This window comes from Lathyrus oleraceus, chromosome 7 (assembly GCF_024323335.1).
Source record: "Lathyrus oleraceus cultivar Zhongwan6 chromosome 7, CAAS_Psat_ZW6_1.0, whole genome shotgun sequence".
Taxonomy (NCBI): Eukaryota; Viridiplantae; Streptophyta; class Magnoliopsida; order Fabales; family Fabaceae; genus Lathyrus; species Lathyrus oleraceus.
In genome coordinates this window covers 146,728,575-146,800,663 of record NC_066585.1, presented here as the reverse complement: position 1 = coordinate 146,800,663, position 72,089 = coordinate 146,728,575, and the positions used below count along the sequence as shown (strand labels likewise).

Sequence of the window (72,089 nt, the reverse complement as noted above, 5' to 3'; positions counted from 1 at the left end):
CTACCACCCCAAGGGCTATGCTATGCACGCTAATCACCTAGCATGCAAACATCAACAACAATCCACAATGATTCACTCACTAATTCCTCACCATGGGAATTAGCTACCACCATAAAGGCCACATTATGCACGCTAAATCAACTAGCATGCAAACATCAACAATCCACAATGGACATATGCTCACACTCTAAGCCATAAAACAGTCCATTCCACAATTGCATACATAATAGATACATTCACAACATTATGCATACCATCATACATCATCAACATATTTATCACATAATCATATCATGTCATGCCAATTAATAATCACAGTATTAGCACACTCTACTAATACCTACACTGCTCAAAACAACGGGAAATGATCCCTACTCTATCATACATCAGCTAAATTACATTACTCAGCTGAACAACCAAAAACTGCACAACAACAGCTCAGAAAAATCACAATTCTGCCCATACGCGTATTGCCTAGTCCCATACGCGTATGGCTCATTTCTCAGCCAATCCCATACGCGTATTGCCTGCCTCATACGCGTATGCTACGCGTACCACTTCCTCATACGCGTACCAACAGAGACAAAACCACGTTCAAAACATCATCTTCCTCATCCATACGCGTATTGCCTAGTGCCATACGCGTACCAGACCATCTCATACGCGTATTGCCTAGTGCCATACGCGTATGACCAGAGACCAATTTCCAGATCTGCTATTGTTTTCTCTGCTACGAGATCTTCCAAATCCAACCTCCCACAGTCCAATTTTACACAGAATTTATTCATATCATCTAACACGAATCATACCCTATTCAATTTCACAAATTCTAACATTATTCCATCTAATTCTTCCGAATTTCTCCAATTATAACCCATATTTCGTTCATCCAATATTTCACAATTTTCAGCATACATCATTCTAATCAGAGTCAAATCAATGGTTTATCACTACCCACTACATGTTATCCCATAATACCCATTAAACGACGATAAACCCCCCTTACCTGAGTTAATCCGGCAATCCTTCAGCTTCAGGCTCTTCCTCTCTTCAACCCTTGTTCTCTGGCTCTTTTTCCACTTTTCTGTCTCTTTTCCTTTTCACGTGGAAAAATAACCCTTTTTACCAAATGGGACCTTTTCTAATTCCAACTTTTATTCCAATAATAATAATAATAATAAAATAATCCAATAATAATAATCCAATTGTTTAAGTAAATTAATAAATATACTATTAATTTAAATTAAATAATTATCCTTATTTCATCGGGGTGTTACAGAAGGCAGAGCTTCAAACCCTTGTGAATGGAATACAGAATGCACTTCTGATCTGTATTGATGTAGTCAGAGGAGTTTGATGCTGGGCGATGATGAATGGTTCCCAGAATGATCTTGAGCCATACTCTTAGGTTCTGATGAAGTTCTTTGTTCTTTGAAGGATTGCCTTCAGTGTTGAGTTTGAAAATGGTTGGATTTATTTCCTGAGTAACGCGCTTTGACCTAGGGTTGATGTTGTAGATCCTTATTCCTCCATCTTTCTCCATGTTCAGTAAAGAAGCAATTGACTTTTCAGTAATCACTATCTTTACCCCCAATACGTAGGAGACGATGAAATGGTCATCAGCGTCAGCAAATCTCCAGAATTCTTTTATGAGATTTGGGTAAACAGGACCATAAAGCCTTTCGAAGTAATTTTCCCACCCTTGTTGACGGAGTTCTTCAGTAAGATCTACTCCATTCCTTTTCATGTTGTTGAAGTCTACCAGTGTTTCACATAAAACTTCCAGTCCTTCAAAGAGGGTTGCTAGGTTTATATGGGGTTCACGATCAAGAACATGGGGTTCCTTGTACACTGGAGTAATGGAGACTCCTGTAACCGTTGGAGTTGGAATGCTTGAACTTTGGGCAGTGGTGTTGGATTCCATTTGTTGAGAAAAATTGAAAACTTGTTGTTGTTGAGCATCCATAGTTGATGAAGAAGAAGGTGAAGATGAAGTGTTTGTAGAAATGCTTGAGAGAGGGTTTGAGAGTGAGTGAGAGTGATAAGTGTGTGAAATGTGAGAGAAGTGTTTAAATACCCTAAACGAAAACACATGCAAAACGACACACTATTCAGCGTTAGCACAAAACACAAGTTAGCACGCTTGGGGGAAAAATGATTAAGGCTCATTAATGAATGTCTAATCCCAACAGTATGCACACTACTCGAGGAGATCTCAATCGTCTGGCCTTTGAATTTCTTCTGGACAGCTGTCTAGAAGTTCCAAGGTTAGACGCTAAGTGCTCCACGTGTTTTAATGTATCTGATCTTCAGGAATACCAAAGGATTGGTTCCTAGAGATTTCTAACTCAGATATCTTCTTAACTTGGTAGAAGTATCAGAGTCAGAGACAGAAACTTGTTTGTTTATGTCAGAGTCTCATTTTACATCTTCAGAGGCACAATTTAATCAGGGCAATTTTGAATGTTCAGATTTTCTAAGATAAAAAGAAATCTATCTTCAGCTAAAGGCTTAGTAAATATATCTGCCCATTGATGATCTGTATCAATGAACTTCAATGTTACTATCCCTTTCTGAACATAGTCTCTGATGAAATGATGTTTTATTTCAATGTGCTTAGCTCTGGAGTGTAGAATGGGATTCTTACTTAGACAAATGGCAGCAGTATTATCACAGAAGATAGGAATGTTACTCTCGAAGATTTGCAGATCTTCTAACTGATTCTTCATCCAGAGCATCTGAGTTGTGCACAGTGATGCTGAGATATATTCTGCTTCTGCAGTAGATAGAGCAATAGTTGACTGTCTCTTGCTGGCCCAGGATATCAGATTGTTTCCCAGAAGCTGGCAATTTCCAGATGTGCTTTTTCGTTCTAGTCTATCTCTTGCATAATCTGTATCACAGTAACCAGAAAGTCTATACTCTGATGTTTTCTCATACATCAGGCCCAGGTTAGGAGTTCCTTTCAGATACTTGAGAATTCTTTTAACTGCTGTTAAATGAGATTCTCTGGGATCTGATTGGAATCTGGCACAGAGACAGACACTAAAGAGAATATCAGGACGAGTAGCAGTCAGATAAAGAAGAGAGCCTATCATACCTCGATAGAGCTTCTGACAAACCTTTTTGCTTACTTCTTCCTTTTCAAGAATGCATGTCGGATGCATGGGAGTTTTTGCAGAGTTGCAGTCAGCCATATCCAATTTATTTAGAACATCTTTAATGTATTTGCTTTGATGAACGTATGTAACTTCTGAAGTTTGGTTAATTTGAATTCCCAGAAAGAACTTTAGTTCTTGCATTAAGCTCATTTCAAATTCTGCCTGCATTAACTCAGAGAATTCTTGACAAACAGAGGCGTTAACTGAACCAAAAATAATATCATCAACGTATATCTGGCATATCATGAGATCATTATTAAGGTTCTTACAGAAGAGTGTGGAGTCAACTTTCCCTCTGATAAAATTGTGTTCCAAAAGAAAATTGCTTAAACGTTCATACCAAGCTCTGGGAGCTTGTTTAAGTCCATATAAAGATTTTTTAAGTTTAAAAACATGTTCTGGAAAATTTGGATTTTCAAAACCTGGAGGTTGGTTGACATACACTTCTTCTGAAATATAACCATTAAGGAATGCACTCTTGACATCCATTTGATATAATTTGATAGAGTGATTTATAGCAAAAGATACAAGAAGACGAATAGATTCTAACCTTGCGACTGGAGCAAAGGTTTCATTATAGTCAATACCTTCTTGTTGACTATAACCTTGAGCTACCAGTCGAGCTTTATTTCTGACGACTTCTCCTTTCTCATTCAGCTTGTTTCTGAATACCCATCTGGTTCCAATAACGTGAGTGCCTCTGGGCTTTGGAACAAGATCCCAGACATCATTCTTTGTGAATTGATATAATTCTTCTTGCATGGCTGAAACCCAGTCGTTATCTTGAAGTGCTTCATCACAGGATGTAGGCTTAATCAGAGATACTAGTCCCAGAGGAGTATCTTCAGAAGTCCTGAAGGTAGATCTGGTTCTGACAGGTTCGTCCTTGTTTCCCAAAATCAAATCTTCAGATACGTTGATACGACTTTTAACTTTCTTTGGGATTTCTGGGGATTTAATTTCTTCAGAGTTCTGAGTAACAGTTGCTTCTGGAGCTTTATCAGATCCTGCAAGAGTGATTTCTAAATCTGCAAAATTTTCAACTAGCTTTGACTTTTCAAGGTCAAGCCTATCATCAAATCTGACATGAATTGATTCTTCCACAATTTTGGTTTCTGTGTTGTATACTCTGTAGCCTTTAGAGCGTTCTGAGTATCCTAACATAATACCTTTCTGTGCTTTAGAATCAAACTTGTTCAGATGTTCTTTAGTGTTTAAGATAAAGCAAGAACATCCAAAAGGATGAAAATATGAAATGTTTGGTTTTCTTCCTTTACACAGTTCATAGGGAGTCTTTTCCAGAATAGGTCTTATAGAGATTCTATTCTGAATGTAACACGCTGTATTTACAGCTTCTGCCCAAAAGTGCTTTGCCACATTAGTTTCATTGATCATGGTTCTGGCCATCTCTTGGAGTGTCCTATTCTTCCTTTCTACAACTCCATTTTGTTGTGGAGTTCTAGGACAGGAGAAATCATGGGATATTCCATTAGAGTCAAATAATTCTTCAAAATCTTTGTTTTAAAATTCCCCACCATGATCACTTCTGACTCTAATAATTTTAGAGTCAAATTCTTTTTGCACTTTGGAGCAGAAACTAGTGAATACAGAGTGAGACTCACTCTTGTGCTTTAGGAATTTCACCCATGTCCAGCGACTGTAATCATCAACAATGACTAGTCCATACTTCTTTCCATTGACTGATGCTGTTTTCACAAGACCAAATAAGTCAATGTGGAGAAGTTCCAGAGGCTAAGAGGTAGAGACAACATTTTTCTTTTTGAAAGACGTTTTTGAAAATTTTCCTTTTTGACATGCCTCACATAGAGCATCTGAAGAAAACTTCAGTTTAGGTAGGCCTCTGACTAACTCGAGTTTATTTAGCTGAGAAAGTTTCCTCATGCTAATGTGGCCCAAGCGTCTATGCCACACCCATTGCTCTTCGTGAACAGTTATCAGACATTTAACATTTTGTTCTTTTAAATCAGAAAGATTGATTTTATAAATGTTGTTTTTCCTCTTGCCTGTGAATAGGACTGAACCATTATTTTGATTTATGGCTTTACATGTTTTTTGATTAAAGATCACGTCATAACCGTTATCACTTAATTGACTTATGGATAACAAGTTATGCATTAATCCTTCTACGTAAAGAACATCAGATATAGAGGGAAGAGTACCATTACCAATAGTTCCGGAGCCTCTGATCCTTCCTTTCTGATCTCCTCCCAAGCCTACGAATCCAGCGTCTTTAAGTTCCAGGCTTTGGAACATAGACTTTCTTCCCGTCATGTGTCGCGAGCATCCAGAGTCCAGGTACCATGACTGGTGTCTGAACTTTGCTGCATAGGATATCTGCAACATAAACAATCTTATCTTTTGGTACCCAGAATCTCTTGGGTCCTCTTTGATTAGTTTTCCCAGAGTTTCTTATAACTTTGGGTTTTCTAGCATTTTTAAATTTTTGTTCTTGTGTGTGCGTATAGTGATATGAAAACGGAGATTTAAGTTGGTCACTAGTAGAAATTTTATCTTCCTTAGAATCATACCCAATTCCCTTTTTATTGTTCTGACTGACTCCATAAATCATGGATGCCATGACACTCCTTCCTATCCCATTTTTCAGAAATTCTTGAAAGGCTTCTTCGTATTTATAAATTATTGCATTTGAAGTCTGTGGAGTTTGAGATAACACTTCTTCCAGTTCTAAACATTTTTTATTTGTTGCATCTCTTTGTAATGTTAAGGATCTGATTTCATCCTCTCGTTTTAGAATTGTCATCTCAAGTTTGCCACATTCTTCAAATTTTGCTTCAAGACAGCCTTTTATATTTTTAAACTTTTGTTTTAATTTCTGATATGAGCTAAGAGTTTCTGACAAGCATGATTCTAGATCAGATCGAGAGAATTCAGAAAATACCTCTTCAGATTCTTCATCTGAGCTGTTCCTGGATGTGGTAGCCATAAATGCCACATTTGCCTGTTCATCAGAGTCAGATTCTGATGAGCCAGATTCACTATCATCCCAGGTAGCCATTAATCCTTTCTTTGTCCTGAAGGTATTTTTCTTGAAGCTTTCTTTTCTAGAATTGTCTTTCTTTAGCTTGGGGCATTCATTCCTGTAGTGACCTGTTTCTTTACATTCATAACAAGTAATATCTTTGTTAGTTTTACCTTTTGAGGTTGATTCTTATCGATCCCCTCTGGGTCTTGGTCTTCTGAAGTTGTTGTTCCTCTTTTTCCAGAGTTGTTTAACTCTTCTGGTCAGGAGGGACAATTCTTCTTCATCATCAGAATCTTCTGGTTCAGAGTCATAAGCATCTTCAGTTTCTGCCTGGAAGGCTTTGGTTCTGTCGGATTTGCGTCTTTCAGATCTGGACTTTAATGCTACAGACTTGTTCTTCTTCTGAGGTTCATCTTCCTCTAGTTCTATCTCATGGCTTCTGAGAGAACTGACAAGCTCTTCAAGACTGATATTGTTCAGATCCTTAGACAGCTTCAGAGCAGTGACCATGGGTCTCCACTTCTTTGGCAAGCTTCTGACTATCTTTTTGACATGGTCTGCAGTTGTGTATCCTTTGTCTAGAACTTTGAGACCTGCAACCAGAGTTTGGAATCTAGAGAAAATTACTTCTATGGCTTCGTCATCCTCCATTTTGAATGCTTCATATTTCTGGATAAGCGCCAGAGCCTTTGTCTCTTTGACCTGAGAGTTTCCTTCATGAGTCATCCTCAGAGAGTCAAGTATGTCTTTGGCTGTTTCTCTGTTGGTGATCTTTTCATACTCGTTGTAAGATATAGCATTGAGGAGTATGGTTCTGGCCTTGTGATGATTTTTGAAAACTCGCTTCTGATCATCTGACATCTTACTTCTGGGAACTTCAACTCCATCCTCTGTGACAGGAGGTTTGTATCCATCTGTGACAATGTCCCAGAGATCAGCATCATAGCCTAGAAAGAAGCTTTCAATTCTATTTTTCCAGTAATCGAATTTCTCTCCATCAAAGACAGGAGGCTTAGCATTGTAACTATCCTTTTCATTTGTGTGGGCCATAGTTTTTCTCGTTCTGGATCTCTCTACACTGTTAAGTGTTTGATTGGAAAATCAATAACAGAGCCGGAGCTCTGATACCAATTGAAGGTGAGAAAAACAAGAAAGGGGGGTTTGAATTGTTTTGGAAAAATAAGCGCTTTTTCAAAATGAAAATCACACAAGAATTTTATACTGGTTCGCTTATAACACAAAGCTACTCCAGTCCACCCGGCCAAGGTGATTTCGCCTTCAACAAGGACTTAATCCACTAATCTTGAAAGATTGTTTACAACCAACGTCTAAGAGAAAGATCTCTTAGTCCTCTCAAGTATACAGACTGCGCAGAGTCACTTGAGGAAATACAACAAAGATAAAGACTATGTAATCTAGAGTGCTTCTAAGATAAGCAAATATTACAGTAGTAAGAACAAAAGTGTTTCACGTTCTAAGCAAAAGCTTCGTGAAGATTGAGAGAATAAAACGTGTTTTTGTGTGTTGATGTTTCAGTAAATTCTTGTGCCCTCAATGTTGATTTGCAGTCCTTTATATAGAAGAGAAGGAGCCGTTGAAAAATCATAGCAGATAATAACTCTTGAATAATAATTAGTGCCATAACTTATGTTGTTTATTGCCAAAACAACTTTTTCTCCTCGAAAAACTTCTTTCCAAAAATGGTTCCTTTCCATTTGAATTTGAAATTAACGTAACTTTCTGTATTAGGAAATCCATTTCCAAGCCTTTATTTGAAGTTAACGTTACTCTTTCTTTATTAGCAAATCCATGATCTGAGTCTTTATGTTTCTGGAAATCTTGGAGTCTTGCTATCTAACTTCTGATGTTGATCTCTTGTGAGTTCTGATGGTTTCTTCAGATAGCACTGAGAGCTTCTGGAGTTTGACATACCGTTGTTCAGAGTCAGAACTTCTAGAGCGTACTTCTTGTTCAAATGCTTCTGATATTTTGTTGTTTTGCTCAGAGTTAGACTTTCTTGAACGTGTTTCTACTTCAGATGCTTCTGATCTTCTGATAATTTGTATCTGATATGTTTTTGTATCTGATGATGTCATCAGATCTCTTCCTTCTTTCCTTAGAACCCTGCACACTTAGAAACTTTTCGTTAGGGTGCCATTTTTGGTTTCATCCTTTATTATCATCAAAATCATGGAATCTGTTGTAGAACAATTTTTGTTCTTACAGTTCCAACTTCATCCTCAGTATCTATATAAGAGAAGGAAGACAAATGGCTAACCAGGAGAGCCTTTTCTCCCCCTACCACCACCAGCTTCTTGTTTTTCACAAACTTCAGTTTCTGGTGTAGGGTGGATGTCACGGCGCCAGCCTCGTGAATCCATGATCTGCCTAGGAGACAGCTATACGATGGGTGAATGTCCATAACCTGGAAGGTAATCTGGAAATCACTTGGTCTGATTTTGACTGGGAGATCAACCTCACCAATCACAGTTTTGCGAGACCCATCAAAAGCCTTCACAACTACTCCACTTTGCCTCATGGGGGGCCCCTGATATGATAACTTCGTAAGAGTGGTCTTTGGCAATACATTCAATGATGACCCAGTGTCCACCAACACATTTGACATGGCATCATCCTTGCAGCTCATGGATATGTGTAATACCAAGTTGTGGTCTCTTCCCTCATCGGGGAGATCAGCGTCACAAAAACTTAAATTGTTACAAGCGGTGATATTTGCAACAATACTGTCAAATTGCTCTATCGTGACGTCGTGGTCCACGTACGCCACATCCAACACCTTCTGCAAAGCTTCTCGGTGTGGTTCTGAATTCATCAGCAATGATAAAACAGAGATTTTGGATGGCGTTTGTAGAAGTTGATCAACCACGTTGTACTCACTTCTCTTGATGAGCCTCAGCATCTCATCACAATCTTCTTTCGCATTGCCACTCGGGCCAGCTGAAGCAGAAGTTCTCAATGTAGGAGTAGGTTTAGCAACAAGTGTCGGATTCGGAGCGTTCACAGCATTCCTAATTGGGCTTTCAGCATAATCAGCATTGTAATTCCTTCGAGCGTTAGCTTGCGGCTTCGGCGGAGCCGTGAAAACACGACCGCTGCGGGTCAGGCCACTAACGTCGGCAATATTAACAACAGACGAAGAGGGCAGGGGCACCTCTTTCCCATTCTCCAATGCTACAGCATTGTAGCGATAGGGGACTGCTTTCTCAGAAGAGTACGGTATAGGACCGGCTGGCTTAATAGTCAGAGTAGGAGAAACCTTCTGCTTGCTACCATCATACTTGATGACAACAGGCTTAGGTATCCGGAATACCGGAGAAATTACGTTGACTTCAATAGCATCTTCATCAACATTTCTATTTTGAAGGATCTCAATGACTCCCTCATCTAGCATTTCCTGAACATCCTTGCGCACCTGGCGACAACCTCTCTGATTGATAGAACAGACTCGACATCTATCATGGTCGTGCTCATAGTGGCTATAGTCATACATCAAACGATGCATCTCAACCAGCGATTGTCGGATATGACTGACATATTTGACTTTATACTTGCCAGGACAGCCCTGGATCATATTGACAGATTTCCCATGCTCGGGCAATGGGTTCCTCTTCACATTCGGACCTACGTCCTCGAAAAACAAAATCCCACTTCTCACAAGGTCTTGCACCTTGATCTTCAAGGGATAACAATTCTCCACGTCATGTCCGGGAGCACCGGAATGATATACGTAGTGAAGCTCAGGCTTGTACCACCACTGGGGGTTGGCAGTGTAAGACCCCAATTTTGGGCCCTAAGATCCCTCATGGCCCATATCATATCATATCATAACCTCAAGGATCATTGCATGCCTTTGTCCCCTCCTAGTGGGTTGGTTGCCTTGTGGGTTGTTTCTTGATCACCAAGCATACTTTGCATTTGTATATTCTTGTTTTTCATATGTTTACTAAGTACAAAAATATTGTCAGTCTAACCTTGTTGCTTGCAGTTGAAGCAATCATCAGCAATTAGGTCAAAGACAGTCAACAGTCAGTCAAAGAAATGGATGGTGGCCATTCTTGCAGAATTTGGGCACCATGATCAATAATCAAGAGTTCATACAACTTGAGACATCATTTGAAAACAAGTTCTCAAGGAATTAGGGTTTGGAATTCATCAGAAATGCTTCAGTCATCCAAAACCCTAGAAAAGTCAAACTTGGTCAACTATGGATTTAATCAGAGATTTGATGAATAGAATTGATCTGAAGGAGTTCATTCATGCTTGTATAAGTCTCATATATCATGTTCAATCTCATCATGGAAGAAAATCAAGTCAATCAGAAAATTTTCCAGAAATAGCAAGTGGACCTGTAATTTCAACTGCCAAAAATGGAAACTTCTTGATCTCAAACTTACATCATGATACAAGCTTCAAATGAATTTTTGCCCAACATGAAAGTTGAAGATCTTGTTCTCCCATTTTCAAAAAGTCCAAGAACTCTCAAATCCCATGTGTGGTTGTCAAGATATGATCAAATCATTTTCACCAATTTTTGAACTTCAACAAGCCATATCTCTCAAACCATAAGGCCAAATTTGGTGGGGTTTTTTCCTACAAACCACATTTTTCATCCTCTTTCCAAAAATATAAATTTCATCCATCAAAACCTCACCAATCAAAATGGCATTTTTGGACCTATTCCTTTAAAAATCAAAGTTTGACTCAAAGTTGACTTTTTGATCCTTTGACTTTTTCTCACTTTGGCCATTTGGGAATGCTTGGAAACATTATTTGTGACTTGCTCAAAGCCATAAACCATGGTCATACCACCATCCTACCACTATTTTGGCCAAAATGCAAATATGGTATTTCTTAGCAAATGGAAGCATGAAAGCAAGGCAATGTTAGTAAACCACAAGCAGAGTTCAAACAGCATTTGTGTTGGTCATTTACAGTCTGTTTAAGGCCCAACTCGTGCACCACTTGCACCCTCCATGTCCATTTTAGTTCAACTTAGCAAAATGCAAAACATGTCATTAAACATAAGTAGGATTAAGCATCCTTTAATCCAACTCTAAACAGACCCTTATAAGGGATTTTTCAGCATTTCTAAACCTAGTTTTGCAGCGGCCACACAACCAGAAAACACTCTCTCCTCTCATTCTCCATTTTTGCAATTGGCATCTTCCTGCTCAACTCTCAAGAAACCACGAGCTACTTTAGTTCCCATCATCATCCAACCAGCCTTTGAGAGTCATTTGAACCATTAAACCACAACTGGAACCCCCTCTCAAGTTCTGTTTTCCTCAAGCTATAACAATGGTGAAAAGAGCTTCGAAGCATTCCAAGCAAGATTGAGCCAAATAACATCAAGCATCCATCATTATTGATCATTAGCATCATCTGTTTCAAGCTATAACACACAAACAACCACTGATTCACTTTTTCTTCACAACCAAGTAAGTTTTTCAACCTTCCTTTTTTCTCCAATCCATGGTGTGTTTCTGGTAGTATATGCATCACTGAGTTCACTGCTGCTTATATCATGGTAATTGGTTGGTTATGCTATGAGAAATAGGGATTTCATCTTTATGCTTGAATGTGTTTTTCCATCGATTTGCTGTTATGCTGTTGGTTTTCATGAAACTATGGTTGGAATGTGTATGTATGCTGTTAGATAAGCGCAATGGTGTAAGCATTTTTTTGTTTATGAGTATGTTGAAAAATGCGATTTGCTGGAAGTGATGAATGCCCTGCTGTTTGTGATGAATCATAAAATTTGCCCAGAAATTCCACATGTCCTGTGTTGTTGATGTTTGGTCATGTTTGCATGAACTTGCATGAAGGTCACTATGCCAATACCATGTTCCTGCATGAGGCTTTTGAATTCGTGTTTGATGATGAATTTGGTTGATGAATGCATACCATGCTGTTAAACCCTAAGGGTTTCTAAACCCAGAAACATGAGTTGCCATTGGCTCGTCACTGTTCCATTGGCTAGTAGCCAATAAGAACATTTCCTGGGGCGCCCTGAAACGACGCCGTTTCAATTAGTGAGGCGCAGAATTACACAAATGCCATCCGTTGACCCCTGTTGACCATTACTTCATGCTATTTTGTTCATTTTTGCTTCAAATATCACTCAACTTCCATAATTCATCTTTAATTCATTTTAACTCCAAAAATTGTGGGATTTTTTGCATTAAACTCATGAATGTGTCCTCTATTTTATTGTGAATTTTAATTAATTTTTCATTGGCTGGATTTTTAATGATAATTGTTTTCCCAACATGTATGCCAAAATGACACCCTTTGCCATTTCAATTGTGAAATTGTCATGATACATCCAATGAGCCTGAAATTTTTTGTGGTGAAACTAGACACATTGACCTTCATTTCCATATAAAGTTTGTGCATTTCTCATTTGTGGATTGAGAGTTATGATTTTCTGAAGTTATGTGTTACATTTGGTGCTATACCATGATCATGTATTTTCCCATTTTTGTTCACATGCTTCCTCTTATCCAAATGACCCCAAATTTGCATGAATCATCTATCACATGTCTAGTTTGTGTATGAATTTTCTTGGAATTAATCTTGCTGTTTTCCATTTGATTGAGAATTTTCTTCCATGCTTAGTCATTTGTTGACATTTTGTGCTACATGTTGCCAAATCTTTTGTGAAATTCTCATATCATATTGTATGACCTTGAAATTTCATATGTGATAACTAGACTCTTTGAGCTTTGCATTGGTGTTAATCTCATTCATTTCTCTTCTGTTTTCAAATTGATATGATTTTTTGAAGTTGACCCATGCTGGTTGACTTTCACCATGCTTACTTGAACTTGGTTTGACTTCATGATTTTACTTGACTGCCTTCCTCTCATCCAAATGCCATGAAATTTTACATGTATACCATGCTAGATGTTAGGATTGAGTGTGATTTATTTCATGATTTTTGAAATTGATTGGGTTGACTTTTGGATGAGGTCTTGCTGTTGACCTATTTGTGCTTCCTATTGCCATGTTTTGACTTCTTTGGTTTACAAAATGACATTGATGCATGATTTGAGTTTGAATCCATTTGAGAATGCTTCTTGAATGTTTAGACTTGGTTTGGGTTGACTTCTCCTTGCTGCTTTGACTTTTTCTTTCATCTTTGACCCTAGGCTAGTCCTAGTGGTCTTCTAAGCTTATGTTGAGTTCATCTGTTTCAGGTTAAGCACCAATGCCTTGAAGATCATTCTAATGTGCTTGAGTTTGATTGTTTAATGTGCTAACCTTTGTTTTGTAGGTGTGACTCACATACTTGAGTCTTTGTGCCTTGCACAATTGGTCCCTCTGTGGTTGACTATTGGTTCATTTTCTTTTGATTTTGACTGTTGAGCTGTTTACTAATTTGGTTTGACTTTTTCAGGTACTTTAGTTGCCTAAGTTCTTTGAACTTGCTTGCTTTGCTATTTAGCATTTGCTTTGAGGTATAAACCTTTCTTCTTCATGTAGTCTGGAGACCCGGTCTGTTATTTGACCGGGCAAACTGTCTGAAGTCCTCCTTAAGAGGCAATGCCTGTGTGTGTTTAAAATTGTCCCAAGCAGGAAAAGTCCTTCAAATAAGGCAATTGGTGGAAGGTAGGGATAAGCAATCTATCCCCCACTATTCAGTGTGTCCTCTCTTTGCTCTCATCACATGGTTGAAGCATTGAGATAAATACCCAAGATCTAATCGAGTCAATAATGTGGAGAGAGTTCCATCTTTCTGAACTCCCGCACTTTCTATTATTTGATGCTCTCCCTGATCAGGGATAGAAGCAATGAGGCACACCCCTCATTTCCTTTTCATCTGCTTCACCTTAGCCTCTCAATGGCAAGGTTAAGAGCGACCTTCACCTATTACAGTGGACTTTCAAAGTCAAACCCTCTTGTGTGAGCCCCCATTGTTTGGCTATAGAGTGTGTTGTTTGATATTCATTGATTGTTTGATTGCTTCATATGCACTTGCTTGCCTGTATGTTATGCATCTATCATCATCATCAATTGCCATTAATGCATGATCATCTCATTTGCTTTTTGTGATGCTATCATTGTTGTTTGCCCATTGAGGTCAATTGTAAGTCCATTGCTTTGGCATTTGCTCCTGTGATATGGAAGGATAGAGTGCAAGACCTCATTGGTCACTCATATCTTCTGTTTTATCTGTTTGTATGTGAGGATACAGTTATAAGTCCCTGTAAGTTGGCATCTGTTATCCTGTGATCATAATTTGATCTGTTTGATTTGTATGAGAGGTTGCAGTTATAAGTCCCTGTAAGTTGGCATCTGCTTTCCTGTGATCATAGTTTGTTTATCTGTTTGTATGTGAGGTTGCAATTATAAGTCCCTGTAAGTTGGCATTTGCATTCCTGTGATCATATTGTTGCTTTTGTTCTTGTATGTGAGGATCCATTGTAAGTCCCTGTAATGTGGCATTGGATTTCCTAGGACCATACTGTGGAGTTAACCTAAGTCCAGATAGATTGGCAGTTGACTTTTCATATTTTTCATTCCTTTGTTTTCTTTTGAGGAGATTGGTGTAAGTCCATTGAGTGGCATCTGATATCCATTTCTGTTTTAGGAGACTGGTGTAAATCCATCTATTGGTATCCGGTATCCGCTTTTTATTTCTTTGCCTGTGGAGATTAGTGTAAGACCATTGAGTGGCTTCTGATATCCCGTTCTGTTTTAGGAGATTGGTATAAGACCAGTGATTGGCATCCGGTATCCGCCTTTCTTTGCTTTGTTTGATTGTTATTGCTTATTGCCTATTCCAAAGGACACACTTGAATCATCTGCTATATGATTTCAAGAAGTGAACCTTCTAAGAAGTTTTACTATCCATCCTCATCCATTCATCATTCATTATGTCCTAAACCTTTTCACACTATACCTTTTAAACTTGACATAAGTGTTGTGCAAACTTCTTCATGTTTTTCTAACTAAAAACCTGGACTCAAGTCCTTGACTCTTTTTCAAACTCATTTTCATAATACTTCTCTGAATCAATCTTAATCATACTTTGACTTCATTTTCATAATCACAATCAATTAACTTCACTCATTCACTTGTTTTGGCTTTGTCCACTATTAATCTTTTCATGCATTAGCCATAGGTTTCAATTATCATTGTGGTTGATGTAAATCTTGCCTATCCTTAGTGAGTCGACAGTAAGACTTCCGTACTTCAAACAGGGCTAACCCCTCTAGTACGTCGAAGCTATCCTCGCATGGTGGATGTTGTTTTTGGTCGAGTTTTCTCCCATTGATAATGAAAAGCCTCAGTGCTTGTGTTTAAAACTAAATCCACCCACTTTTAGAAATCTTTTAGCCGAACTACGGCGTTTTGATCCTTACCTTTGATGGAAGGTACGTAGGCAGCGGGTTCATCCGTTCAAACCCAATAAACAAAAATAAATAAACCCAATAACCCAATAAAAAATGTGTATTCTTTTCTCATCATCCCAATCATGTTTGCACAATATTTTTGTCATAACAAATAACAATTTAGTACAACAAGTGTGAAAAGGGCTCCCTAGGAGTACCTAGGACGTAGTGGGTGCCTAACACCTTCCCATTGCGTAATTTACCCCTTACCCAGAATCTCTGATCTTTTTATTAGTTTTCTACGTGTAAAACTTCTTAGGCTTTTGTTCGCTTTTTAGCCAGTCCTTTGGATAAATAAAAGTGCGGTGGCGACTCGAAATTTCAATGTATCTCATAGCTTATGATTTAATCGATAGATCATATAGCGACGAATACACCGCTACAGAAAAGTGGCGACTCTGCTGGGGAATCTCACCAGAATCCTTGGTGGTATTGCCTACTTTTCACCCTTGTTGTGCTATATTGTTATCTATTATTTGACATATTTTTGTACAATTTGGGATCACTGTATTGATTGTAATGTGTGAATTGCTTGATATACAATTGCTGTTTGCTTTGGTGATCTGTGAGATGAGTTCTGTACCCGAACTCGAGTGCACTCTAGGATAGGAGAATGGCATAGTCTTGTTGACTGGTGTGGAGTAGTCCTTAGCCAGTTGACTTGCGAGTCCATTCACTTGGTGGAGGTCATGTTGAACTAATAATGCCACACAAGTTATTTGTGGTTAGACATTATTCTTTCAATCATGTTCCGTAGAAGCCAAGGACCTTAGTTTACCAAACCCATCTTGGCCTATTTTTAGGACCGTAGTGCGGAGGTCGTTCAGATGTCAGTTCTGATACGATTGTCACGCGATACTACACTCATAAGAGTTTCTCTTGAGAATATTCTTGGAATACGAGTATTCGTTCCTCCGAAAATATTCGAAAGATGGAACGATGATTATGGGAACCTCTGATAGAACATGTCTGGCAGGTTTAAACCCTAGTACACTCCCTTTGGGTGGTTCTTAACCGAGACTCCATGCTAGTGACTCTCAACAAACCCGTGATTCGTGGTTGAGTCGTTCAAACATTGTTAATATCAATGGATCCCGGATCAGGTGTAAAACCTAAAATCCATCAAAGCGGCTGGTTGATATTAGGGATGTTTGAACCGGTTCATGTATCGTTAATATCAATGGAACTTGGGTGTCGATAAGGTGAAAACCTAAATCCACCAAAATGGATGATTGATATTAGGGATACAATGAGCTTTCCCACGACCTTTGTTTGGTGTGTCTTGCTTGATCCTTGAGTGTGTTTGTTGCATTCATACATTCACGCATTCATCTGCATCCATATCATCAGTAAAAAGAAAATTTTCAAAGAACTCAAAGGAGTTTATTTGCAAAAAATTTCAAAACATGAAAAAACCGGGAAATTTTTTTTCACCTGATATATCTGATGAGATATTTTCATGTATGATCAAAATGCTTAAATATTTCAAAGTCCGCAAATAAAACCCTCGGGTTCCTTTGATGTAAAAAACAAGCATATGCATAAACACTTCATGCATCATTTGCATAAGCAGGTGTTTTGTTCCGGTCTCCCGTCCTGTGGTCTGACCCCGCGACCTTCATTTATTTTGAAGACGCACCTTGCCGGTATTATACCAGAGCCATCTCTGCCAGATTGATGGATCATCCTGAGCAAGAGAACTGTGGACTCCGAGGAGGATTTTGTCAGCCCAAGTGCTTTTAATGGATTTATTCCTGTTGATGGATTTATTCCTGTTGATGGATTTATTCCTGGTTAATCGAATCCCGGGCTGGCATTGGCCACTGTTCTGGGGCACTTAATGAGCAAGGTTTGTTCACGAGTGGAGGGTTCATTCACGCCGATCAACCTGAAGAAGAAGAAGCTGCTGCTATCATTGAAGAAGAAGACGCAGAGGATGAGAACAATTTCATCATTCCTGGTGGTGTCTTGCCACAATTGGGTCGCTGTGGATGTTCCTATGGTCATTCATAAGTCAGCGTGATTTGTTCATTTTGTTTAAAACCCTTCTCCCATGCCAAAAGGAGAAGTGATGGCGTTGTTGGCAGCATTTAATACAATGATGTTTTCATTCAATTAATGTATTGTCAAACATTTGTTTTTCCATTTGTTTTCACTTTTTGCTTTTTTGCATGAAATCAGTGATCACAAAAAACCTGAAAAACACAAAAACAGCTTTTTCATCTGCATAACTGATTTGCTTGTTTAAATACAAATGCTTTTCATTATCCAGAATCATTATGCAGGGATTTCTAAACCCATTGAACATATTGATCCAACGCCATCTCCCAATCTTGAAGTCCTTGTATCTGGGGCAGAGGAAGATGATGTTGAAGGGGATTCCTGACGAGATTACCCGCCTTCTTGAGCACAAAAAGAAGCTCATTCAGCTGTATCATGAAAATCAGCAAAACAGTTAAACTGGGGCATTGCAAATGCAATCAAATCAAAAAAAAAAAAAAAAAAAAAAAAGAAAGAGGGTGAAAAAAATAAGAAAAAATCAAAAACCAGGAAAAATTTTCAAAATTTTTTCCAAAGGAAAAAAGAAAGATGATACCCTCAAGTCCCTAGTTGACTGATGCTGAATGGATTCAGAGTCGTTATGACCAACTGAATTTGATTGAAGAAAAGAGATTGACTGCCATGTGCCATGGTCAGTTATATCAGCAGAGAATGAAGAAAGCGTTCGATAAGAAGGTCAAGCCTCGTGTGTTCCGAGAAGGTGACCTTGTGCTCAAGAAAGTTCTGTCTTTCGCGCCCGATTCCAGGGGCAAGTGGACTCCAAACTACGAGGGTCCATATGTTGTTAAGAGAGCCTTTTCAGGCGGAGCTTTGATGCTTACAACAATGGATGGGGAGGATTTCACTCGTCCTGTGAATTCAGATGCAGTTAAGAGATACTTTGCCTAAAAAAAAAGTATATGCAAATAAAAAAAAAAGAATGAAAAAAAAAACATAATAGCTCGCTAAGTTGAAAACCCGAAAGGGCGGCTTAGGCAAAAATGAGCGTCTCGGTGGAGAACCCGCAAGGGTAATCCAGGCAAAAATTAGAGACTTTGAAAAAAATAATATATATTTGCATCCCGCTAGATTGAGTACCTCACTCTGGGGCAATCTAGGCAAAATTCGGGATTTGGCAAGTAACTGCATCCTGACAAGACTTCCTGTTCATCAGTCGTCATTTCGTCAGAAGATTCTCGATTCGTCGTCAACCGAAGCTTCGGATACATCGAGATTCAAATTGGTAGAGAAAGGATCATTATGTTCAATGTAGCCCTCTTCCAATATACATCACTGATTTCAAATTTGTACAGATCTATGGAGTCTTGCCATTTGCAGGCTACCATTCTATCAAATCAATTTGAGCTTTTTATCCAATTATTTGCACTCTTATTTGTTTTCAATTCAACAAATGTTTTGCATGTTTTAAATTGATGAAATGTCATTGTTTTAAACAAATCAATTTCTCAAAATTTTTTAAACAAAGTGAACATTCACAAGATTGAAAGGATACTCAAGAATATCTCAGTGCTCTCCCGAGGGTGGCATGATTCCCAACAGGTAAGACATTGGTTCATATTCCTAGTTTGGTAGTATCTTCTTTCTTCAGATATTTGTTGGGGTTGTTCCTCAAACAGATTTGTTGGTGGGTTTGTTCCCCAGTACAGATCGCAAGCAGAGTGTTGTTGAAGATTTCGTTTTCTCCAGCAGCAGTATTTCCCTAGCATGGGTGTTTTATTGTGAAGTTTCGGCGGTTGATGGTTTGTCATCTTGGTGCCCCGTCGTTTTCTCTAGTGGGTCGTATGCCCCAGACTTTATTTGTCTCCTCAGCGCAGTCATGAGTATAACCGATTGATTGATACTCCCCTCGGAGTCGCGAGTAGAGCTGTTATTGATATCCCCACCAGGGTTGCAAGTGGAGTTGTTACCTCTTTTCCCCATGCAGTGTGCCAGCAGGATTTGTTTGTTTCCTCAGCACGTTTGTTTTCTTTCTTTGAAGACTTGGTAAGTCGGTGGTTTGATACCCGGTACTTTACCTTTTCCCCGGCGAAGTCGTCTGCGGAATTATTGCTGTCTCTCCATCAGAGTTTATTTTCTTCAGCAAAGCAGGTTTTATTTTCCTACTCAGTGGTTGATTTGGGTTGACATCCCAGCGTATTGCAACCACCTTTTCTTCAACTCAGTCTGCAGGATGTTTGTTGTGGCAGTTTCGCCTGTTGAATACTCTCTCAACCCCCAGTATGGTCGGATGATGGCTTTGGCCTCCAGTGAACGGATTTATTTCCTGACTATTTGTGATCCCCAGTAGAGTGGCTTATATTGCAGAATCTACTTGTTGTGATCAGTTTGCTGTATATATTCTCCCCAAGTGGAGTGGTTCGTTGCAGAATCTACTTACTTGATCTGTCCTCCCTCAGTGGTTTGTTCCCAAGGGAGTAGCCGACAGTTTTCCCCAATAGAGTTGCTTATGCAGTCAGATTCTATTTGGATGATATCATTCTCCCTCAGTGGGTTGTTCCCTAGCGGAGTTGTGTGGATCTGCTTCTACAGCAGTTCGTGCTTGTGCAACGCACTTTTTTATTTCTCAGTCGACACTGAGATCCCCTGCAGATACTTTGGGACTTCTCTTGTTCCCTACAGATTCGTCTTGGTGGCTGTTATGCCTGTTGTGACTTTCTGTACCCTGATTGGGTTGTTTCCTGATATCTCTGACCCGCTGCTTCTTCAGCAGTACCTGCAGATCTTTGCTTTACAGCATGTGGATCTCCGCAGATTGGCTCTCCAGCTGGTTATTCCCCTGGAAGTATAATACAGGACGTTTGTTCCTGAACCTGTTTGTGTTAGAATTGTCTGTTTTGTCAGCATTCATCAAACATCAATCACGCATATTCATGCATATTCATAAACATTCAGATATTCATGTTGCATTTCTCGCCATATATCTTTTGTTTGTCGTGTCTCCTGCTATGGTGATATAGATCTCTTTACAGATCTCCCCAAGCAGATGTTGGGTGTTTAAAATCTCTCCATATAGAGTCAACCCCATAAGCAGAAAATGTTGTCTTTCCTTCTGCAGTTCCCCACTGAGATATATCCTCGTGGATGACGGTTTCTTCCGTTTCCTCCCAACACATATATTGGGATGGATTTTCCTATTTGAGTTATATCCTCATTAGGACGTGTCTTGATTCAGTCCGTCTTTTCGGATTATTCCCGAATTGGCTATTTGTCAGATATCTTGTGTTTCCCAGTGGGTTGTTCCCCAGCGGAATGTTTTTGGGCCTCTACCCTCATAACCGGTAGTTGTAAGTCCTATCTTTTCCTGGCTTTCTTGACAGAATTTGTGGTTATACACCTTTTATTCTCCAGCCAGAGTTTTTTGGTTTTCTACTTACTACCCGGTAGTTGTAAATCCTATTTTCCTGCTCTTCAGCAGTTTGTGGTTTGTTATAAACCCTATCTTGGTTTCCCGTGCGGATTTGTGATTTGTTTTATCCCCCACGCGGAGTTGTTGGTCTTCTACCCCGTATTCGGTAGATGTAAACCCTAATTTTGTGGTTATCTTCATTCAATATTTGATGTTGTTTTTCCTTTGCTTGGATAAGTTGCTCAGATCAGCGCTTATGTCCCTAGCAAGTTTTTGTGGATAATTGCCGTATGCTAGCAATTTTATCCCCAGTGGGTCTTTTCACCGTATGCTAGTGATTTGTTCCCCGGATCATTGGTTGTATACCAATGCATCCCCAGCTAGTCTTCTTTGGATAATTGCCGGATGCTTGCAATTTATCCTCAGCAGTTCACCTTTCATTTACCCTTTTGTTGGTAATGTCTGTTGTTCCTTTTGATTGGTCATCATTATATACCTAGTTTGGTGTCCCGATGCCTTTCTGTTCGGTTGATTTTATCCTTTGTTAACCCAGTAACCGGTTGTGGATAATCTTCCATGCGAGTATATTATTCACGGTCTGCCGGTAATGAATAATATATCTCATGCACTCTTCAGTCGAAGCCTTTTGCGTTTCCCCGGTCGAGTAAGATTCGTTATTCCCCTTTGTGGAGTCGAATATTCTTGTTGTTGGATAATTGCCGGATGCTTGCAATTTATCCTTTGAGTTGTCTTTCGTTTACCCGGATGCTTGGTATCGATTGTCTCTCTTTTGTGGTTAGTCACCTATTATATACCCAGTAACCGGTATCTCTGGTGTCTTTTCCTTCCGAGTGTATTATTCACGGTCTGCCGGTAATGAATAATATATCTCATGCGCTCTTTAGTTGGAATCCTTTGTTGATTTTCCCCAACTGAGCAAGATTCGTATTCTTTGTAGAATCGAATAGCCATCCTTTAACCAGTTTGTGTTTTGGATGATGAGTGTTTTGGAAGTGAAAACCAATTCACGTTTCGGTAGATCACCTATTATATACCCAGTAACCGGTATCTCTGGTGTTTCTTACCATGCGAGTTTATTATCTACGTTCTGACGGTAATAGATAATATATCTCATGCGAGTATCTTATCCACGGTCTGCCGGTAATGGATATTGTATCTCATGCACTCTTTGGGTTTGTGTCCCCATTTGAGTAAGATTCGTTTTCCCGTTGTGGATTCGAATGTCCATCCTGTAAGTCGATTTGCTTTTTCAAGCCCTCCTTTCGGATGATGAGTGTTTTGGAAGTGAAAACCAATTCACGTTTCGGCAGATCACCTATTATATACCCAGTAACCGGTATCCCTGGTGTTTCTTGCCATGCGAGTGTATTATTCACGGTCTGCCGGTAATGAATAATATGTCTCATGCGCTCTTCGGTCGGAATCCTTTGTTGATCTTCCCCAGTCGAGTAAGATTCGTATTCTTTGTAGAATCGAATAGCCATCCTTTAACCAGTTTGTGTTTTGGATGATGAGTGTTTTGGAAGTGAAAACCAATTCACGTTTTCGGATCTTTATCCTATAAACAACCCAGTAACCGGTTCAGGATAATTTTCCTTTCGAGTATATTATTCACGGTCTGCCGGTAATGAATAATATGTCTCATCTGAGTATTCTATCCACGTTCTGACGGTAATGGATATTATATCTCGTTCACTCTTGAGTCGATCTTTTGATTGTTTTCCCCTCAGAGTAAGATTCATTTTCCTTGTGGAATTGAATGTCCATCCTATAAACAAGTTTGCTTTCGCTCACTTCAGGATGATGAGTGTTTTGGAACACACACCAATTCACGTCTTTGGTCGGTCACCTGTTACATACCTACAACCCGGTATCCTTGGTGTTCCTTCCTGAGTTTGTTCCCCTTACCGGTAGCATCTCATTTTGCTTGTTATTTCCCTCAGTGGAATTTCTCCTTTGCTTCTCCTCAGGAGTCAGCTTGTGTCTCTCCAATGGATTTATTTTCCATTTGGAATTCTTTTCCCCAGTGTGAGTCCTTCACTCCCCAGTGAGTTCTCCTGTCTGTTTTCTGTTGTTCCCTAATCAGAGTCGTGTTTTGTTCACGCTGTGTCAGTTTTATTATCCCCAACTAGAGTCTTGTTAGAGTCTCTGCTCCTGGTGAGTGTTCTACTCCGATGGATCGTCTTTTCTTCTGTGTGAATCATATTCCCCACAGAATTTGTGTCTTTTGCATACATACATTCGCATCATGAGGTCTCTTAGGGACCAAAATTTGTCTCATTACTGTTATTTAAGCCCATTCTACCGCGTCGAGATGAAGATTTCTAAACTTCACTTCTCCGGCTAGAATGACCTTAAATAGGGGCATCTGTAAGACCCCAATTTTGGGCCCTAAGATCCCTCATGGCCCATATCATATCATATCATAACCTCAAGGATCATTGCATGCCTTTGTCCCCTCCTAGTGGGTTGGTTGCCTTGTGGGTTGTTTCTTGATCACCAAGCATACTTTGCATTTGCATATTCTTGTTTTTCATATGTTTACTAAGTACAAAAATATTGTCAGTCTAACCTTGTTGCTTGCAGTTGAAGCAATCATCAGCAATTAGGTCAAAGACAGTCAACAGTCAGTCAAAGAAATGGATGGTGGCCATTCTTGCAGAATTTGGGCACCATGATCAATAATCAAGAGTTCATACAACTTGAGACATCATTTGAAAACAAGTTCTCAAGGAATTAGGGTTTGGAATTCATCAGAAATGCTTCAGTCATCCAAAACCCTAGAAAAGTCAAACTTGGTCAACTATGGATTTAATCAGAGATTTGATGAATAGAATTGATCTGAAGGAGTTCATTCATGCTTGTATAAGTCTCATATATCATGTTCAATCTCATCATGGAAGAAAATCAAGTCAATCAGAAAATTTTCCAGAAATAGCAAGTGGACCTGTAATTTCAACTGCCAAAAATGGAAACTTCTTGATCTCAAACTTACATCATGATACAAGCTTCAAATGAATTTTTGCCCAACATGAAAGTTGAAGATCTTGTTCTCCCATTTTCAAAAAGTCCAAGAACTCTCAAATCCCATGTGTGGTTGTCAAGATATGATCAAATCATTTTCACCAATTTTTGAACTTCAACAAGCCATATCTCTCAAACCATAAGGCCAAATTTGGTGGGGTTTTTTCCTACAAACCACATTTTTCATCCTCTTTCCAAAATATAAAATTTCATCCATCAAAACCTCACCAATCAAAATGGCATTTTTGGACCTATTCCTTTAAAAATCAAAGTTTGACTCAAAGTTGACTTTTTGATCCTTTGACTTTTTCTCACTTTGGCCATTTGGGAATGCTTGGAAACATTATTTGTGACTTGCTCAAAGCCATAAACCATGGTCATACCACCATCCTACCACTATTTTGGCCAAAATGCAAATATGGTATTTCTTAGCAAATGGAAGCATGAAAGCAAGGCAATGTTAGTAAACCACAAGCAGAGTTCAAACAGCATTTGTGTTGGTCATTTACAGTCTGTTTAAGGCCCAACTCGTGCACCACTTGCACCCTCCATGTCCATTTTAGTTCAACTTAGCAAAATGCAAAACATGTCATTAAACATAAGTAGGATTAAGCATCCTTTAATCCAACTCTAAACAGACCCTTATAAGGGATTTTTCAGCATTTCTAAACCTAGTTTTGCAGCGGCCACACAACCAGAAAACACTCTCTCCTCTCATTCTCCATTTTTGCAATTGGCATCTTCCTGCTCAACTCTCAAGAAACCACGAGCTACTTTAGTTCCCATCATCATCCAACCAGCCTTTGAGAGTCATTTGAACCATTAAACCACAACTGGAACCCCCTCTCAAGTTCTGTTTTCCTCAAGCTATAACAATGGTGAAAAGAGCTTCGAAGCATTCCAAGCAAGATTGAGCCAAATAACATCAAGCATCCATCATTATTGATCATTAGCATCATCTGTTTCAAGCTATAACACACAAACAACCACTGATTCACTTTTTCTTCACAACCAAGTAAGTTTTTCAACCTTCCTTTTTTCTCCAATCCATGGTGTGTTTCTGGTAGTATATGCATCACTGAGTTCACTGCTGCTTATATCATGGTAATTGGTTGGTTATGCTATGAGAAATAGGGATTTCATCTTTATGCTTGAATGTGTTTTTCCATCGATTTGCTGTTATGCTGTTGGTTTTCATGAAACTATGGTTGGAATGTGTATGTATGCTGTTAGATAAGCGCAATGGTGTAAGCATTTTTTTGTTTATGAGTATGTTGAAAAATGCGATTTGCTGGAAGTGATGAATGCCCTGCTGTTTGTGATGAATCATAAAATTTGCCCAGAAATTCCACATGTCCTGTGTTGTTGATGTTTGGTCATGTTTGCATGAACTTGCATGAAGGTCACTATGCCAATACCATGTTCCTGCATGAGGCTTTTGAATTCGTGTTTGATGATGAATTTGGTTGATGAATGCATACCATGCTGTTAAACCCTAAGGGTTTCTAAACCCAGAAACATGAGTTGCCATTGGCTCGTCACTGTTCCATTGGCTAGTAGCCAATAAGAACATTTCCTGGGGCGCCCTGAAACGACGCCGTTTCAATTAGTGAGGCGCAGAATTACACAAATGCCATCCGTTGACCCCTGTTGACCATTACTTCATGCTATTTTGTTCATTTTTGCTTCAAATATCACTCAACTTCCATAATTCATCTTTAATTCATTTTAACTCCAAAAATTGTGGGATTTTTTGCATTAAACTCATGAATGTGTCCTCTATTTTATTGTGAATTTTAATTAATTTTTCATTGGCTGGATTTTTAATGATAATTGTTTTCCCAACATGTATGCCAAAATGACACCCTTTGCCATTTCAATTGTGAAATTGTCATGATACATCCAATGAGCCTGAAATTTTTTGTGGTGAAACTAGACACATTGACCTTCATTTCCATATAAAGTTTGTGCATTTCTCATTTGTGGATTGAGAGTTATGATTTTCTGAAGTTATGTGTTACATTTGGTGCTATACCATGATCATGTATTTTCCCAATTTTTGTTCACATGCTTCCTCTTATCCAAATGACCCCAAATTTTGCATGAATCATCTATCACATGTCTAGTTTGTGTATGAATTTTCTTGGAATTAATCTTGCTGTTTTCCATTTGATTGAGAATTTTCTTCCATGCTTAGTCATTTGTTGACATTTTGTGCTACATGTTGCCAAATCTTTTGTGAAATTCTCATATCATATTGTATGACCTTGAAATTTCATATGTGATAACTAGACTCTTTGAGCTTTGCATTGGTGTTAATCTCATTCATTTCTCTTCTGTTTTCAAATTGATATGATTTTTTGAAGTTGACCCATGCTGGTTGACTTTCACCATGCTTACTTGAACTTGGTTTGACTTCATGATTTTACTTGACTGCCTTCCTCTCATCCAAATGCCATGAAATTTTACATGTATACCATGCTAGATGTTAGGATTGAGTGTGATTTATTTCATGATTTTTGAAATTGATTGGGTTGACTTTTGGATGAGGTCTTGCTGTTGACCTATTTGTGCTTCCTATTGCCATGTTTTGACTTCTTTGGTTTACAAAATGACATTGATGCATGATTTGAGTTTGAATCCATTTGAGAATGCTTCTTGAATGTTTAGACTTGGTTTGGGTTGACTTCTCCTTGCTGCTTTGACTTTTTCTTTCATCTTTGACCCTAGGCTAGTCCTAGTGGTCTTCTAAGCTTATGTTGAGTTCATCTGTTTCAGGTTAAGCACCAATGCCTTGAAGATCATTCTAATGTGCTTGAGTTTGATTGTTTAATGTGCTAACCTTTGTTTTGTAGGTGTGACTCACATACTTGAGTCTTTGTGCCTTGCACAATTGGTCCCTCTGTGGTTGACTATTGGTTCATTTTCTTTTGATTTTGACTGTTGAGCTGTTTACTAATTTGGTTTGACTTTTTCAGGTACTTTAGTTGCCTAAGTTCTTTGAACTTGCTTGCTTTGCTATTTAGCATTTGCTTTGAGGTATAAACCTTTCTTCTTCATGTAGTCTGGAGACCCGGTCTGTTATTTGACCGGGCAAACTGTCTGAAGTCCTCCTTAAGAGGCAATGCCTGTGTGTGTTTAAAATTGTCCCAAGCAGGAAAAGTCCTTCAAATAAGGCAATTGGTGGAAGGTAGGGATAAGCAATCTATCCCCCACTATTCAGTGTGTCCTCTCTTTGCTCCCATCACATGGTTGAAGCATTGAGATAAATACCCAAGATCTAATCGAGTCAATAATGTGGAGAGAGTTCCATCTTTCTGAACTCCCGCACTTTCTATTATTTGATGCTCTCCCTGATCAGGGATAGAAGCAATGAGGCACACCCCTCATTTCCTTTTCATCTGCTTCACCTTAGCCTCTCAATGGCAAGGTTAAGAGCGACCTTCACCTATTACAGTGGACTTTCAAAGTCAAACCCTCTTGTGTGAGCCCCCATTGTTTGGCTATAGAGTGTGCTGTTTGATATTCATTGATTGTTTGATTGCTTCATATGCACTTGCTTGCCTGTATGTTATGCATCTATCATCATCATCAATTGCCATTAATGCATGATCATCTCATTTGCTTTTTGTGATGCTATCATTGTTGTTTGCCCATTGAGGTCAATTGTAAGTCCATTGCTTTGGCTTTTGCTCCTGTGATATGGAAGGATAGAGTGCAAGACCTCATTGGTCACTCATATCTTCTGTTTTATCTGTTTGTATGTGAGGATACAGTTATAAGTCCCTGTAAGTTGGCATCTGTTATCCTGTGATCATAATTTGATCTGTTTGATTTGTATGAGAGGTTGCAGTTATAAGTCCCTGTAAGTTGGCATCTGCTTTCCTGTGATCATAGTTTGTTTATCTGTTTGTATGTGAGGTTGCAATTATAAGTCCCTGTAAGTTGGCATTTGCATTCCTGTGATCATATTGTTGCTTTTGTTCTTGTATGTGAGGATCCATTGTAAGTCCCTGTAATGTGGCATTGGATTTCCTAGGACCATACTGTGGAGTTAACCTAAGTCCAGATAGATTGGCAGTTGACTTTTCATATTTTTCATTCCTTTGTTTTCTTTTGAGGAGATTGGTGTAAGTCCATTGAGTGGCATCTGATATCCATTTCTGTTTTAGGAGACTGGTGTAAATCCATCTATTGGTATCCGGTATCCGCTTTTTATTTCTTTTCTTTGCTGTGGAGATTAGTGTAAGACCATTGAGTGGCTTCTGATATCCCGTTCTGTTTTAGGAGATTGGTATAAGACCAGTGATTGGCATCCGGTATCCGCCTTTCTTTGCTTTGTTTGATTGTTATTGCTTATTGCCTATTCCAAAGGACACACTTGAATCATCTGCTATATGATTTCAAGAAGTGAACCTTCTAAGAAGTTTTACTATCCATCCTCATCCATTCATCATTCATTATGTCCTAAACCTTTTCACACTATACCTTTTAAACTTGACATAAGTGTTGTGCAAACTTCTTCATGTTTTTCTAACTAAAAACCTGGACTCAAGTCCTTGACTCTTTTTCAAACTCATTTTCATAATACTTCTCTGAATCAATCTTAATCATACTTTGACTTCATTTTCATAATCACAATCAATTAACTTCACTCATTCACTTGTTTTGGCTTTGTCCACTATTAATCTTTTCATGCATTAGCCATAGGTTTCAATTATCATTGTGGTTGATGTAAATCTTGCCTATCCTTAGTGAGTCGACAGTAAGACTTCCGTACTTCAAACAGGGCTAACCCCTCTAGTACGTCGAAGCTATCCTCGCATGGTGGATGTTGTTTTTGGTCGAGTTTTCTCCCATTGATAATGAAAAGCCTCAGTGCTTGTGTTTAAAACTAAATCCACCCACTTTTAGAAATCTTTTAGCCGAACTACGGCGTTTTGATCCTTACCTTTGATGGAAGGTACGTAGGCAGCGGGTTCATCCGTTCAAACCCAATAACACAAAAATAAATAAAACCCAATAACCCAATAAAAAATGTGTATTCTTTTCTCATCATCCCAATCATGTTTGCACAATATTTTTGTCATAACAAATAACAATTTAGTACAACAAGTGTGAAAAGGGCTCCCTAGGAGTACCTAGGACGTAGTGGGTGCCTAACACCTTCCCATTGCGTAATTTACCCCTTACCCAGAATCTCTGATCTTTTTATTAGTTTTCTACGTGTAAAACTTCTTAGGCTTTTGTTCGCTTTTTAGCCAGTCCTTTGGATAAATAAAAGTGCGGTGGCGACTCGAAATTTCAATGTATCTCATAGCTTATGATTTAATCGATAGATCATATAGCGACGAATACACCGCTACAGGCAGGTACGGCGGGAGGGTCTCGTGGAGTGATTAACTTTCTATCAATCAAAGATGGAAGACTGAGGAAGTAGAGAAGTCCATGCATCATTAGGATCATCAATAACCTGATGCTCGAGGAACTCTATCAAAGCATCCTTCTCCTTAATCTGTTGAAGCAACTCATCTCGTTCACGGATCCAAGCACGTGAACGGTCTTCGTCTCTCAACTCCTCTACTCCTTGGTCAGGGAGGGTTGAAGGCCCAACCACAACCAAAGGTGTAGGTCTCGGATACTCGTAAGGCATGAGGTATTCAGCAGCTCTCCTCCTAACCCAAGAAGTATAAGGTTCCAAAGTAATACAATTCTTCGGTCCCAGCTCCTTCCTTCCTTTCCTATGGATCTTGCGCCAAGCGCGGGCCATCCTGCCTTTCAAGCCTTGGGAATCTTTACCCTCCTGAAAAAACACACCTTCTAACAGAATGTTATTGGGTTTATCCTTTAGGGGGAACCCAAGTTGACGATGTGCCAAAATAGGGTTGTAGTTAATCCCACCACATGTACCAAGAAGAGGCACATTGGAGAATTCACCACAAGAGTCAATAATCTGCACACCATCATACACACGGTTGTACCAAAAGATATCATCATTAGTGAGAGACATAAGTCTCGTGGACCAACGTAGACATCCTTTATTCTCCTTGAAGGCGACCGTCTGCGGCAAGTGAGAAATAAACCACTTGTACAACAGAGGCAAACAGCACACAATGGTACCAGCACCCTTTGCATTCCTCATATGCAAAGAAAAGTAAGTATCGCCCAACAGAGTTGGAACGGGATTAAGAGTAGAGAAAATCCTAATAGCGTTCACATCCACAAACTTGTCGATGTTGGGGAACAACACTAACCCATAGATGAGAAGTACAAATATGGCCTCAAAGGCGTCCTCACTCATGGCCTTCCCATACATAGTAGCTTGAGCAATGAGGAACTCAGAAGGGAGACCTTGAATTCCACCTTTGATAGTCATATGAGCACCAACCAGAGATTCGTCTATATGCAACATATCAGCTATCTCTTGAGAAGTATGAACACTCTCTAAGCCACTGAATGGCAACTGGTCTAGAATAGTTATACCCACAAGGTAGGCATACTCCTCAAGCGTAGGCAAAAGCTGGAAGTCCGGAAAAGTGAAGCAACGGTATAAGGGATCATAAAACTGCACCAATACACTCATCAATCCTTCGTCCACTTGAGTAGTCAGGAGAGAAAGAAGCTTCCCAAAACGAGCCTTGAAACCCAAGGGATCTAGTATATAGGATGTCAAATTCCTTAACTCTTTCAAGTCGGGCTGTCTGAAACTGTACTTCTTTGTATTCCTTCTTTGTCTTTCCATGTCTGAAAATTTGCAAATAGACCTCTTTAAGTTCCTTGAAAATTTTCTTATTATTGATGATATGGATGCAAATGAATGCATGAATGCAACAATCACACTCAAGGATCAAGCAAATCACACCAAACAAAGGTCATGGGATGGATCATGTCATCCTTAATATCAATCATCCATTTTGGTGGATTATGGTTTACACCTTATCAACACCCAAGTTCTATTGATATTAAGGATACATGAACGGATCAACCATGAATCAAGGGTTTGTTGCAAGTCACGAGCATGGATTCTCGGTTAAGAACCACCCAAAGGGAGTGTACTAGAGTTTAAACCTGCCAAACATGTTCTACAAGAGGTTCCCATAGTCATCATCCCATCTTTCGGATATTATCGGATAAACGACTACTCGTATTCCAAAAATATTCTCAAGAGAGACTCTTATGAGTGTAGTATCACGTAACAATCGTATCAAATCTTACACTTGAACGACTTTCGCACTACATCCTAAGAATAGGCCAAGATGGGCTTGGTAAACTAAGGTCCTTGGCTTCTAAGGTCTATATTGGAAAGAGTAATGTCTAACCACAACTACTTGTGTGACATTATTGATCCAAACATGACCTCCACCAAGTGAATAGACTTGCAAGTCAACTTGCTAAGGAATAACTCCACACAAGTCAACAAGACTATGCCATTCTCCTATCCTAAGTGCACTCGAGTTCGGGTATAGAACTCATCTCACAAAGATCACCAAGCATACATGGAATTAATATTCAAGCAAATCAATCACTACATATAATACAGTAATCCCAAATTGCACAAAAATATGTCACAAAGCAATATACAATACAATACAACAAATATGAAAAGTAGGCAAAACCCACTAGGAAAATATCCCCAGCAGAGTCGCCACTTTTCTGTAGCGGGGTATTTGTTACCATTAGAGATATTGACTAAATCCAAGGAAAACCATACAAGTCGAGTCGCCACCGCACTTCTATTTATCCAAAGGAATGGTTAGAAAGCGAACAAAAACCTAAAAGTTTTATCAAATCAAAAACTAGTAAAAATGTCAGAGATCGGGGTAAGGGGGTTGGTTATGCAATGGGAAGGTTTTAAGCACCCAAAACATCCTAGGTACTCCTAGGGAGCCCTTTTCATACTTATTGTAAGGTTGGTATTTTGTGAAAATTTGTTTGTGCAAACATGATTGAAGAGATGAGAAGAGAATATACAAGTTTATTTACATTTTGTGTTTGGATGGATAAACCCGTTGCCTACATACCATCTTAAAAAAGATTAAGATCAAAACCTCGTAGTTCGGGGTAAAAATCTCAAAATGATTTGGGGAATTGATTGGTCCAAAAGCCTTTAGGTCTTTTGTTATCCAAGGGATAAAACTCAACCTAAAAAAAACACAAATCCACCATGTGAGGATAGCTTCAACATGCTAGTGAGGGGTTAACCCTATAATAAGCATGGAAGACTCATTGTCCATCACTAAGGATATAGGTGAGTATTACATCTACCTCAAGGATAACTCAAACCTAATAGCTAAAGGTTATGAAAAGTTTTGATAAGAAAGTGGCCATTGAAACCACAAAAGGACATTTGAATGGGTTATATTTACCAATGAAAAGTATTTACAAAAATATGGTCAAAGTTGACTTAAAGATTCAATTCAAAATAAGTGTTATGAAAAGAAAGTTGGAAAATCAAAAGCATAATGCTTAGGTTTCTAATGTTTGAAAACAAGTGTTAATGTTTGCACAAAAAGTTTTGGCTTGGGTTAGAGTGGAGGGAAGAAGAAGAATGGCTAGAGTCCTAATCATGCAAGAGATGAAGGATAAGAAACAAGACCACAAATGGAATTCCTCTCTTGAGATCATATTGATGATCCAAGTAGCTCCCATCCTTTGGAATATACAAGCAAATAAGTAAAAGCTCAAGCAATCAAATTAATCAAGCAAGCTCTTAGAAGATCCCCAATGGCTCTTGTATCTTTCACTTTGGATGGACATGGTAATGGTTCTTCATTTTGGCTCAAATAGGATTCCCTAGCACAAAAGCACACACATCAAAAAGTTCCATGAAGTAAATCAAGAATGGACAAGAGTGAGTTTAGAGGTTTGGTCCTTCTAATCCATCTTCACATTAAGGTCCTTTTACTCCAATTTGCATAGGGGGAGTCTTAGAAACTAAGTCCATTTGTCCATTTCTTTGCATTTTGGTCCACAATAATCAAAACAAAAGCATAAGCACAATAATATATATACAATTATGAGCTCAAGTGAGCAAAAGGCAAATTGCATTAACATAAACATGTGCTCAAATGAGCAAAAGGAAAAAAGCAAATGAATAATATGTACAAGAATAGTAAATTGCATAAAAGTAAAGAGCAAAAAGTAAATGTTAATTGTTAATGGTTAATGTTAGTAGTTAGTGTGCCATAAGGCAAATTTAGCGCTATGTTAAGCAATCGTAATTGGACTTATGTAGAAGTCACAACTATCTGAGGCCGGTCAATAATAATGTAGGCAACAACACAAGTTAGAAGTCTTGATTAGTGAACCAAGTTCCAACAACTTGCCATGCCAAAAAGAAGAAGAGAAATGATCTTGTATTGGTTTAAGTCCTTTGCATGATTTAGAAAGCAACCTATCCTTAATGCAAAGCCATTCACTTGATCATTTGATCAAGATAAATTAGATTTGAATCAAGGAAGATTAAACCTCCCTACTCAATGCTAACTTATCAACCTTTAACTCATTGATCAAAAAGAAAAGAAAAGAAGAAGAAGAAGAAGAAGAAGATGGATAATGGAAATGAAGAAAATAAAGTGCATCAAATGAAAAGGAATGTACCAATCCATAAATGTTGACCAAAGATAGGGAAGATCAAGGTCAAACCATAAAAATCAGAAATGGGATGAAGATTGGAAGTCAAGAAATAAACAAAATGTTTTTGGCATTTTTAATATCTGAAAATAAACTTGAATTAAAATATTAAAGAAAGGTCAACTGAACTTGCTCGATTTCAACAATTAAGCACTCAATAATGATGCCTCTATAGAGAGGACTTCAGACAACACAATATCAAGGCCAATGGATCAAAGTATAAGGAGATTCGAAGCAAAAAACAGTTGATCAAAACCTTTGTATTATGCAGATTTGAGTCCCTTTCCTTGGTTAATTTTGCAAAACAGAACTTCAATAGATCAAATGGTGAAGGTTTAGGAACTTTATATATGAAAATTCAACCAAATGCAATTGAATTTCAGATTTGAATTTTTTGAAGAAAGATGAACTTTGTTCCTTTGGTATGGTTAGGGATTCACTCTTGCAGCATTTCAGGCACCTTCAGGTTGGAGAATTATGAAGCATAGCACATGTATTTATAGCTGGAAAGGGCTGAGTGCATGAGTTAACTCGTGTGCATGGCAAATGGATTTTTCATTGCATGGGCTTGTGTGATCATGTGGAAGGCCCAATGAAGACTGGAATGACCTGCTGAGTTCATGTGAATTGCAAATGGACGTGTATATTAAGTGTAATCAGCTCATGCATGGCAATTTGAATTGAATTTCACAAAATGCACTTAATCTTCATGCCTTCGAAAATGGTGCTTCCAAACTCCAAATGCTACCTTGTGAGTAATGGTTAGAGAGCTTGTTGCATAAGGAACAAATGATATGTTGATCAAAATTTCAATTGGGCCTTAGAAATTAGTGAATTTTGGGTTTAAAGTGTAGGGTGCAAAACATGCATAAGTTTCCAAATTTGGCCAATGTTCAAGCCCTTCTGTCTCAATGATGAAAGCTCCAAATGATAAAACCTTCAACATCAAAGTTGTAGATCTTTTCAAGACAATCAATTTGGACTTAAATGTTGCATCATTTGGATTTTTAATGAAGAAGTTATGTGCACTTGAAGTTGGACTTTTTCCATTTCAATGCATTTGGCCCAAAGTGACCTATAATGTTTTGCATTATCACATGTATTTCTTTTGAGATTTTGAAATTTTTCTCAACATAACATTTGAAGTAGACACAATAATATTTCCAATTCATTTGGTTCCACCTCAAAATCATAAAAAATGAATGAGTTATATTCTTGAGAAGTTGACCCAAAATTAGGGTTTCAGTCAAAATGACCTATAATGTCTTGGAATGGATGATGATCTTACAAGCCTCAAATCAATTTTTGATGAACATGAAAGTTGTTCATATTGTCCTTAAGAATAGTTTTACTCTTGGGATCATATCCATTTGACCAACACATAAAAAGTTAGGTCTCAGTGTATTTCAAAATAGACAGATGAATTGATTGATCAACTTCTCAAGTCCACCACTCATATCTTGATGAACTGATGATTGAGGGCACTAAAATAAGTTAAAATATGCATGGAATGATGAATTAAAGAACTTCCCTTGATGGTATTTGATCATGGGATGAGGTTGCTTCATGAGCAAGGCATTATTGATGATCAGATGAATTAGGGTTTCCTTGGGAAACAAAACTCAAATCCTTTGACATGCTTTGACCAAAATGTTGAATTGAGATACTAGGGAGGCATATTTGATGGATGAGAGCTTTGGGAACCATTACCATGCTTTCTTTCACCCTCTCTTGACTTTATCATTGCACAAAGGATCTCCTAGAAGCTCTTAGACCTTGTGATTGCTCAAGCTACAAACAAGAAATGTTAGTGACATATTTTTGTGCTTTTGGTTAGTAAATAAAAAATTAGAAAAGCAATGATATACAATTCAAGCATGCTTGGTGATTTCAAACCACTCACAAGAGGTCCCACCCAAAGGCAAAGGGAACCCAGATGCTCATGATCCTTGAGGCTTGCAAATGCAATGTTATGATGCCATGAGGGATCTTAGGGCCAAAATTGAGGTCTTACAATGGTCAAGACTGCTCAATTCGTACATGTCACCTTTCATTGGAGGTTTCTCTACAGAGGTTCTTTCGCTTCCCCACTAGTAATGATTCTGGGCCATACTTTCGATGAGTTGATAGGCCTCATTGTAGGGTTTATCCATCAGTGTGCCACTTGCAGCGGCGTCTATTGTCAATCTTGTGTTGTACAAGAGACCGTTGTAAAAGGTATAGATGATCAACCATTCTTCTAGATCGTGATATGGACAAAACCTCATCATGTCTTTGTATCTCTCCCAAGCTTCAAAAAGTGATTCATTATCTTTTTGTTTAAACCCGTTTATTTGGGCTCTTAGGATAGTCGTCTTACTAGGTGGGAAATATCGGGCTAAGAAAACTTTCTTCAACTCGTTCCACGTAGTGACAGAGTTGGATGGTAGAGACTAAAGCCAAGCTCTAGCTCTATCTCTTAATGATAATGGGAAAAGACATAGTCTTATAGCTTCTGGACTGACACCATTCGCTTTCACTATGTCTGCGTATTACAAAAACACTAACAAATGTAGATTCGGGTCCTCCGTGGAACTACCTGAAAATTGGTTTTGCTGTACGGCTGACAACAGCGAAGGTTTTAGCTCGAAATTATTAGCCTCAATGGCAGGGGCAGCGATGTTGTTTTGTGGTTCATCCTGCGAAGGGATTGCATAGTACTTAAGAGGACGGTTTTGCACTCCTTCGGCCATCTCGTATCAACTCTCGTATCCGGTGTTCAAATCTAAGATAACGCTCAGGTTCGTCGAACGGTAGCTTTAATTTCTCGCCTTGAAAGCGAGTACTTGGCATACACTCGACAAATGTAGAAAGGGAAAAAGAACGGTTTGCCTTAGTCTATATTGGGCAACACTGGAGTTACGATATCGACTAAATTAGTCCCCGACAATGGTTCCAAAAACTTGATCACGACTTAGTAAGTCAATGGGAATCATGACTGTAAGTGCACAATCCTATCGCGTAGTTTTAAAGATTATCGAACCCACAATGATTAATAATCGAACGTATCGTTATCTAATGTTACTATGTAAATCTAAGGCTGATGATCGTTCTAAGATTGGAGGGATGAAGAGAAATAATTATAACGTAAACAGAATATTACTAAATATATTTGATAAAGGGATATCGGTATGTAATGCATCAAACTTCGGGGACTTGATAGATATCTGGTGTAATCTTTTTGGTCAAAATATTCTTCAGTAGAAATTATTTATAGAAAGGACTTAGTCTCACACTCTCATTTTATTGACTCTGACCATACTCCTAAACCAGAATGCTTGGCTCTCGTGGTCTCATTTTGAATTTAAAAGTAATTTTTGAATATGAATAAAGTCTAATTAATCCTAAAGCGCTCTCGCTATGTTTAGGATTAATGCCTAGTTTCAGCTATCTAGTTAAAATCTCAAACTCTCGTTCTTGTTGACTGTAACCTTAGTTTGTTTTGTACTCTCGTACAAAAAACAGTTTAAATAAAATAAGAAACTAAAACCGGAAAAATAAGTTTTATAAAAATCAACACCGACCATCTACGAATCTCGTCGTTTTGACGGTCTTTACATACTGATACCTAAGGGTTTAGCCGGACATGGATCCGGTAACAGACATGGTATTTGGAAAATCAAACATATAATAAGGCATAAATAAATAAAATAGAAATCAAAATAAAACCTGGATTATAAATTGAGAAATGGAACTGAACCTTGATTCTTCAAATAAAATAATGTCGGCAGGCTTTGGTAATGAGTAACCATTACAATTGATTTCAAATGCGTAAAATAAATTGCAATAGTCCCCGATGTGGAGAAACTATCACTGTTACAAAGTAGGAAAAACTGCCTAGGAAACTAAAAGAAAATAAATCTGACTAAAAATTAAGTGTACGGTTCAAAACTGGAAGAGAGAGAGAGAGAGAGTTGGCGAAGAATAAAACTCCCTTTTATATATTTTTCACTCCTCTAAATTTCAGCCAAAGGTGAGTGGATTCGTCGCTAGAAACTTGGAGAAATAATAGGGAAGACCAGGTTGTGGCGGTTGCCACAACCCTAGTCTTTGACTCCGTGGCGAGCGCCACCAATATAGGGTTAAGCGTCACACTCTCCATTCTTTGTGGCGGGCGCTACCATCCTCTTTGGGTCATCTGGAGGGCGCCACAAGCCCATTAGGCGTGGTGGCCCATTCTCTCTATTTTTCTCAATTTTCTTCTCTTTTTCTTTCCTTTTTGCTATTTTCCACTTTGCTTGCTTGTAAACCTTTTAATCGGTAAATACCTATAATAAACATAAAATACTGCATAATAATAAGTGTTAATCAAGTAAAAAACAATGCATATGAAGCCAAAAATACGATACATTTTTGTGTTATCCGCAATCCACACATTTTGAAATTGATACTACGAACTACGAGGTTTTGATCCCTCATTTTTATGTTGGTACGTAGGCACAAGTCCGAAGGTCTTGTCAAACACAAAAATATAATTAATGAATTCCTTTCTCATCCCCACACTCTATTTGTTGCAAACATCTTTTATGCCAAAAACACATACACACATAAAAAAAGGGCTCCCTAGGAGTACCTAGGACACTTTGGGTGTTAACACCTTCCCTTTGTGTAACCAACCCCCTTACTTATAATCTCTGGCATTTTATTTTTGATTTGAAAACTTCTTATCTTTGGGTTTTGTTCGTACTTTTTTCTTTTCCTTTGGAAATAATAAAAGCGCGGTGGTGACTCTGGTTTTATTGACGTTAATTTTATCCATAGCTTAATGGTCACGAATTTACTGCTACACAAGCGAGTTGCATGCTATCTGTAAGACCCCAATTTTGGCCCTAAGATCCCTCATGGCCCATATCATATCATATCATGGCCTCAAGGATCATTGCATGCCTTAGCTTCCCTCCTAGTGGGTGGTTTGCCTTGTGAGTGTGGTTCTTGATCACCAAGCATGTTTTGCATTTGTATATCTTTGCTTTTCATATGTTTACTAACCAAAAAGTACAAAAATATTGTCATCTAACCATGTTACTTACAGCTGAAGCAATCATCAGCCAATTAGGTCAAAATCAGTCAAAGTCAGTCATTGCAGTGGATGGTGGCCATTCTTGCAGAATTTGGGCACCATGATCAATAATCAAGAATTCATGTATGTTGTGATATCATTTGGAATCAAGGTCTCAAGGAATTAGGGTTTGGAATTCATTAGAAGTGGTTCAATCAGGCAAAACCCTAGAAAAGTCAAACTTGGTCAACTGTGGATTTAATCAGTGATTTGATGATGAGAATTGGTTTGAAGGAGCTCATTCATGTCCATATAGTCCTCATATATCATGTCAAACACCACCATGGAAGAATTTGAAGTCAAACAGAAAATTTCCCAAAATAGAAACTTGACCTGTAATTTTAACTACCAAAAATAGTAACTTCTTGATCCCAAACTTACATCATGATACAAGCTTCAAATGAATTTTTGCCCAACATGAAAGTTGAAGATATTGTTCTCCCATTTCCAAAAAGTACAAGAACACTCAATTCCCATGTATGGTTTGCAAGTTATGATCAATTCATTTTCAAAAATTTGTGAACTTCAAAAGGCCATATCTCTCAAACCATTTGGCCAAATTTGGTGGGGTTTTTTCCTACAAGTCACATTTGATCCCCTCTTTCCAAAAATGTCATCATCATGCATCAAAACTTCACCATTCAAAATGGCCTTTTTGGACTTGTCTTAATTAATTTCAAGTGTAGTGAAAAATTGAATTTTTGAATTAGGCATTTCTAACACTTTTGGCCATTTGGGAATGTTCTGAAATGTTGTTTTGGTCATGTTTGCAAGCCCAATTTCGCAGCCAGCACCCTACACCCTACACCTCACCATAAGAACCAAAATGCTCCAATTAGCAAAATGGTCATTTTTAGCAAATCATGATTAACACATGCTTAGCCAATGCAAAACAGAAGTATATAAACTCTTTTTCTGTCAAACTAAACCCTAGCAGCCTCTTACCAAAACAGAAAACTCTCTTTTCTCTCAAACTCTCAAGTTCTTCATTTTTGAATTTCTGCCAAAAACTTGCAAAGGCACTCGAACTGTTTTGTTGGTTTCATGATGCACTCACTATTTTGAGCTCATTGCAAGTGGAAAAACCCAACTGTACAGCCATTCTCGAGTCTGTTTCACCAAGCACACTTCCATGGCAATGTTCGATATAAGCATTTTCAAGCCTTGCTGAGCCAAAGCATCTCAACCATTCACCTTGTGGAGCTTGGAACCTCATCTGTTTTGAACCAGAACCACCAAACAACATCCAAATCATCACTGTGCATCAGTTTTGGTAAGATTTCGAGCTCCTTCATTTCCTAAATCATGCCATGCTTTAGTTAGATTATGCTTTGCTGATTCTAATAAGCTTTAAATCACTAAAAACGGTTGAGTATTGAGCGAGTAATTCGGTTTTAAAGATTGAGGTTCAAATGATGTTTTGTTTGATTCTTCCATATGAGCTCGAATCAATGTAAATGGTTATTGGAGTATTGTTGTGCATTGCTTGTTGGTTCTATTGATGTGTTGATTGCTCATTTCTGGAAAATTATTTGGCACGAGTTGGATGGAGAAGATGAAAGTATACTGTTCATAAAACCCTAATGTGTGTTTGCTGCCCAGAATTTCATGTTGTACGTGTTTTGGTTGCTTGGCCTTTCTGTTTGCATGCTGCGTACTGTTTCATCGCCCATGCCGAATCACAGTGTGACACGCAGGATAACAACACGCACCGTTTCACTTAATTGTCCCAATAATTACCACATTGCCATCGTGTCCAATTATTTTTATTAAATCATTTTGCTATGCAATATTTATTTCATTTTGGTTACACAACTTACAAAATTCATAACATCTTCATTTCAAATCCAAAATTCATGAGAATTTTTGCATTGTGTTCATCTTGATGTCTAGTATTTTATCATGATTTTTATTGATTTTTTGGATGAGTGGATTTTTAATGGTATTAGGGTTTTGTTCATGTATCAATATTTTGTACCTTTTACCAATTCAATTGTGAAATGATGATGATTTACCCAATGACCCTGAAAATTTTTGTGCACAAACTAGACTCATCCATGGTGATTTTGGTATAGAGTTTGTGAATTTATCTTATCTGGTCATTGAGTTATGAATTTTTGAAGTAGGGTGTGACAATTTGTGTCACACCATTGATGTGCAACTTCATGATTTTTGATACCATGCTTCTTGACCTCCAATTGATCTAAATGTTTGCATGAACCTACTCTTGAATGTCTAGTTTACATGTGATTTTTTGTGGATTTGTTTGTGGCATTTTCCAATTGATTGAGATTTTTGTCCCCTGTTTGACCAAAATGTTGACTTTTGTGATACATGTTGCCATTTCATTTGTGAAATTCTCATACTTTATTAGATGGACATGAAATTTTATATGTGATTACTAGACATCTTAAGCTTTGCCATGATGTTGATCCCATTCATTTCTCATTTGTTATCACTGAGTTATGATTTTTTGAAGTTGATGCATGTTTGTTTGACTTCTTTGAGCATGCTTGAAATTGTTTTGACTCTCTAATTTTCATTGACTATCTTTCCATGATCCAATTGAGCTGAAATTTTATATGCATGTCATGTTATGGATTAGGATTGACCATGATTTATTTGATGATTTTTGGAATTGTTTATGGTTGGTTTTGAGTTAAGTCTTGCTGTTGACTTCTATGAGCTTTCATTTGCCATGCTTTGACTTCTTTTGCTTAAGAAATGATGATGATGCATGATATGAGCATGAAACCAATTGAGTTTGCTTCTTAAATGTTTGAACTTGATTTTGATTGGATACCACTTGCTGTTTTGACTTTCTCATCCTCCTTTGACCCTAGGCTTGTCCTAGTGGTCTTATTGCTTATGTTTGAATTCATGTTCTCAGGTTAAGCAACAAATGCTTCAAAGAGACCAATACAACTTGGTTGAGCTTGATTGTTTATCATGAGCTAACCTCTTTGTTTTGTAGTTTGCTTGGCTCATAAGCCTTGTGCCTTGTGCTTTGCACATTTGTCTGGTTGTTTTGACTGTTAATTCTTACATCATTTTGCTTTGACTTTTGAACTGTGTACTGATTCTGTTTGACTATTTCAGGTACCTTTAGTTGCTTAGTTCTTTGAACTTGCTTTGCTTTGCTATTTAGCAATTTGCATTTGAGGTATAATCTCTTTTCTTCATGTAGTCTGGAAGACCTGGCCTGTTATTTGGCCAGGCAACTGTCTGAAGTCCTCCTTAAGAGGCAATGCTTGTGTGTGTTTATATTTGTCCCAAGCAGGAAAAGTCCTTCAAATAAGGCAATTGGTAGAATCCAAGAGATAAGCAACCTATCTCCTACTATTCTGTGAGTCTTCTCCTTGCTCCCATTACATGGTTGAAGCATTGAGATCCAAGCCCAAGATCTATAGAGTCTTATCTGTGGAGAGAGTTCCTACTTTCTGAACTCCCACACTTTCTGATATTCAATGCTCTCCCTGATCAGGGATAAGAGCAATGAGGCACACCCCTCATATCCTTTCATCTGCTTCACCTTAGCCCCTCAATGGCAAGGTTAAGAGCACCATTGACCCTATTCCAGTTGGCTTTAATGCCTAACCCTCTTGTATGAGCCTCCTTGTTTGGTTATAGTGTGTGCTGATTGCTTTCATTGATTGATTGTTGCTTCATATGCACATGTTTGCTTGTATGCTATGCATTTATCATCATTGATTGCTCATTATTGCATGATCATCCCACTTGTCTTTGTGACATCATTATCATTGTTGTTTTTCCCCATTGAGAACAATTGTAAGACCATTCCTTTGGCCATTGTTTCTATGATATGGAAGTGAGTTGTAAGACCATTTCATTGGCCACTCATCTCTTTGCTTGATGCATTTGTTGGTTGTATGTGAGGATGCAATTATAAGTCCCTGTGATGTGGCATTTGTATTCCTAGGACCATACTGTGGAGTTTAGAGTAAGCCCAGATAAATTGGCATCTGACATCCATGTTTTGCTTCTGTTGTTCATGTGAGGATGCAATTATAAGTCCCTGTAAGTTGGCATTTGCTGTCCTGTGATCATAAGTTGCTTTGTTGTTTGTATGTGAGGATACAATTGTAAGTCCGTGTAATTTGGCATTTGTATTCCTATGAGTATATGTTGGAAATTAGAGTAAGCCCAGATAGATTGGCATCTGACATCCAAATGTTGTCTTTGTTGTTGGAGATTGGTATAAGTCCAGTGATTGGCATCCGGTATCCACTTTTCATTTTTTTGTTAAGGAGATTAGTGTAAGACCATTGAGTGGCCTCTGATATCCATTTCTGTTTTAGGAGACTGGTGTAAATCCATTTATTGGTATCCGGTATCCGCTTTTTGTTTGTGAGATTGGAGTAAGACCATTGAGTGGCATCCGGTATCATTTGTTTGTTTATTTTGTTATTGCTTATTGCCCATTCCAAAGGACACACTTGAATCATCTTCTATATGATTTCAAGAGGTGAACCTTCTAAGAAGTTTTACAATCCATTTCCATCCATTCATCCCCATTATGTCCTAAACCTTTTCACACTTTGATTTCAAACTTGAGATAGATATTGTGCAAACATCTTCATGTTTTCAAATTAAAAACCTGGACCCAAGTCCCTGACTTTTTTCAAACTCCATTTCATAATACTTCTTTGAATTAATCTTAATCATACTTTGACTCCACTTCCATAATTATAATCAATTAACTTCACCCATTCAATGTTTTTTGTGGCTTTGTCCATTGTTAATCTTTTCATACATGAGTTATAGGTTTGATTTATCTTAGTTGGTTGATGTCAATCTCACCTATTTGTCCTTAGTTGATTGAATTGTAAGTCTTCCTTGCTTATTATAGGGTTAACCCCTCACTAGCAAGTTGAAGCTGTTCTCACATGGTGGACCTGTTGTTTGTATAAGGTTGAGTTTTCTCCCGTGGATAACGTAAGACCTTAGGGCTTGTGTTTAAAATTGAATCCACTAACTTTTGGAAATCTTTTAGCCGAACTACGGCGTTTTGATCCTTACCTTTGATGGAAGGTACGTAGGCAACGGGTTCATCCGTTCAAACCCAATAAAATTGTATATTCTTTTCTCATCATTCCAATCATGTTTGCACAATAAATATTTCATAACAAATAACAATTTTATACAACAAGTGTGAAAAGGGCTCCCTAGGAGTACCTAGGACGTAGTGGGTGCCTAACACCTTCCCATTGCGTAATTTACCCCTTACCCAGACTCTCTGATCTTTTTATTAGTTTTCTACGTGTAAAACTTCTTAGGCTTTTGTTCGCTTTTTAGCCAGTCCTTTGGATAAATAAAAGTGCGGTGGCGACTCTAAATCATTGTATACCTTGCTTATGGTTTAATCAATAAATCATATGGCGACGAATACACCGCTACAGAAAAGTGGCGACTCTGCTGGGGATCGAACCCAGAGTCTCTGGTTGTATTGCCTACTTTTCACCCTTGTTGTGCTATATTGGTTATCTGTTATATGACATATTTTTGTACAATTTGGGATGACTGTATTGATTGTAATGTTTGAATTGCTTGATATACATTTGCTGTTTGTTTGGTGATCTGTGAGATGAGTTCTATACCCGAACTCGAGTGCACTCTAGGATAGGAGAATGGCATAGTCTTGTTGACTGGTGTGGAGTATTCCTTAGCCAGTTGACTTGCGAGCCCATTCACTTGATGGAGGTCATGTTGAACTAATAATGTCACACAAGTTATTTGTGGTTAGGCATTATTCTTTCAATCATGTTCCGCAGAAGCCAAGGACCGTAGTTTACCAAACCCATCTTGGCCTATTTTTAGGACCGTAGTGCGGAGGTCGTTCAGATGTCAGTTCTGATACGATTGTTACGCGACACTACACTCATAAGAGTTTCTCTTGAGAATATTCTTGGAATACGAGTATTCGTTCCTCCGATAATATTCGAAAGATGGAACGATGATTATGGGAACCTCTGATAGAACATGTCTGGCAGGTTTAAACCCTAGTACACTCCCTTTGGGTGGTTCTTAACCGAGACTCCATGCTCGTGACTCTCAGCAAACCCTTGATTCATGGTTGAGTCGTTCAGACACCGTTAATATCAATGGATCCCGGATCAGGTGTAAAACCTAAAATCCACCAAAGCGGCTGGTTGATATTAAGGGTGTTCGAGCTGGTTCATGTACCGTTAATATCAATGGAACTTGGGTGTCGATAAGGTGAAAACCTAAATCCACCAAAATGGATGATTGATATTAGGCATACATAGAGCTTTCCCATGACCTTTGTTTGGTGTGCTTTGCTTTATCCTTGAGTGTGTTTGTTGCATTCATACATTCATGCATTCATCTGCACTTCATGTCATCAAAAAAAAAAAATTTTCAAGGAACTTAAAGGGTTTATTTGCAAAATTTTCAGACATGGAAAGACCAAAAAGGCATACGAAGAAGTACAGTTTTAGACAGCCCGATGTAAAAGAGTTAAGGAATCTGACATCATATGTACTAGATCCCTTGGGTTTCAAAGCTCGCTATGGGAAGCTCCTACCACTGCTGACTACTCAGGTTGATGAGGGATTGATGAGTACTCTAGCTCAGTTCTACGATCCGTTGCATCACTGCTTCTTATTTCCGGACTTCCAGTTGTTGCCAACTTTGGAGGAGTATTCTCACCTTATTGGGATTCCGATTCTGGATCAAGTGCCGTTCAGTGGCTTAGAGGATATTCCATCTTCTCGAGAGATTGCTAGCCTGTTGCACATAGATGAAGATCTGATTAGAGCTAATCTGACTACCAAAGGCGGAATTCAGGGTTTTCCTTCCGAGTTCCTCATTGCCCAAGCTACCTTCTATGGGAATACCATGAGTGAGGATGCCTTTGAGGCTCTGTTTGTGCTACTCATCTATGGATTGGTGTTGTTTCCCAACTTCGACAAGTTCGTGGACATGAATGCTATTAGGATCTTCGCAGTTCTTAATCCAGTTCCGACTTTGTTGGGCGATGCTTATGTTTCCTTGCACTCCAGGAATGTGAAAGGAGGAGGAGTTATTGTCTGCTGTCTACCCCTGCTGTACAAGTGGTTTATTTCGCACTTGCCGCAGACAGTTGCTTTCAAGGAGAACAAGGGATGTCTACGGTGGTCTCAGAGACTCATGTCTCTCACCAATGATGATATCACCTGGTATGATCGCGTGTATGATACCATCCAGATCATCGACTATTGTGGTGAATTCCCTAATGTGCCTCTTCTTGGCACATGTGGTGGGATCAGCTACAATCCTATTCTCGCACGTCGTCAGCTTGGGTTCCCCCTAAAGGATAAACCCCATAACATTCTGTTAGAAGGTGTATTCTTTCTGGAGGGTAAAGATCCCCAAGGCCTGAAAGCCAGATTTGTCCGTGCTTGGCGCAGTATTCGCAAGAAGGGTAGGAACGAGTTGGGTCCAAAGAACTGCATTGCTTTGGAGCCTTACACTTCCTGGGTCAGACAGAGGGCCGCTACCTACCTGATGCCGTATGATTATCCAAGACCTACACTGTTGGATGTGGCTGGGCCTTCAACCCTCCCTACCCAACGTGTAGAGGAGTTGAGAGAAGAAGACCTTTCGCGTGCTTGGATCCGTGAAAGGGAGGAATTGCTGCAGCAGCTCAAGGAGAAGGACGCTATGATTGAGTTCCTCGAGCACCGAGTGATCGACGATCCGAACGACACTTGGACTTCTCTGCTTCCTCAGTCTTCCAAATTCTGGAAAAGGAGGTATGATCAGCTTGCAAAGGAGAAAGCGGACATGGAAGCGGCCTATGAGAGAGAGATCAAGAAGTTGTGCACTTCTCGTCTTCCAGCATCCCGAGCTAATAGGGATCCATAGGATGTCATTTACCTTTTCTCTTTGTAATATTTAAAAAAATGTTGTACTCCTTTGTCTTAATATTTTGAATGAAATATTTTCCATGAGTAATTAAAATGCTTTAACAATTCAAAATATTGCAAATGATACCCTAAGGGTTCCTTGAAAATAAGCAAAGCATCTGCACAAGCATTTCATGCATCATTCTTGCATAAGCAGGTACCCCTTTGTTCTGGTCTTCTGTTCCTAACCTTGTGTTCTTCATTTATTTTGAAGACAAGCTGACTCACCGGTATTATACGCGAGTCAACTCTGCCAGAGTAATGGAGCAATTGGAACAAGAGAATAGAGAATTGAAGGAAGAGGTCGCCAGACTTGGCGCTTTGATGGAGCAACTTCTTGCTGCCCAGAATCAGCCTACTCCGCCTCCTGCAACTCCTCCCCAGAGGACAGTCATATCAGAGATAGCCACTTCTACAGTGTCGGTCAGTGTTCATCAGCCCAATGCTATGCCAGCCGGGTTCCCTTGGGGGATGCCTCCAGGCTTTATGCCAGATATTCCTGCGCCAACCTTCGCTCATATGCCGGCATCTAGCCCGGTCCCTGTTCCCGCTCCTCCTGTCGTGCATACCATGCCTAGGGTAGACGACACCATCTATCACTCAGAGCCATCTGAGGGCTCAGACGTTCATGAGAAGATGGATGCTATGAACGATCAATTCCTTGAGCTGAGAAAGGAATTGAGGACTCTTCGAGGCAAAGATCTCTTCGGCAAGTCTGCAGCCGAACTCTGCTTAGTTCCCGGTGTCAAAATACCAGTCAAATTCAAAGTACCTGACTTTGAAAAATACAAGGGGAACACCTGTCCACTAGTTCACCTGGTCATGTACGCCAGGAAGATGTCGACTCAGACTGATAATGATCAACTCCTGATTCATTATTTTCAGGATAGTCTGTCCGGTGCCGCGCTCAGATGGTACATGAGCCTGGACAGTGCCAACATCTGATCTTTCAACGACCTTGGCGAAGCTTTCGTCAAGCAATATAAGTACAACGTCGATATGGCGCCTGACCGAGATCAACTCAGGTCCATGTCACAGAAAGATAAAGAGTCGTTCAAGGAGTACGCCCAGAGATGGCGAGAGCTGGCCGCTCAGATCACTCCACCGCTGGAAGAGAAAGAAATGACCAAGATCTTTCTGAAAACTCTTGGCTCATTTTATTATGAGCGGATGGTAGCGAGCGCTCCCTCTGATTTCACCGAGATGGTGAACATGGGGATGCGTCTCGAAGAAGGTGCCCGTGAAGGACGGTTGGCTAAAGATGATAGCTCTTCCTCTAAACGATATGGAGCGTTTAAGAGGAAAGAAGGGGAAGCCCACGCTGTGCAGTCTCAGCCCAAACATAGAAGACCCTCTATTCAGAGGAAGCCTGCACATCGTGCCGGACATCAGCACCAGGTGGCTCATATAGCACCTGTATTCAAAGATAATGCTCAACAATATCAACATCAACAGTATCAGCATCAGCAACAATATCAGCAACCGCAGTACCAATAGCAACAGCAACGTCCACAGCAACAGGCTTACCAGCCTCGTGGAAGTACAACCAATCAAACTAACGTGAATTATGACAGGAAGAAGATCAGCTTCGATCCAATTCCTATGACATATGCAGAGCTTTATCCCTCCTTGTTGGAGAGAAAATTGGTTTCTCCCAGGGATCCTCCTGCCATTCCTGCAAATCCGCAATGGTGGTACAAACCAGACCAGCATTGTATCTACCATTCCGGTGCTCCGGGCCACAATATAGAGAACTGTTTCCCACTGAAGACTAAGGTGCAAGACCTTATGAGAAGTGGAATTCTGAGTTTTGAGGACTCAAGCCCGAACGTCACCAAGAACCCATTGCCTTCGCATGGGAAATCTGTGAACATGATCCAGGAATGCCTTGGGAAGTACAAGGTCAAGTATATAAGCCACATCAGGCAGTCATTGGTTGGATTGCACCGTATGTTGTGTCAGTACAGCTACTTGGAGCATAACCATGACAAGTGCCGCGTCTGTTCGGTTAATCGTTGGGGTTGCGATCAAGTGCGCAGAGAACTTCAGAAGTTGTTGAATGAGGGTACCATTGAGATTCTGCAAAACCTCAATGTTGATGAAGTTGAACCTGAGGTGAATGTCATTTCACCAGTGTTCAAGCTGCCTGAGCCCGTTGTTATTCGCTACAATAGCAACAAGCCGAAGGCTTCCCCTTCTTTGATCATCAAACCTGCCGGCCCTGTGCCATATTCATCTGATCGAGCTGTGCCATTCCGGTACAATCCTGTTGCTGTCCAGGATGGGGTCGAAGTACCTTTGCCTTCCACTTCCGTGACCAATGTAGCTGATGTCAGTGGGTTGACCCGAAGTGGTCGTGTATTTTCTGCACCTGCCAAAGCTCCTGTTTCTTCTTAATCTGTTGAACGTCCTGTGGGGACAACTGCCAAAGTTCAGAATCAGGCACTTGATGTCGCTAAACCATCCTCCTCCGTACAAAAGACTCCTGTTTCTTCAGTTGGCCCGAGTGGCATTGTAGATGAAGAATCTGATGAGATGCTGAGGCTCATCAGAAAAAGTGAGTACGACATTATAGACCAGCTTCTACACACGCCCTCCAAGATTTCTATTCTTTCTCTGCTGCTGAATTCAGAACCCCATAGGGAGTCTCTGCAGAAAGTCTTGGACCTGGCGTATGTTGATCACGACGTCACCCTTGAGCAGTTTGATAGTATTGTTGCAAACATTACCGCTTGCAACACTTTGAGCTTTTATGACGCTGATCTCCCTGAGGAGGGAAGAGACCACAACATGGCTTTACATATCTCCATGAATTGCAAATCAGATGCAATGTCCAATGTGCTGGTGGACACTGGATCTTCTTTAAATGTATTGCCAAAATCCACACTCTCTCGTCTGTCATATCAAGGTCCTCCTATGAGGCAGAGTGGGGTTGTTGTGAAAGCATTTGATGGGTCGCGCAAGACTGTGATTGGGGAAGTTGATCTCCCAATCAAGATAGGACCAAGTGATTTCCAAGTTACTTTCCAAGTAATGGATATCCATCCATCTTATAGCTGTCTCTTGGGCAGACCATGGATTCACGAGGCTGGCGCCGTGACATCCACCCTACACCAGAGCTGAAGTTTGTCAAAAACAAGAAATTGGTTGTAGTAGGGGGAGAAAAAGCTCTCCTGGTTAGCCATCTGTCTTCCTTCTTGTACATTGACGCAGAGGATGAAGTTGGAACTCCATTCCAAGCTTTATCTATTGATGAACCAGTCGAGAAGAAGTCTCCTTCATTCACTTCCTACCGTGATGCGAAGCTGGCCATTGAATGTGGTGCAGTTGCTGGATTAGGGAAAGTGCTTGAACTGGAAGATAACAAATCCCGGGCTGGCATTGGCTACTGCTCTGGGGCATGCAATGAGCAAGGTTTGTTCACAAGTGGAGGATTCATCCATGCTGATCAACCTGAAGAAGAGGAAGCTGCTGCTATCATTGAAGAAGATGCAGAAGACATGAACAATTTTGTTATTCCTGGTGGTGTCTGCCACAATTGGGTCGCTGTGGATGTTCCTACAGTTATCCATAGATCAGAGTAAATTGTTCACTTTGTTTAAAACCCTTCTCCCATGCCAAAAGGAGAAGTGATGACATTGTTGGCAAAGCATATATACAATGATGTTTTCATTCAATTATTGCATTGTTAAACATTTGTTTTTCCTTTGTTTTCACTTTTTGCTTTTGCATGAAATCAGTGATCACAAAAAACCCATCAAGACAAAAATAAAAGCAAACATTTTTCATCTGCATAATGATTTGCTTGATTAAATTCTGAAGTTTTTCCCTAACCAAAATCATTATGCAGGTTGATACTAAAACCCATTGAACATAATGATCCAACGCCATCTCCCAACTTTGAATTCCCTGTATTTGAGGCAGAGGAAGATGATGTTGAAGGGATTCCTGATGAGATCACCCGTCTTCTTGAGCACGAAGAGAAGATCATTCAGCCGCATCTCGAAGACTTGGAAACAGTCAACTTGGGGTCTGAGGATTGTGTTCGCCTGGTGAAGATTGGGGCACTTCTTGAAGGGTCTGTCAAGGAAGATTTGATCAGCTTGCTACGAGAATATTCAGATATCTTTGCTTGGTCCTATGAAGATATGTCGGGTTTAGATACAGATATTGTGCAACATTTCCTGCCTTTGAAGCCTGAGTGCGTGCCTGTGAAGCAGAAGCTCAGAAGAACTCATCCAGATATGGCAGTGAAGATCAAAGAGGAAGTTCAGAAGCAAATTGATGCGGGGTTTCTGGTGACTTCTACATATCCTCAATGGGTGGCCAATATTGTGCCTGTTCCTAAGAAGGACGGAAAAGTCCGCATGTGCGTTGTTTACAGGGATTTGAATAAGGCTAGTCCCAAAGATGATTTCCCTCTACCACACATCGACATGTTGGTAGACAATACAGCTAAATTCAAAGTCTTTTCCTTTATGGACGGATTTTCCGGATATAATCAAATCAAAATGGCACCAGAGGATATGGAGAAGACAACATTCATCACACCTTGGGGAACATTCTGTTATCGAGTGATGCCCTTCGGTTTGAAGAACGCCGGAGCCACGTATCAACGAGCTATGACTACCTTGTTTCATGACATGATGCACAAGGAGATAGAAGTCTATGTTGATGATATGATTGCTAAGTCCCGAACGGAAGTTGAGCATGTTGAGCATTTGTTGAAGCTTTTTCAGCGTTTGAGGAAGTTCAAACTTCGCCTGAATCCGAACAAATGTACATTTGGAGTCCGTTCCGGCAAGTTGTTGGGTTTTGTGGTAAGTGAAAGAGGTATTGAGGTTGATCCTGCAAAGGTCAAAGCAATACAAGAGATGCCCGCACCCAAAACTGAGAAGCAAGTCCGAGGTTTTCTTGGCCGCTTAAACTACATTTCCAGATTTATATCCCACATGACTGCCACATGTGCGCCGATATTCAAGCTCCTCCGGAAAGATCAGTCTCATGATTGGACCGAGGATTGCCAGAAAGCTTTCGACAGTATCAAAGATTATCTGTCAGAACCTCCGATTTTGTCTCCGCCTGTGGAAGGAAGACCTCTGATTATGTACTTAACAGTTCTTGAAGACTCGATGGGTTGTGTACTCGGTCAACAAGATGAATCAGGGAAGAAGGAATTTGCTATCTACTACCTCAGTAAGAAGTTTACTGATTGTGAGTCTCGGTACTCTACGCTTGAGAAGACGTGCTATGCTTTGGTTTGGGCTGCTAAGCGTTTGCGCCAGTACATGATAAATCATACAACTTGGTTGATATCCAGAATGGATCCAATTAAGTATATCTTCGAGAAGCCTGCTTTAACTGGGAGGATTGCCCGTTGGCAGATGCTGTTGTCCGAGTATGATATTGAGTATCGAGCTCAAAAAGCTATCAAAGGTAGTATCTTGGCTGACCATTTAGCGCACCAGCCGATTGAAGATCATCAGTCTGTTCAGTATGACTTCCCGGACGAGGAAATTCTGTATTTGAAGATGAAAGATTGTGATGAGCCTACACTTGATGAAGGTCCGGAACCTGGTTCCAGATGGACGATGGTGTTTGATGGCGTTGTTAATCAATATGGGAATGGAATTGGGGCAGTGATCATTACTCCTCAAGGTTCACACATTCCGTTTACAGCAAGGCTAACTTTCAAATGCACGAATAATATGGCGGAGTATGAAGCCTGTATTATGGGACTTGAAGAATGCATTGATTTGAGAATCAAATATCTTGATGTTTATGGTGATTCGGCCCTGGTTGTCAATCAGATCAAGGGTGAATGGGAGACGAATCAGCCAGGTCTCATTCCGTATAGAGATTATGCAAGGAGAATTTCAACATTCTTCACGGAAGTTGAATTTTATCACATTCCTCGAGAGGATAATCGGATGGCAGATGCCCTTGCTACGCTTGCTTCCATGATAGTAGTCAGGTGGTGGAATGATGTTCCCAACATTACTGTGATGCGCTTGGACAGACCAGCTCACATATTTGCAATAGAAGAAGTAAAAGATGACAAGCCTTGGTATTTTGATATCAAGAATTTCCTCCAGAACCAGGTCTACCCGCCTGGGGCATCTGTGAAAGATAGGAAAACTTTGAGAAGGTTGTCAGGCAGTTTCTACCTCAGTGGTGAAGTACTGTACAAGAGAAATTTTGATATGGTTTTGCTCAGATGCGTGGATAGACATGAAGCAAACTTATTGATGACTGAGGTCCATGAGGGTTCATTTGATACTCATTCCAATGGACATGCCATGGCTAAGAAGATGTTAAGGGCAGGCTACTATTGGCTGACAATGGAGTCTGACTGTTGCAAGTATGTGAAGAAATGTCACAAGTGTCAGATTTATGCGGATAAGATTCATATTCCTCCGACACTCCTGAATGTGATTTCATCACCATGGCCTTTCTCTATGTGGGGAATCGACATGATCGGCATGATTGAGCCGAAAGCGTCCAACGGACATCGGTTTATTCTCGTAGCAATTGATTACTTCACCAAATGGGTTGAAGCCGCTTCGTATGCGAATGTAACCAGACAGGTGGTTGTGAAGTTTATCAAGAACCAGCTGATTTGCCGTTATGGTGTGCCAGAGAGGATCATTACTGATAATGGATCTAATCTGAATAACAAGATGATGGATGAGTTGTGCGCTGAATTCAAGATTGCACACCATAATTCCTCTCCCTACAGACCTAAGATGAATGGGGCTGTTGAAGCTGCTAATAAGAATATCAAGAGAATTATCCAGAAGATGACTGTCACGTACAAAGATTGGCATGAGATGCTGCCATTTGCTTTACATGGATACCGTACGTCCGTACGCACCTCAACAGGGGCAACCCCTTTCTCTCTTGTTTATGGCATGGAAGTTGTTCTCCCAGTAGAGGTGGAGATCCCATCAATGTGAGTCTTGATGGAAGCCAAGTTGACTGATGCTGAATGGATTCAGAGTCGTTATGACCAACTGAATTTGATTGAAGAGAAGCGATTGACTGCCATGTGCCATGGTCAGTTATATCAGCAGAGAATGAAGAAAGCATTCGATAAGAAGGTCAAGCCTCGTGTGTTCAGAGAAGGTGACCTCGTGCTCAAGAAAGTTTTGTCTTTCGCGCCCGATTCCAGGGGCAAGTGGACTCCAAACTACGAGGGTCCATATGTTGTTAAGAGAGCCTTTTCAGGCGGTGCTTTGATGCTTACAACAATGGATGGGGAGGATTTCACTTGTCCTGTGAATTCAGATGCAGTCAAGAGATACTTTGCCTAAAAAAAAAGTATATGCAAATGAAAAAATGAAAAAACAGAATAGCTCGCTAAGTTGAAAACCCGAAAGGGCGGCTTAGGCAAAAATGAGCGTCTCGGTGGAGAACCTGCAAGGGTAATCCAGGCAAAAATTAGAGACTTGAAAAAAATAGAATGTATTTGCATCCCGCTAGATTGAGTACCTCACCTTGGGGCAATCTAGGCAAAAATTAGGGATTTGGCAAGTAACTGCATCCTGACAAGACTTTCTGTTCGTCAGTCGTCATTTCGTCAGAAGATTCTCGATTCGTCGTCAACTGAAGCTTCGGATACATCGAGATTCAAATTGGTAGAGAAAGGATCATTATGTTCAATGTAGCCCTCTTCCAATATATATCACTGATTTCAAATTTGTACAGATCTATGGAGTCTTGCCATTTGCAAGCTACCATTCTATCAAATCAATTTGAGCTTTTTATCCAATTATTTGCACTCTTATTTGTTTCAATTCAACAAATGTTTTGCATGTTTTAATTGATAAAATGTCATTGTTTTAAACAAATCAATTTTTTTCAAAATTGTCATTAAACAAAGTGAACATTCACAAGGTTGAAAGGATACTCGAGAATATCTCAGTGCTCTCCCGAGGGTGGCATGATCTCCAACAGGTAAGACATTTGTTCATATTCCTGGTTTGGTTGTATCTTCTTTCTGCAGATCTTTGTTGAGGATGTTCCTCAAGCAGATTGTTGTTGGGGTTGTTCCCCAGTATAGTCGCAAGCAGAGTGTTGTTGAAGACTTCGTTTTCTCCAGCAGCAATCTTCCCTAACATGGGTGTTTTTCCTTAGAAGTTTCGGTGGTTGATGGTTTGTCATCTTGGTGCCCCGTCACTTTCTCCATTGGGTCGACATTCCCAGACTTTATTTGTCTCCTCAACACAGTAACAAGTAGAGCTGTTATTGATATCCCCATCGGAATCGCGTGCAGAGTTGTTATCACTCTTCCCAGTACAATTGCCAGCGGAATTGTCTATTTCCTCAGCACGATCGCTTTCTTTTTGAAGGCTTGGTAAGTCAGTGGTTTGATACCCGGTACTTTACCTTTTCCCCGGCGAAGTCGTCTGCGGAATTGTTGCTATCTCTCCATCAGAGTTTTTCTCTTCGACAGAGCAGGATTTATTTTCCTACTCGGTGGTTGATTTGGGTTGACATCCCAGTATTGCATTCATCTTTTCCTCAGCTTAGTCTGCAGAGTGGTTGTTGAGGCAGTTTTGCCTGTTGAATACTCCTTCAATCCCCAGTATGGTTGGATGATGGCTTTGGCCTCCAGTGAACGGATTGATTTCCTGACTGTTTGTGATCCCCAGTAGTGTGGCTGATATTGCAGAATCTACTTGCTGTGATCAGTTTGCTATATGTATTTTCCCCAAGTAGAGTGGTCGGTTGCAGAATCTACTTGTTTGATCTGTCTTCCCTCAGTGGGTTGTTCCCTAAGAGAGTAGCCGACAGTTTTCCCCAGTAGAGTTGCTTATACAGTTAGATTCTATTTGGATGATATCATTCTCCTTCAGTGGGTTGTTCCCAGTGGAGTTTTGTGGTGTTGCTTCTACAGCAGTTTTACTTGTGCAATGCACCTTTTGTTTTTCAGTGGACACTGGGATCCCCTGCAGGTATCTTTGAGATTTTCTCTTGTTCCCCGACAGATTTGTCTTGGTGGCTGCTCTTGCCCGTTGTGACTTTCTGTACCCTGATTGGGTTGTCTCCTGATATCTCTAATTCTCTGCTTCTTCAGCAGTACTCGCAGATCTTTGCTTTTCAGCATGTAGATCTCCGCAGATTGGCTCTCCAGTTGGTTTTTCCCCTGGAAGTATAATACCGGGCGTTTGATTCCTGGACCTGTTTGTGTTAGAATTGTCTGTTTTGTCAGCATTCATCAAACATAAATCACGCATGTTCATGCATACTCATAAACATTCAGATATTCATGTTGCATTTCTTGCCATATATCCTTTGTTTGTTGTTCCCTGCTTTTGGGTGATATAGATCTCTTTACAGATCTCCCAAAGCAGATGTCGGGCGTTTAAAATCTCTCCATATAGAGTCAGCCCCGTAAGCTGAAAATGTTTGTCTTTCCTTCTGCAGTTCCCCACTGAGATATATCCTCGTGGACGACGGTTTCTTCCGTTTCCTCCCAACATATATATTGGGATGGACTTTCCTATTTGAGTTATCTCCTCATTAGGACGTGTCTTGATTCAGTCTGTCTTTACGGATTATTCCCGAATTGGCTATTTGTCAAAGTCTTGTGCTTCCCAGTGGTTTGTCCCCCAGCGGAGTATTTTCGGGCCTTTACCCTCATACCGGTAGTTATAAGTCCTATTTTTCCTGGCTTCTTGGCAGAATTTGTGGTTATACACCTTTTATTCCCCAGCCAGATTTGTTGGTCTCTACCTGATAGTCGGTAGTTGTAAATCCTACTTTCCTGCTTTCCAGCAGTTTGTGGTTTGTTATAAACCCTATTTTGGTTTCCCGTGCGGATTTGTGATTTATTCTATCCCCACGCGGAGTTGTTGGTTTTCTACCCCGTATTCGGTAGATGTAAACCCTAAATTTGTGGTTATCTCCATCTAGTTCTTGATGTTGAGTTTCCTTTGCTCGGATAAGTTGCTCAGATAAGCACTTATATCCCCAGCAAATCTTTTGTGGATAATTGCCGTATGCTAGCAATTTTATCCCCAGTGGGTCCTTTCACCTTTTGTCAGTGATTGCGTTCCCCGGATATTTGATTGTCATCATTATATCCCTAGCCTGTTGTTGTGGATAGTTGCTATTTATGCAATTCATCCCTGGATCATTGATTTTCACCAGTGAATCCTCAGCAGATTGCCTTTCATTTACCCTTTTGTTGGTAATGTCTGTTGCTCCTTTTGATTGGTCATCATTATATACCTAGTTTGGTATCCCGATGCCTTTCTTTTCGGTTGATTTATCCTTTATTAACCCCGTAACCGGTTGTGGATAATCTTCCATGCGAGTATATTATTCACGGTCTGCCGGTAATGAATAGTATATCTCATGCACTCTTCAATCGAAACCTTTTGTGTTTCCCTAGTCGAGTAAGATTCGTTATTTCCCTTTGCGGAGTCGAATATTTGTTTTGTTGGATAATTGCCGGATGCTTGCAATTTATCCCTTTGAGTATCTTTCGTTTACCCGGATGCTTGGTATCGATTGTCTCTCTTTTTGGTTAGTCACCTATTATATACTTCGGTATCTCTGGTGTCTTTTCCTTTCGAGTATATTATTCACGGTCTGCCGGTAATGAATAATATGTCTCATGCGCTCTTTAGTTGGAATCCTTTGCTGATTTTCCCCAACTGAGCAAGTTTCGTATTCTTTGTAGAATCGAATATCCATCCTATTAACCAGTTTGTGTTTTGGATGATGAGTGTTTTGGCATATATACCAATTCACGTTTTCGGTAGATCACCTATTATATACCCAGTAACCGGTATCTCTGGTGTTTCTTACCATGCGAGTTTATTATCTACGTTCTGACGGTAATAGATAATATATCTCATGCGAGTATTCTTATCCACGGTCTGCCGGTAATGGATATTGTATCTCATGCACTCTTTGGGTTTATGTCCCCATTTGGGTAAGATTCGTTTTCCCGTTGTGGATTCGAATGTCCATCCTGTAAGTCGATTTGCTTTTTTCAAAGCCCTCCTTTCGGATGATGAGTGTTTTGGCATATATACCAATTCACGCTTCGGTCGGTCACCTATTATATACCCAGTAACCGGTATCCCTGGTGTTCCTTCCTTTCTGCTCCCTATTATGGCCTCGGTCCCTTGTGGAGTCAGATTTTCCTGAGTTTATGTACCTTTTCAGGTCTTTCTCAGATGTTGGTTGATTGATATCTCTCACCCTTATACCGGTCTTAGATATTCATTCTTCCTGAGTTTGTTACCCTTATACCGGTAACATCTCATTCTTTGGTGCTTCCTCAGTGGAGTTCCTGTTGCTTCTCCTCAGGAGTCCGCTTGTGTCTCTCCAATAGAATTTATTCTCCTTTGGAATTCTTTTCCCCAGTGAAGTCTCCAGTCTGTTTTCTGTTCCCTAACCAGAGTCGTGTCTTGTTCACGCATTTTCTTTTCCCTTACTATCCCCAACTAGAGTCTTATTAGAGTCTCTGTTCCTGGTGAGCGTATTACTCCGATGGATCGTCTTTTCTTCTGTGTGAACCATATTCCCCACAGAATTTGTGTCTTTTGCATGCATACATTTGCATCATGAGGTCTCTTAGGGACCAAAATTTGTCTCATTACTGTTATTTAAGCCCATTCTACCGCGTCGAGACGAAGATTTCTAAACTTCACTTCTCCGGCTAGAATGACCTTAAATAGGGGCATCTGTAAGACCCCAATTTTGGCCCTAAGATCCCTCATGGCCCATATCATATCATATCATGGCCTCAAGGATCATTGCATGCCTTAGCTTCCCTCCTAGTGGGTGGTTTGCCTTGTGAGTGTGGTTCTTGATCACCAAGCATGTTTTGCATTTGTATATCTTTGTTTTTCATATGTTTACTAACCAAAAAGTACAAAAATATTGTCATCTAACCATGTTACTTGCAGCTGAAGCAATCATCAGCCAATTAGGTCAAAATCAGTCAAAGTCAGTCATTGTAGTGGATGGTGGCCATTCTTGCAGAATTTGGGCACCATGATCAATAATCAAGAATTCATGTATGTTGTGATATCATTTGGAATCAAGGTCTCAAGGAATTAGGGTTTGGAATTCATCAGAAGTGGTTCAATCAGGCAAAACCCTAGAAAAGTCAAACTTGGTCAACTGTGGATTTAATCAGTGATTTGATGATGAGAATTGGTTTGAAGGAGCTCATTCATGTCCATATAGTCCTCATATATCATGTCAAACACCACCATGGAAGAATTTGAAGTCAAACAGAAAATTTCCCAAAATAGAAACTTGACCTGTAATTTTAACTGCCAAAAATAGTAACTTCTTGATCCCAAACTTACATCATGATACAAGCTTCAAATGAATTTTTGCCCAACATGAAAGTTGAAGATCTTGTTCTCCCATTTCCAAAAAGTCCAAGAACACTCAATTCCCATGTATGGTTTGCAAGTTATGATCAATTCATTTTCAAACATTTGTGAACTTCAAAAGGCCATATCTCTCAAACCATTTGGCCAAATTTGGTGGGGTTTTTTCCTACAAGTCACATTTGATCCCCTCTTTCCAAAAATGTCATCATCATGCATCAAAACTTCACCATTCAAAATGGCCTTTTTGGACTTGTCTTAATTAATTTCAAGTGTAGTGAAAAATTGAGTTTTTGAATTAGGCATTTCTAACACTTTTGGCCATTTGGGAATGTTCTGAAATGTTGTTTTGGTCATGTTTGCAAGCCCAATTTCGCAGCCAGCACCCTACACCTCACCATAAGAACCAAAATGCTCCAATTAGCAAAATGGTCATTTTTAGCAAATCATGATTAACACATGCTTAGCCAATGCAAAACAGAAGTATATAAACTCTTTTTCTGTCAAACTAAACCCTAGCAGCCTCTTACCAAAACAGAAAACTCTCTTTTCTCTCAAACTCTCAAGTTCTTCATTTTTGAATTTCTGCCAAAAACTTGCAAAGGCACTCGAACTGTTTTGTTGGTTTCATGATGCACTCACTATTTTGAGCTCATTGCAAGTGGAAAAACCCAACTGTACAGCCATTCTCGAGTCTGTTTCACCAAGCACACTTCCATGGCAATGTTCGATTTAAGCATTTTCAAGCCTTGCTGAGCCAAAGCATCTCAACCATTCACCTTGTGGAGCTTGGAACCTCATCTGTTTTGAACCAGAACCACCAAACAACATCCAAATCATCACTGTGCATCAGTTTTGGTAAGATTTCGAGCTCCTTCATTTCCTAAATCATGCCATGCTTTAGTTAGATTATGCTTTGCTGATTCTAATAAGCTTTAAATCACTAAAAACGGTTGAGTATTGAGCGAGTAATTCGGTTTTAAAGATTGAGGTTCAAATGATGTTTTGTTTGATTCTTCCATATGAGCTCGAATCAATGTAAATGGTTGTTGGAGTATTGTTGTGCATTGCTTGTTGGTTCTATTGATGTGTTTATTGCTCATTTCTGGAAAAATTATTTGGCACGAGTTGGATGGAGAAGATGAAAGTATACTGTTCATAAAACCCTAATGTGTGTTTGCTGCCCAGAATTTCATGTTGTACGTGTTTTGGTTGCTTGGCCTTTCTGTTTGCATGCTGCGTACTGTTTCATCGCCCATGCCGAATCACAGTGTGACACGCAGGATAACAACACGCACCGTTTCACTTAATTGTCCCAATAATTACCACATTGCCATCGTGTCCAATTATTTTTATTAAATCATTTTGCTATGCAATATTTATTTCATTTTGGTTACACAACTTACAAAATTCATAACATCTTCATTTCAAATCCAAAATTCATGAGAATTTTTGCATTGTGTTCATCTTGATGTCTAGTATTTTATCATGATTTTTATTGATTTTTTGGATGAGTGGATTTTTAATGGTATTAGGGTTTTGTTCATGTATCAATATTTTGTACCTTTTACCAATTCAATTGTGAAATGATGATGATTTATCCCAATGACCCTGAAAATTTTTGTGCACAAACTAGACTCATCCATGGTGATTTTGGTATAGAGTTTGTGAATTTATCTTATCTGGTCATTGAGTTATGAATTTTTGAAGTAGGGTGTGACAATTTGTGTCACACCATTGATGTGCAACTTCATGATTTTTGATACCATGCTTCTTGACCTCCAATTGATCTAAATGTTTGCATGAACCTACTCTTGAATGTCTAGTTTACATGTGATTTTTTGTGGATTTGTTTGTGGCATTTTCCAATTGATTGAGATTTTTGTCCCCTGTTTGACCAAAATGTTGACTTTTGTGATACATGTTGCCATTTCATTTGTGAAATTCTCATACTTTATTAGATGGACATGAAATTTTATATGTGATTACTAGACATCTTAAGCTTTGCCATGATGTTGATCCCATTCATTTCTCATTTGTTATCACTGAGTTATGATTTTTTGAAGTTGATGCATGTTTGTTTGACTTCTTTGAGCATGCTTGAAATTGTTTTGACTCTCTAATTTTCATTGACTATCTTTCCATGATCCAATTGAGCTGAAATTTTATATGCATGTCATGTTATGGATTAGGATTGACCATGATTTATTTGATGATTTTTGGAATTGTTTATGGTTGGTTTTGAGTTAAGTCTTGCTGTTGACTTCTATGAGCTTTCATTTGCCATGCTTTGACTTCTTTTGCTTAAGAAATGATGATGATGCATGATATGAGCATGAAACCAATTGAGTTTGCTTCTTAAATGTTTGAACTTGATTTTGATTGGATACCACTTGCTGTTTTGACTTTCTCATCCTCCTTTGACCCTAGGCTTGTCCTAGTGGTCTTATTGCTTATGTTTGAATTCATGTTCTCAGGTTAAGCAACAAATGCTTCAAAGAGACCAATACAACTTGGTTGAGCTTGATTGTTTATCATGAGCTAACCTCTTTTTTTTGTAGTTTGCTTGGCTCATAAGCCTTGTGCCTTGTGCTTTGCACATTTGTCTGGTTGTTTTGACTGTTAATTCTTACATCATTTTGCTTTGACTTTTGAACTGTGTACTGATTCTGTTTGACTATTTCAGGTACCTTTAGTTGCTTAGTTCTTTGAACTTGCTTTGCTTTGCTATTTAGCAATTTGCATTTGAGGTATAATCTCTTTTCTTCATGTAGTCTGGAAGACCTGGCCTGTTATTTGGCCAGGCAACTGTCTGAAGTCCTCCTTAAGAGGCAATGCTTGTGTGTGTTTATATTTGTCCCAAGCAGGAAAAGTCCTTCAAATAAGGCAATTGGTAGAATCCAAGAGATAAGCAACCTATCTCCTACTATTCTGTGAGTCTTCTCCTTGCTCCCATTACATGGTTGAAGCATTGAGATCCAAGCCCAAGATCTATAGAGTCTTATCTGTGGAGAGAGTTCCTACTTTCTGAACTCCCACACTTTCTGATATTCAATGCTCTCCCTGATCAGGGATAAGAGCAATGAGGCACACCCCTCATATCCTTTCATCTGCTTCACCTTAGCCCCTCAATGGCAAGGTTAAGAGCACCATTGACCCTATTCCAGTTGGCTTTAATGCCTAACCCTCTTGTATGAGCCTCCTTGTTTGGTTATAGTGTGTGCTGATTGCTTTCATTGATTGATTGTTGCTTCATATGCACATGTTTGCTTGTATGCTATGCATTTATCATCATTGATTGCTCATTATTGCATGATCATCCCACTTGTCTTTGTGACATCATTATCATTGTTGTTTTTCCCCATTGAGAACAATTGTAAGACCATTCCTTTGGCCATTGTTTCTATGATATGGAAGTGAGTTGTAAGACCATTTCATTGGCCACTCATCTCTTTGCTTGATGCATTTGTTGGTTGTATGTGAGGATGCAATTATAAGTCCCTGTGATGTGGCATTTGTATTCCTAGGACCATACTGTGGAGTTTAGAGTAAGCCCAGATAAATTGGCATCTGACATCCATGTTTTGCTTCTGTTGTTCATGTGAGGATGCAATTATAAGTCCCTGTAAGTTGGCATTTGCTGTCCTGTGATCATAAGTTGCTTTGTTGTTTGTATGTGAGGATACAATTGTAAGTCCGTGTAATTTGGCATTTGTATTCCTATGAGTATATGTTGGAAATTAGAGTAAGCCCAGATAGATTGGCATCTGACATCCAAATGTTGTCTTTGTTGTTGGAGATTGGTATAAGTCCAGTGATTGGCATCCGGTATCCACTTTTCATTTTTTTGTTAAGGAGATTAGTGTAAGACCATTGAGTGGCCTCTGATATCCATTTCTGTTTTAGGAGACTGGTGTAAATCCATTTATTGGTATCCGGTATCCGCTTTTTGTTTGTGAGATTGGAGTAAGACCATTGAGTGGCATCCGGTATCATTTGTTTGTTTATTTTGTTATTGCTTATTGCCCATTCCAAAGGACACACTTGAATCATCTTCTATATGATTTCAAGAGGTGAACCTTCTAAGAAGTTTTACAATCCATTTCCATCCATTCATCCCCATTATGTCCTAAACCTTTTCACACTTTGATTTCAAACTTGAGATAGATATTGTGCAAACATCTTCATGTTTTCAAATTAAAAACCTGGACCCAAGTCCCTGACTTTTTTCAAACTCCATTTCATAATACTTCTTTGAATTAATCTTAATCATACTTTGACTCCACTTCCATAATTATAATCAATTAACTTCACCCATTCAATGTTTTTGTGGCTTTGTCCATTGTTAATCTTTTCATACATGAGTTATAGGTTTGATTTATCTTAGTTGGTTGATGTCAATCTCACCTATTTGTCCTTAGTTGATTGAATTGTAAGTCTTCCTTGCTTATTATAGGGTTAACCCCTCACTAGCAAGTTGAAGCTGTTCTCACATGGTGGACCTGTTGTTTGTATAAGGTTGAGTTTTCTCCCGTGGATAACGTAAGACCTTAGGGCTTGTGTTTAAAATTGAATCCACTAACTTTTGGAAATCTTTTAGCCGAACTACGGCGTTTTGATCCTTACCTTTGATGGAAGGTACGTAGGCAACGGGTTCATCCGTTCAAACCCAATAAAAATTGTATATTCTTTTCTCATCATTCCAATCATGTTTGCACAATAAATATTTCATAACAAATAACAATTTTATACAACAAGTGTGAAAAGGGCTCCCTAGGAGTACCTAGGACGTAGTGGGTGCCTAACACCTTCCCATTGCGTAATTTACCCCTTACCCAGACTCTCTGATCTTTTTATTAGTTTTCTACGTGTAAAACTTCTTAGGCTTTTGTTCGCTTTTTAGCCAGTCCTTTGGATAAATAAAAGTGCGGTGGCGACTCTAAATCATTGTATACCTTGCTTATGGTTTAATCAATAAATCATATGGCGACGAATACACCGCTACAGAAAAGTGGCGACTCTGCTGGGGATCGAACCCAGAGTCTCTGGTTGTATTGCCTACTTTTCACCCTTGTTGTGCTATATTGGTTATCTGTTATATGACATATTTTTGTACAATTTGGGATGACTGTATTGATTGTAATGTTTGAATTGCTTGATATACATTTGCTGTTTGTTTGGTGATCTGTGAGATGAGTTCTATACCCGAACTCGAGTGCACTCTAGGATAGGAGAATGGCATAGTCTTGTTGACTGGTGTGGAGTATTCCTTAGCCAGTTGACTTGCGAGCCCATTCACTTGATGGAGGTCATGTTGAACTAATAATGTCACACAAGTTATTTGTGGTTAGGCATTATTCTTTCAATCATGTTCCGCAGAAGCCAAGGACCGTAGTTTACCAAACCCATCTTGGCCTATTTTTAGGACCGTAGTGCGGAGGTCGTTCAGATGTCAGTTCTGATACGATTGTTACGCGACACTACACTCATAAGAGTTTCTCTTGAGAATATTCTTGGAATACGAGTATTCAATCCTCCGATAATATTCGAAAGATGGAACGATGATTATGGGAACCTCTGATAGAACATGTCTGGCAGGTTTAAACCCTAGTACACTCCCTTTGGGTGGTTCTTAACCGAGACTCCATGCTCGTGACTCTCAGCAAACCCTTGATTCATGGTTGAGTCGTTCAGACACCGTTAATATCAATGGATCCCGGATCAGGTGTAAAACCTAAAATCCACCAAAGCGGCTGGTTGATATTAAGGGTGTTCGAGCTGGTTCATGTACCGTTAATATCAATGGAACTTGGGTGTCGATAAGGTGAAAACCTAAATCCACCAAAATGGATGATTGATATTAGGCATACATAGAGCTTTCCCATGACCTTTGTTTGGTGTGCTTTGCTTTATCCTTGAGTGTGTTTGTTGCATTCATACATTCATGCATTCATCTGCACTTCATGTCATCAAAAAAAAAAAAAAAAATTTCAAGGAACTTAAAGGGTTTATTTGCAAAATTTTCAGACATGGAAAGACCAAAAAGGCATACGAAGAAGTACAGTTTTAGACAGCCCGATGTAAAAGAGTTAAGGAATCTGACATCATATGTACTAGATCCCTTGGGTTTCAAAGCTCGCTATGGGAAGCTCCTACCACTGCTGACTACTCAGGTTGATGAGGGATTGATGAGTACTCTAGCTCAGTTCTACGATCCGTTGCATCACTGCTTCTTATTTCCGGACTTCCAGTTGTTGCCAACTTTGGAGGAGTATTCTCACCTTATTGGGATTCCGATTCTGGATCAAGTGCCGTTCAGTGGCTTAGAGGATATTCCATCTTCTCGAGAGATTGCTAGCCTGTTGCACATAGATGAAGATCTGATTAGAGCTAATCTGACTACCAAAGGCGGAATTCAGGGTTTTCCTTCCGAGTTCCTCATTGCCCAAGCTACCTTCTGTGGGAATACCATGAGTGAGGATGCCTTTGAGGCTCTGTTTGTGCTACTCATCTATGGATTGGTGTTGTTTCCCAACTTCGACAAGTTCGTGGACATGAATGCTATTAGGATCTTCGCAGTTCTTAATCCAGTTCCGACTTTGTTGGGCGATGCTTATGTTTCCTTGCACTCCAGGAATGTGAAAGGAGGAGGAGTTATTGTCTGCTGTCTACCCCTGCTGTACAAGTGGTTTATTTCGCACTTGCCGCAGACAGTTGCTTTCAAGGAGAACAAGGGATGTCTACGGTGGTCTCAGAGACTCATGTCTCTCACCAATGATGATATCACCTGGTATGATCGCGTGTATGATACCATCCAGATCATCGACTATTGTGGTGAATTCCCTAATGTGCCTCTTCTTGGCACATGTGGTGGGATCAGCTACAATCCTATTCTCGCACATCGTCAGCTTGGGTTCCCCCTAAAGGATAAACCCCATAACATTCTGTTAGAAGGTGTATTCTTTCTGGAGGGTAAAGATCCCCAAGGCCTGAAAGCCAGATTTGTCCGTGCTTGGCGCAGTATTCGCAAGAAGGGTAGGAACGAGTTGGGTCCAAAGAACTGCATTGCTTTGGAGCCTTACACTTCCTGGGTCAGACAGAGGGCCGCTACCTACCTGATGCCGTATGATTATCCAAGACCTACACTGTTGGATGTGGCTGGGCCTTCAACCCTCCCTACCCAACGTGTAGAGGAGTTGAGAGAAGAAGACCTTTCGCGTGCTTGGATCCGTGAAAGGGAGGAATTGCTGCAGCAGCTCAAGGAGAAGGACGCTATGATTGAGTTCCTCGAGCACCGAGTGATCGACGATCCGAACGACACTTGGACTTCTCTGCTTCCTCAGTCTTCCAAATTCTGGAAAAGGAGGTATGATCAGCTTGCAAAGGAGAAAGCGGACATGGAAGCGGCCTATGAGAGAGATCAAGAAGTTGTGCACTTCTCGTCTTCCAGCATCCCGAGCTAATAGGGATCCATAGGATGTCATTTACCTTTTCTCTTTGTAATATTTAAAAAAATGTTGTACTCCTTTGTCTTAATATTTTGAATGAAATATTTTCCATGAGTAATTAAAATGCTTTAACAATTCAAAATATTGCAAATGATACCCTAAGGGTTCCTTGAAAATAAGCAAAGCATCTGCACAAGCATTTCATGCATCATTCTTGCATAAGCAGGTACCCCTTTGTTCTGGTCTTCTGTTCCTAACCTTGTGTTCTTCATTTATTTTGAAGACAAGCTGACTCACCGGTATTATACGCGAGTCAACTCTGCCAGAGTAATGGAGCAATTGGAACAAGAGAATAGAGAATTGAAGGAAGAGGTCGCCAGACTTGGCGCTTTGATGGAGCAACTTCTTGCTGCCCAGAATCAGCCTACTCCGCCTCCTGCAACTCCTCCCAGAGGACAGTCATATCAGAGATAGCCACTTCTACAGTGTCGGTCAGTGTTCATCAGCCCAATGCTATGCCAGCCGGGTTCCCTTGGGGGATGCCTCCAGGCTTTATGCCAGATATTCCTGCGCCAACCTTCGCTCATATGCCGGCATCTAGCCCGGTCCCTGTTCCCGCTCCTCCTGTCGTGCATACCATGCCTAGGGTAGACGACACCATCTATCACTCAGAGCCATCTGAGGGCTCAGACGTTCATGAGAAGATGGATGCTATGAACGATCAATTCCTTGAGCTGAGAAAGGAATTGAGGACTCTTCGAGGCAAAGATCTCTTCGGCAAGTCTGCAGCCGAACTCTGCTTAGTTCCCGGTGTCAAAATACCGTCAAATTCAAAGTACCTGACTTTGAAAAATACAAGGGGAACACCTGTCCACTAGTTCACCTGGTCATGTACGCCAGGAAGATGTCGACTCAGACTGATAATGATCAACTCCTGATTCATTATTTTCAGGATAGTCTGTCCGGTGCCGCGCTCAGATGGTACATGAGCCTGGACAGTGCCAACATCTGATCTTTCAACGACCTTGGCGAAGCTTTCGTCAAGCAATATAAGTACAACGTCGATATGGCGCCTGACCGAGATCAACTCAGGTCCATGTCACAGAAAGATAAAGAGTCGTTCAAGGAGTACGCCCAGAGATGGCGAGAGCTGGCAGCTCAGATCACTCCACCGCTGGAAGAGAAAGAAATGACCAAGATCTTTCTGAAAACTCTTGGCTCATTTTATTATGAGCGGATGGTAGCGAGCGCTCCCTCTGATTTCACCGAGATGGTGAACATGGGGATGCGTCTCGAAGAAGGTGTCCGTGAAGGACGGTTGGCTAAAGATGATAGCTCTTCCTCTAAACGATATGGAGCGTTTAAGAGGAAAGAAGGGGAAGCCACGCTGTGCAGTCTCAGCCCAAACATAGAAGACCCTCTGTTCAGAGGAAGCCTGCACATCGTGCCGGACATCAGCACCAGGTGGCTCATATAGCACCTGTATTCAAAGATAATGCTCAACAATATCAACATCAACAGTATCAGCATCAGCAACAATATCAGCAACCGCAGTACCAATAGCAACAGCAACGTCCACAGCAACAGGCTTACCAGCCTCGTGGAAGTACAACCAATCAAGCTAACGTGAATTATGACAGGAAGAAGATCAGCTTCGATCCAATTCCTATGACATATGCAGAGCTTTATCCCTCCTTGTTGGAGAGAAAATTGGTTTCTCCCAGGGATCCTCCTGCCATTCCTGCAAATCCGCAATGGTGGTACAAACCAGACCAGCATTGTATCTACCATTCCGGTGCTCCGGGCCACAATATAGAGAACTGTTTCCCACTGAAGACTAAGGTGCAAGACCTTATGAGAAGTGGAATTCTGAGTTTTGAGGACTCAAGCCCGAACGTCACCAAGAACCCATTGCCTTCGCATGGGAAATCTGTGAACATGATCCAGGAATGCCTTGGGAAGTACAAGGTCAAGTATATAAGCCATATCAGGCAGTCATTGGTTGATTGCACCGTATGTTGTGTCAGTACAGCTACTTGGAGCATAACCATGACAAGTGCCGCGTCTGTTCGGTTAATCGTTGGGTTGCGATCAAGTGCGCAGAGAACTTCAGAAGTTGTTGAATGAGGGTACCATTGAGATTCTGCAAAATCTCAATGTTGATGAAGTTGAACCTGAGGTGAATGTCATTTCACCAGTGTTCAAGCTGCCTGAGCCCGTTGTTATTCGCTACAATAGCAACAAGCCGAAGGCTTCCCCTTCTTTGATCATCAAACCTGCCGGCCCTGTGCCATATTCATCTGATCGAGCTGTGCCATTCCGGTACAATCCTGTTGCTGTCCAGGATGGGGTCGAAGTACCTTTGCCTTCCACTTCCGTGACCAATGTAGCTGATGTCAGTGGGTTGACCCGAAGTGGTCGTGTATTTTCTGCACCTGCCAAAGCTCCTGTTTCTTCTAATCTGTTGAACGTCCTGTGGGGACAACTGCCAAAGTTCAGAATCCGGCACTTCATTTCGTCAGAAGATTCTCGATTCGTCGTCAACTGAAGCTTCGGATACATCGAGATTCAAATTGGTAGAGAAAGGATCATTATGTTCAATGTAGCCCTCTTCCAATATATATCACTGATTTCAAATTTGTACAGATCTATGGAGTCTTGCCATTTGCAAGCTACCATTCTATCAAATCAATTTGAGCTTTTTATCCAATTATTTGCACTCTTATTTGTTTCAATTCAACAAATGTTTTGCATGTTTTAATTGATAAAATGTCATTGTTTTAAACAAATCAATTTTTTTCAAAATTGTCATTAAACAAAGTGAACATTCACAAGGTTGAAAGGATACTCGAGAATATCTCAGTGCTCTCCCGAGGGTGGCATGATCTCCAACAGGTAAGACATTTGTTCATATTCCTGGTTTGGTTGTATCTTCTTTCTGCAGATCTTTGTTGAGGATGTTCCTCAAGCAGATTGATTGTTGGGGTTGTTCCCCAGTATAGTCGCAAGCAGAGTGTTGTTGAAGACTTCGTTTTCTCCAGCAGCAATCTTCCCTAACATGGGTGTTTTTCCTTAGAAGTTTCGGTGGTTGATGGTTTGTCATCTTGGTGCCCCGTCACTTTCTCCATTGGGTCGACATTCCCAGACTTTATTTGTCTCCTCAACACAGTAACAAGTAGAGCTGTTATTGATATCCCCATCGGAATCGCGTGCAGAGTTGTTATCACTCTTCCCAGTACAATTGCCAGCGGAATTGTCTATTTCCTCAGCACGATCGCTTTCTTTTTGAAGGCTTGGTAAGTCAGTGGTTTGATACCCGGTACTTTACCTTTTCCCCGGCGAAGTCGTCTGCGGAATTGTTGCTATCTCTCCATCAGAGTTTTTCTCTTCGACAGAGCAGGATTTATTTTCCTACTCGGTGGTTGATTTGGGTTGACATCCCAGTATTGCATTCATCTTTTCCTCAGCTTAGTCTGCAGAGTGGTTGTTGAGGCAGTTTTGCCTGTTGAATACTCCTTCAATCCCCAGTATGGTTGGATGATGGCTTTGGCCTCCAGTGAACGGATTGATTTCCTGACTGTTTGTGATCCCCAGTAGTGTGGCTGATATTGCAGAATCTACTTGCTGTGATCAGTTTGCTATATGTATTTTCCCCAAGTAGAGTGGTCGGTTGCAGAATCTACTTGTTTGATCTGTCTTCCCTCAGTGGGTTGTTCCCTAAGAGAGTAGCCGACAGTTTTCCCCAGTAGAGTTGCTTATACAGTTAGATTCTATTTGGATGATATCATTCTCCTTCAGTGGGTTGTTCCCAGTGGAGTTTTGTGGAGTTGCTTCTACAGCAATTCTTACTTGTGCAATGCACCTTTTGTTTTTCAGTGGACACTGGGATCCCCTGCAGGTATCTTTGAGATTTTCTCTTGTTCCCCGACAGATTTGTCTTGGTGGCTGCTCTTGCCCGTTGTGACTTTCTGTACCCTGATTGGGTTGTCTCCTGATATCTCTAATTCTCTGCTTCTTCAGCAGTACTCGCAGATCTTTGCTTTTCAGCATGTAGATCTCCGCAGATTGGCTCTCCAGTTGGTTTTTCCCCTGGAAGTATAATACCGGGCGTTTGATTCCTGGACCTGTTTGTGTTAGAATTGTCTGTTTTGTCAGCATTCATCAAACATAAATCACGCATGTTCATGCATACTCATAAACATTCAGATATTCATGTTGCATTTCTTGCCATATATCCTTTGTTTGTTGTTCCTGCTTTTGGGTGATATAGATCTCTTTACAGATCTCCCAAAGCAGATGTCGGGCGTTTAAAAATCTCTCCATATAGAGTCAGCCCCGTAAGCTGAAAATGTTTGTCTTTCCTTCTGCAGTTCCCCACTGAGATATATCCTCGTGGACGACGGTTTCTTCGTTTCCTCCCAACATATATTGGGATGGACTTTCCTATTTGAGTTATCTCCTCATTAGGACGTGTCTTGATTCAGTCTGTCTTAACGGATTATTCCCGAATTGGCTATTTGTCAAAGTCTTGTGCTTCCCAGTGGTTGTCCCCCAGCGGAGTATTTTCGGGCCTTTACCCTCATACCGGTAGTTATAAGTCCTATTTTCCTGGCTTCTTGGCAGAATTTGTGGTTATACACCTTTTATTCCCCAGCCAGATTTGTTGGTCTCTACCTGATAGTCGGTAGTTGTAAATCCTACTTTCCTGCTTTCCAGCAGTTTGTGGTTTGTTATAAACCCTATTTGGTTTCCCGTGCGGATTTGTGATTTATTCTATCCCCACGCGGAGTTGTTGGTTTTCTACCCCGTATTCGGTAGATGTAAACCCTAAATTTGTGGTTATCTCCATCTAGTTCTTGATGTTGAGTTTCCTTTGCTCGGATAAGTTGCTCAGATAAGCACTTATATCCCCAGCAAATCTTTTGTGGATAATTGCCGTATGCTAGCAATTTTATCCCCAGTGGGTCCTTTCACCTTTTGTCAGTGATTGCGTTCCCCGGATATTTGATTGTCATCATTATATCCCTAGCCTGTTGTTGTGGATAGTTGCTATTTATGCAATTCATCCCTGGATCATTGATTTTCACCAGTGAATCCTCAGCAGATTGCCTTTCATTTACCCTTTTGTTGGTAATGTCTGTTGCTCCTTTTGATTGGTCATCATTATATACCTAGTTTGGTATCCCGATGCCTTTCTTTTCGGTTGATTTATCCTTTATTAACCCCGTAACCGGTTGTGGATAATCTTCCATGCGAGTATATTATTCACGGTCTGCCGGTAATGAATAGTATATCTCATGCACTCTTCAATCGAAACCTTTTGTGTTTCCCTAGTCGAGTAAGATTCGTTATTTCCCTTTGCGGAGTCGAATATTTGTTTTGTTGGATAATTGCCGGATGCTTGCAATTTATCCCTTTGAGTATCTTTCGTTTACCCGGATGCTTGGTATCGATTGTCTCTCTTTTTGGTTAGTCACCTATTATATACTTCGGTATCTCTGGTGTCTTTTCCTTTCGAGTATATTATTCACGGTCTGCCGGTAATGAATAATATGTCTCATGCGCTCTTTAGTTGGAATCCTTT

The 72,089-nt window shown here is 39.9% G+C and overlaps 1 non-coding gene across 1 annotated transcript; it reads left to right on the top strand.

The window, feature by feature from the left end:
• The first annotated feature begins 35,910 nt into the window (after positions 1-35,910).
• Positions 35,911-36,017, top strand: LOC127109485 (small nucleolar RNA R71). The gene has a single exon (XR_007796764.1). It is a non-coding gene; the product is annotated as a small nucleolar RNA R71 (small nucleolar RNA).
• Positions 36,018-72,089: the final 36,072 nt, after the last annotated feature.